We start from the raw sequence: 72089 nt of genomic DNA, 5'->3' as shown, positions 1-72089 counted from the left end.
TCAGCGGTAGTTTAAAAAGCACCACACCAGCCTGGATTCTGATGAAAATGTATAAACTTTGTTTATATAGTCACCCTAGTGTGAGAGAGTGAAGTAAAAGCATTTTGATTCGTAAAAAAATCAAACACGTGGGCTCTCTACCTGCTACTGAACATCAAGTTGAAAGCTATAAGGGAGCGTCTACTCGCCTTTATCGCTAATGGGCCCCCAAACTGCTGCGCTTAGACGGAATATGAATGCACCTCCGGTGAATTATTAATGCGGTGGTGCAGTTCGCATTCTGCCTGGCACTTCCAGAGGTGATCCACCTCCCACGCGGATTGGGAGCTGTCATCTATAATTGGAGAAATCACAACTGCATGGAGTTAAGTGCAGCTCATTCCCCTCCGGTGAAGAATCCGAAACTGCAGCACCAAGAGGTAGGAACATTCTCCTTTATGTTTTTTTTTTTTTCCAATTGCCGTTTTCACTCCGTGTTCTAATATTTTTTTTCTCTTCTGTTTATCTGGGACCTTTATAGTCAACATTGTACTGCTGTTGAAGGAAATTGACCAGTAAATAATTTCTAAGGATTTCATCCTCAGTGAGCAATGATCAAGACGTGAGGAGTGCTCAGGATGACAGTGTTCGCTCAAGGTTTGAGACATGCTGCAATGAGTTCTCATCATAACCTCTGACCTGGATGACAACCTGTGTTTTCCATTAAACATATTCCACAGGCTGCGTGAGGCGAACCGCATCTGATGGAAAACACGATAGTGTTCACGGGGCAGCCATTCATGAAGGCTTTACAGTACATTTTTCTGACAGAGTGACAACTCTATGCAGAGCTTGTGGATCTCAGGTCTCATGAAGTCAAAGTGAAAGCTCAAAGCGTGTGCCCGTGGACCCCCCGAGTCCCAAAGACAGAGATAGAATCATGGGCAAAGCATGAAGGTTTTGTAGTTTGAGTGCCCCAGAAAGACAGGGAACCGTCATTTTTCATGACAGGGGCAAGATTGCTGTGTTTTTCATCCTGGACAAACCATAGTATGCATAGTAAAATGGTGGCAGATTAATCTCAACAGTGCCTCTTTGGAGGATCATCTGGCTGTCATAAAAATGTGTTTGGGAGAGCTAAATGGTAGGTAGACAAGGATTTAGCCAGTGTTGATCTTCTGTGATGCAGTGACAGGGTCAAAAGATGAAATCTTTCAGTCTGAAGATCTAACAGCCGTAAATGGACCTTGATGCTTTCTTACAATGGCTCACAGAAGCACAGCGCTTTGTCAAGAGGAATCATGCAATTTGATTTTAGACCCCACAAGTGGAACCTAATTAATTAATTCATATAATTATTCAACTGCTGCTTTGTGTTTAGGAAGTGAAAAGTTAATTGATTTCAGTAATTGAATAAAAAAAAAAAACTTATACAATGCTGTGAATAATTATTTGCCCTCTTACAGATTTGTTTTGTTTTATATTTTTTGTCACACAGATTATCATTTGACGATCATCATCAAATTTCAGATCATCAAATAAAGTTTAGTATCAAAGATAATCTGAGTAAAAACAAAATGCAGTCTTTAATTATTATTTCATTCATCGGAGGAGGAAAGCTATTCAAATCAAACTGTTTCTATGTTAACTGTGATTAACCACATTTTGAGGAGTTTATTTCATCCAATGGATTTAAATCCTCACCTGTAAAATCAAGAAATCACGTAAACAGAACATGTCTGACATGAAGTAGGCTAAAAGGTTTTAAAAAGCAACCCATCTTTCTCAGTCTGTAAGAGGTTACAAAGCAATTTCTAAAGATGTGGGGATCCGGTGAACCACAGTTAGTCATTATCCACAAATAAAGAAAACCTGGAACAGTGGGGAACCTTTCCAATAGTGCGTGGCCTACTAGCATTTCTCCAAAAGTGCATCAACCACTCATCCAGGAGGTCACAACAGAAAAGAGAACATCTAAAGCACCGCAGGCCTCACTTGCCTCAGTTAAAGGGGACATAACATGCTTATTAATACTTCCTTTTCACACTTAAATTATTCAGTTGTGGTGTGTATAAAGTGGAACTGCAATGCCTTGGTCTGACTTCCTTAAATCCCAGTTTCACAGGCGCATCTTTTACCCCTATTCTGAGGTGCGTCTGAGATCAACTCCTTTTGGTGCCATCTGGTGCTATCTTTAAATGCTATTTAGGTACTTTACACTCCGCCTCCCTACAGGTCAAGGTGCCCACCATATGAACCCATTCGGCCATTTATCTAGCGACGCAGAAACAAGACAAAAACTGCAAACACAATGCAAAACTGTTTATGTAATAATATTATTCCAAACACCCAGTACAGTTATGTCCTCAAGGATGCTGGGGGATGGTGTAATGAATTGTGTGGGTTAATACACCCAACAACCGAACCAAATAAATCCTGTTTCAGCGTAGGCATATTTGAGCTTGGACTACAAAATCACAGCGAGAAATAAATATGGCGCATATGCAAAATAGATCCTGACTATATTTAGCTATTCAACAGCAAATACTGTGATGTAACAGTTGGTAAAAAGTAACAGATGATAGAGAAAACTGAGCGGATATGTACCTTTAAGGTCAGAATTTATACTTCAGGTAGAAAAGGGACTAGGGAAAAAATGACATCATGGGTGAGTTCAGAGGTCAAAACCATTGCTAACTGAAAACATCAGAAATGCCAATCTCACATTTATCAAAAGCCATCTTGATGATAAGTGGAACCATGTGGAATGATTTATTTAATAACACTAGTGGCCTTAATTGTTCTTTTTTCTGAAAGTAGGCAGACAGGAAATGGGGTGGAGAGAGGGGGAAGGCATACATCACTGGGACCATGACTTGGACTTGGAACAACCACATTGAGGACTAAGGCTTCCACACATTATCATCATGCACTCTACACTCAAGCATACAAGGATTATGCAGCAGGACAACAGTCCAAAGCAAGTCCATGCTTCAAGTGCCACCATACTGTCATGTCCTGTACATGGGCTTTAATTGTCACAGACCTCCTATCAGATCAAAGTATATTTAGAATTTGGAGTGCCGTGTGGATGGTAAATTGTGCCTTGTCCAGGGGCACATCAACATACGGCAGAAGGAAGCTGGAATAGAACCCACTCCCTTCTGATTGCAAGACAACTACTCTTCCTACTGAGCCACAGTCACCTAGATCAGTGGTAGAGAAGGCACACCATATATAGAGGCTAAAGTCTACAACTCCACCTGTCCCCAGTTTGATACCAGCCACTGGGTCATTTGGTACATATCCTGCCCTTATGAATGAAGGCCAATTGCGGCACAAAATCTTATAGAGTATATTTTGCATTTTATGCGTGAATAAAGTTACCACAGTCTGGACGAAGAAAGCAGAGGCAAAGTTGCTTGAGGAAATGTACAATGTGAAGGCAGATATTTGTAATGTAACTGAAAACTGGGACAGAAAAGGATGTGCGCCATAATTTATTTTATAACAGTGAGGTGACCAAATATTATTTCCTATAACATAAAATGCCAAGTGCAATAGACCACACTATACAATATGCTTTTATTTTAGAATGGTCATTTGTTTTTTATTTCATTGTTGTTTCATATGATGTGGCATGAGGTTGAATCACCATGACTGCCCATAAATATGCTAAATTCTATTTTCAAATTTTTTGGTAAACCTAAAACATGCCTCATGAACTTAAAGCAGTGAATGTGGTTGTACTTGGTTCCAGAATATTGAATATTTAAGGCAGAGAGTTCTCCAACTAACTACATGTTTGCCTCATGTATGCCGGCCTCCTGCTTGCCTTTGGGTCCTAAGCCACTTCAATCTATGACAAAAGACCGTGGCAATGGTGGCAGGGGTTTGTCCTGTATCTGGTGGGTTGCTGGGTCGAGCCCCCGCTATTTCTGTCTCAGTTGTGTCCTTGGGCAAGACACTTCAACCGACTTGACTACTGATGGTGGTCAGAGGGCTCGATGGCACCTGTGTATGGCAGCCTCGCTTCTATCAGTCTGTCCCAGGGCAGCTGTGGCTACAGTGTAGCTCACCACTGTAAGTGTTTGTGGATGACTGAATGTAGTGTGAAGCGCTTTGGGGTCTCTGGGGACTTGATAAAGCGTTATACGAGTAAAGTTGTTTTCTGCTTGCTGTTATATGGCTTCTACATTTTAATGTTCTTACTTTAGCATTACTGTTTCTGATTATTTATCATTACCTTTTGATGGATGAAACAAGAAAACAGGACCATGTTGTCCTAAACACCATCACTGACTGGGAAAAGCTGGGTGATTTGTTCAGTCCAGTCCACTTTATGTGTTCCACTGGGTGTGAAGCATCTTCATTTTTAGTCTCTCTTTGACCAGTGCAGATTTAATATTTATCACAGAATCATCCAAAGTCAAACTGCAAAAAGGAAAATACAAGTATTTAATGAAGCACATTGCCTATTAGGTTCTCGGATTGGTGTGAGGTCTTGTGTGTTTATTCTATGCCTCTTTATACAGTAATAATGTTTAAGGCTTGTTGATCTCAAAAGAGGCAGATGCTTCAGAAGAAATGGATGTAATGACTTTCTCAACGCCCTAAAAGTTGACCAGTTTGAAATTAGAGCTAAATTTCAGCTTGAAAAGGAAAGTGTTTCTTTAATCAGTGTCTTTGGTAAATTTGACCAAATTATGTCACAGATGTTATGTAAAATTATTATTTTTTTACTTGTAGTAAAATAGTGCAAGAGGACGCCCCATGAAATATAAAATTCCTTATTATGACATATTCACAGAGATATCTAATCTCATTCTTTATTTATCTCTGGGAAAGACAATGTTTTGATTGTGCTTAAAAACCTTTAACCTTTAACCTTTAACCTTGTTTCACTCATTAAACAAAATATATAAACTAAACTTCATTATTTCTACCTGAGAAAGATTTTAGGACATGCTACCCCCTAATAGATAGTGTTACCCTATTTGTAATCTCATGAAATATCCTCAGTGAGACATTTTTTTATAGCCATCTACCAGTCTCTGAGGAAAAGTCTCCTCTCCTCACTTTCTGCTGTGAGATGTTAAAGACATTTCTGCACCAACAGGTCATTTAAAGGTCATTTGGGGTCAAAGACTTTACCCAAAATGTTTCTTAGCTTTCTTAAATATCAGCGAGTCTGTGGTGGATTTACTGGTTTGTTTTGGGTCACTGATATTTTTGCAATGTCAAGTTCAGATTTAACTTTGTTTTTATAAATGGTTTCATATTTTTCATTGACACGGTTTGATACACTGTAGACCTCATGGTGGATTCTATGATGGTAAGCTGGTCAGGTCCTACAACAACAATACATCCCTCAAACCATGACACTTCTAACCCCATGATTCCCAGCTGAAATTAGTTTTTCTTCCTGGAATGCTGGATTTGGTTAACTCCAAACATGGACTATGTTCTGGTGTCCAAAATCCAGTTTCAGACTCATATATCCAAATTGCATTATTCAAGGAGTTATGGTCTTTGTCTACATTCCCTCTGGTAAACAGTAGTCTTGCATTAATGTTTTTCCCGGAGAACAACAGTTCCTTGCTTGCCCACCTTCTTTCTCCAATTAATTTCTAACTGCACTGGCAGTAGAAACAGTCTGTTTTGGGGTTTTGAGGTGCTTCTTTTAGCATCTTGCTGTTTGCTCTCATGGTGAACCTGCTTGAACAGCCAGACCACAACAGATCGGCAGATGTTTTTATCTACTCAGCTTGTAAATTATTTCTCACATAGTGGAAATGCTGATTTCAAATTCTTTTGAGGACTACAGGTCCTTCTCAAAATATTAGCATATTGTGATAAAGTTCATTATTTTCCATAATGTAATGATGAAAATTTAACATTCATATATTTTAGATTCATTGCACACTAACTGAAATATTTCAGGTCTTTTATTGTCTTAATACGGATTATTTTGGCATACAGCTCATGAAAACCCAAAATTCCTATCTCACAAAATTAGCATATCATTAAAAGGGTCTCTAAACGAGCTATGAACCTAATAATCTGAATCAACGAGTTAACTCTAAACACCTGCAAAAGATTCCTGAGGCCTTTAAAACTCCCAGCCTGGTTCATCACTCAAAACCCCAATCATGGGTAAGACTGCCGACTTGACTGCTGTCCAGAAGGCCACTATTGACACCCTCAAGCAAGAGGGTAAGACACAGAAAGACATTTCTGAACGAATAGGCTGTTCCCAGAGTGCTGTATCAAGGCACCTCAGTGGGAAGTCTGTGGGAAAGAAAATGTGTGGCAGAAAACGCTGCACAACGAGAAGAGGTGACCGGACCCTGAGGAAGATTGTGGAGAAGGGCCAATTCCAGACCTTGGGGGACCTGCGGAAGCAGTGGACTGAGTCTGGAGTAGAAACATCCAGAGCCACCGTGCACAGGCGTGTGCAGGAAATGGGCTACAGGTGCCGCATTCCCCAGGTCAAGCCACTTTTGAACCAGAAACAGCGGCAGAAGCGCCTGACCTGGGCTACAGAGAAGCAGCACTGGACTGTTGCTCAGTGGTCCAAACTACTTTTTTCGGATGAAAGCAAATTCTGCATGTCATTCGGAAATCAAGGTGCCAGAGTCTGGAGGAAGACTGGGGAGAAGGAAATGCCAAAATGCCTGAAGTCCAGTGTCAAGTACCCACAGTCAGTGATGGTCTGGGGTGCCGTGTCAGCTGCTGGTGTTGGTCCACTGTGTTTTATCAAGGGCAGGGTCGATGCAGCTAGCTATCAGGAGATTTTGGAGCACTGCATGCTTCCATCTGCTGAAAAGCTTTATGGAGATGAAGATTTCATTTTTCAGCACGACCTGGCACCTGCTCACAGTGCCAAAACCACTGGTAAATGGTTTACTGACCATGGTATCACTGTACTCAATTGGCCTGCCAACTCTCCTGACCTGAACCCCATAGAGAATCTGTGGGATATTGTGAAGAGAACGTTGAGAGACTCAAGACCAAACACTCTGGATGAGCTAAAGGCCGCTATCGAAGCATCCTGGGCCTCCATAAGACCTCAGCAGTGCCACAGGCTGATTTACTCCATGCCACGCCGCATTGAAGCAGTCATTTCTGCCAAAGGATTCCCGACCAAGTATTGAGTGCATAACTGTACATGATTATTTGAAGGTTGACGTTTTTTGTATTAAAAACACTATTCTTTTATTGGTCGGATGAAATATGCTAATTTTGTGAGATAGGAATTTTGGGTTTTCATGAGCTGTATGCCACAATCATCCGTATTAAGACAATAAAAGACCTGGAATATTTCAGTTAGTGTGCAATGAATCTAAAATATATGAATGTTAAATTTTCATCATGACATTATGGAAAATAATTAACTTTATCACAATATGCTAATATTTTGAGAAGGACCCGTATTTAAATTACTTACCAGACTCATAAACTGATACAATCTTCTGCTGAAGGCTTTAGAAAGCTCTTTGGATCTCACCGTGGGGTTCACTCTCACTTCAGTCAGGAGCAGACCAAACTAAATGTTTGAGGGTTAAATCTAATTATGTTCACCTTATGTGATACATCTGTGTGTAAACTTAGTCATCTTAGTGGGAAAAAATGTGGGGGATTGAATGATTTATTCTTCAGAATAAATTGCATTTTTTTAAATTATAAACAGTGCTGGGCAAATTTTACAAGGTCGTAGCAAAACTTGAAACGATGTACGGTTCAAGCAAGGTTTAAATAAATGATACCATTGTTATAAGCTAATCGTTACGTTGAGATGATCTTTCAAATGTTTTCTCTAGGACCAGTAAATAACTTTGTGTTTTGTCACATTTGATTGTTCTCCTTTCTTGCTAAAATATTCAAATAAACTGAACCTTGCCCAGAGCAACTTACTGAGTTATTCATCCTTAGCCCACCGCCCCTTTCTGCCTAACAAAATTTAAGTCTGAGAAGTGGACTTGCTGCTGTTGCACATTTGTCAAAACATCAGCAGCAGTATAAATAGGTTGAATGAGGGAGGCTTTGAAACGCCAGTTTGGAGCTTTCCCTGGAGAAAATCAGATCAGCCATTGTGACGATCTCCCACACACACCTTTGGGTTTGGAGCTGAGTATTAATTCCTTCAAACTGTAGTGACAATAAAAGCTGGTGACAATAGCCTGAATCTATATTTACACTGCTCTAGTTTGTTGTAAAGTGGGTGTGGATCAACAAGGTTTATATTCTTTTCTTCTTTTAGCCATGTGACAGTCAGTTCTTTGTATTGTTACTCTACATTGTCAATGAATCTTCAAACTTGTTTACTTATTTACAACAGAGCAGAAGCAGGAACCCTTCGTTTTATATTAGGAGCAACAGCAGATGTGTAGTACAGTCACGTTAAACTGTTAAAGCACATTCAAGACACAAAACAGCAGATAACAGTGAATATTTTAGAGAGCTCACAGTGTAGGAGGACACTTTGAGGGCCTGTTGTACAGCAGAAGTTTGAAGGTGAGACTAGGTAAACTTAGAAAAGTGATTTCTTAGAAATTTGGGGCCTCGCTGTTCCTCATCTCAAGGTGGAGGCACCACAAAGGGTGTCGAGGAGACAAAGTGTTCAAGAGTTGTTTGAGTTTGCAGTTTAATCTTTATTTTGGATCCAGTGCAAATAAAGATGCTGGAATTGCCAAAACAACTGTTTGTCAGCATTTTGGCTTGCTAGCAAATGTCAGATGAAGAAAGACTTGACAGAGTAAAAAAAAACAAGAATGCATAAAAGACGTATAGCGTAGAGTGAAACATCAGCAGAGGGTTTTGATGCACTTATTGATCTTGGCAGACTGACACTCCCTCTCATCCTTGGCAGTCTCCTTCTCCCTCCCAGCAGAAATCTATTTTTTGCTCACATCAGCAGAAAGAAGAAGGGAAAAATGGCTTTGGGTTGTTAATGAACTCAACCCTAGGTCATGTGATATAACTTTGTTGGGAGGAATTGGAATATCATTACATTTTACAAAGAACTTTGTAGGATCATAAACTTTGTTATTGGTTTCCTTCAGTAGAATAAATGCTGTTTATTCTTAGCTTAAAAGAAAATCAATAACAGCGCATTTCAATAAATTTGAATATCAACGAAAAGTATCTATTTGCCTACCCATGCAGCGTGGTGGGGGGGCTAATGCTTATCTCCAGCAGTCACTGGGCGAGAGGCAGGGTACACCCTGGACAGGGCAACACAGAGACACAAGACAAACAACCATGCACACACACACACATGCATATCTAAGGGAAATTTAAAGAAACTCATTAACTTAGTGATATTTTGGTATATTGTAAAGGACCAGTTAAATATTGATAAAGCTCTTTTAAGATACATTTCATTATAAATATATACATTGGATATTCATTGAACCGGCATTTTATTTTGTGCCTTTAAGTGCCATCTCACAATATGATAAACTATATAAAAGTACTCGTACTCGTACTCGTCGTCTTCCACCTTATCTGGGACCGGGTCGCGGGGGCAGCAGAATCACGATGCCCAGACGTCCCTCTCCCCAGACACCTCCTCCAGCTCCTCCGGGGGGAGCCCAAGGCCTCTCGAGGAGATGGGTTCCAGAGCCCACGCTGTGCGTGGAGGTGAGCCCGACTATTTCTAGTCGATATTTCTCAAACTCCCGCACAAGCTCAGGCTCCTTTCTACCCAGTGAGGTGACATTCCACGTCTCTAGAGCCAGCCTAAGCATCAGGAGATTGGGCCGCCGAGGTCTCCACCTTCGTCTGCCGCCCAATCCTCTTTGCACTGATCCCTCACGGTTCCCCCTGCAGGTGGTGGGCCCACTGGGGGATGGCCTCGTGTCTCTCCTTTGGGCTTGGCCCGGCCGGGTCCCACGAGGAGCAACCCAGCCACCAGGCGCTCTCTGATGGGTCTTGACCCCAGGCCTGGCTCCAGGGTGGGACCCCGATTCTGTCGTGCCGGGCGACGTCATGTGCTTCGATCGTATAGTCCTCATGAGGGCGTCTTGAACCGCTCTTTGTATGACCAGTCACCCAGAGCCTGTTTGCCATGGGAGACCCTATCAGGGGCATTTAAGCCCCAGACTACATAGCCTCTAGGATTATTCGGGCACTCAAACCCCTCAACCACGTTAAAGTGGCAGTTCAAGGAGTGGACTATTTAAAAATATTTACACAAAATGCATAACATGATATAGATGCTGTTAATTAAAAAAAAGAAAAGGTGAATTTCAACTCTTGCTAAAAGTATCTAGCACATTGATGATACCAGTTATAATAATGCCATCTATGACATTTATTTATTGTTTTGGTTTCCATACATTGACCTCAGCAAAACAATGTCATAGAAATCAGTTAAATTTAATTCCACTTTTCAGATGCTTGATGCTGAAAATATTAATCTTTTTTTCTGTTCTTGACAGAGTAACAAGTGTAACAAGCAGATATTAGCTGGTTAATTATTCTATCTGCACAGCTAGCAAGCCTGCACTCTGCTGCTGAATAGATATACTTCTCGTAGCTTGTTAAACAGTTTTTAAAAGTAATGAATGGTGCTCCCCTGGTTTTCACTATGAGTGTTATTTTGTGACTGAAAGAATTTCCAAATCTCCAAATTTGTTTGTCTTTTGAGCAAGGAATGAATCGACTTAACTGTAGAAACAATATGATGGAAACGTTTAGCCATTCTGAAGCTGGTATACCATGACACTAGGTACCGGCCTATGTCTCATTTAAAATTTAAGTTCAATGGCATTTTTTTATACTGGTGACCTGACACTCCTTCATGCGTAGCACTGTGTGGGGCAAAAGTATTGATATATAAATTAAATACCAAAAACATTTTTTTCTATTTTGCATGTCTAGCTAAGGGTCATGGGTGCATCCCTCTTATGCACAGTGGAAGCACCGTAGAAAGTATGGCTGCACACCTCAGGTCGCTAATAATGCTAAAATTAGTGCCTGATTCATAACAGATAATTTGGCGCTGAAAAACAAGTACTGTTGGTATTTTGTTTCCAGAAGTATGGAGTGCATTCATTTATCGCTTTTCTAAGATGTCAAATATTTACATAGATCAGATGTTAACTGTTTTTGAAATACAACAAAATTTAATCTTTAAATCTTTTTGGCATTGTGACCACCTTAGATTGAGTCATGAAAGCACAAAAAGTAAACTATATCTGCCTTCACACACATGAATTTGAGTGTTACCTCATTCTTAATCCATAGAGTTTGATATAATGTTGGCCGACCAGCTCTATCAGCTTAAGTCTTCTTGGTAAGCTTTCCACAAGGTTTAGGAGTGTGTTTATGAGATGTTTTAAAAATTCTTCCAGAAGTGCATTTGTGAGGTCAGACACTGACATTGGACGAGATAGCCTTGCTAACAGTCATTGTTCTAATTCACCCCAAAGATGATTAGGACATTGTTTTCTAATGGTGCGTTCACACCGAACGCGGATTCTGCGAATTTTTCGCGTCATTTGTGTACTGTTGTTCGCTTGACATTTACATGCAATCCACATGGCCGAAAAACGCCGCCAACGTCGACGTCCCTGGGTTCACCAGATTGTTCATGGACGGGAACAATTCGGAGAGTACCACCACTTACTCCAGGAGCTGCGTCTGGATGACGGTCAATTTCAGCGGTACTTCCGTCTATCCAGGACCCAGTCCGAAGATCTGCTGTCCTGCATTGGGAGACGAATAGGCCTCTGGGACACCAACTACCGGCGCTATACCCCCGCTGCTGAACCCCTGTCCATCTGTCTTCGGTGAGTAAATAAATCTCAGCTAGTTAGTTGAGTCATACAACTCAGGCTTGCGGCACACTGAAAACAGCTTCTTCTCCGCTGCGGTACTTCACCCTATGTCACAGCCTCCTTCCGTCCCTGATTGGTTGACGCAACGTAAATTTAGAAAAAAGTTCAGATTTTTCAACTCGTCCATTGCTCTCGCTTCGCTCGGCGTGCCTTTTGCACCGCATCCTTCATCTCTTTCGCATCGCCTCGCGCCGCTCCGCTCCTGAATGCGCCTCTACATAGGGATAACATTTAAATCGGCCGCTCCTATCGCAGAAACCGCGTTCGGTGTGAACGCACCATAAAAAAACATCTCCGTTGCATCATCTAGTTGCTGGATGCTTCACCTACACTGCATTCAAGGCTTTGCATTGCAGCTGGTAATAGAAGGCTTGGGTGCAGCTGATCAGCTACCCATTCCATTCAGCTAATCTTAAATCTATTGACACTGCAAAAAGATTGCAAATTCCTTGCATTTTTCTCTGCTCAGTGATTGTATGTGACCTAACACTGTCATGCCAGCCAGTGTGTTTGAGTTTGTGTTTTTGTTTATTTACCTGGTCTGGTCTTTTGTTTACCCTCTGCCTGTTACCACACCTGTTCCTAGTTTTCCCTGATTGTCTGGTCTCATTGCTCATTGGTTCCCCATGCTGTACTGTCTGTATTTATTAAGCTCCTTTGTTTTAATTGTTCCCTGCTGGTTCCTTATGTTGCATCCCTGTGTGTGTAAACCCTGTCGTGGTATGGTATCCTGGTCATGTCAGTCCTGCCCTGTCTGGTTGGAGTATGCTATACTCCTGCGCTGTTTTCAGTGAGTAAGGATATTAAAAGCCTTCTTACCTTCATCTCAGTGTCCTGGCAAACTTCTCTGCACTTTTGGTCCTACCACAAACCCCACTTCTGGAACTCCACCATTCTCGAACTCCATGAGCTGCGGACAGCAACCCATTCTTTCAAATGTGTTTGTAGAAGCAGTCTTCATGCCTAGGTGCTGGATTTTATGATTTTATGCGATTTGTGAAGTACTATATGGTATTTACCCTCATAATAATTTCCTTTCTCTACAGGAAACAAATGATATACTTTTTTTCATTGGTAATTTAGTTAAGCATTTACTCAAATTGTTATTCAGTTTTAAACGCTGTCTGCTCCAAGCTGAGTTCAAAAGGGTGACCTTTCAGTTAACAACTTGAAACACGTCCAACAAAACCACACCATATCTTGTAAATTAGCTTTTAACACCTAAACAATTCACTGTCCTTACAAATGATTATTTGATGTTCTAATCTGCCACTGCTGAGCATTAATGCAAAAACATGGAACACTTACGCGAACCCCTAATAATCTTATGCACTTGTGACGCCAAAAGGCATTTAAAATCATCACTCATGATCACTGCTGTATCACATTGCTCTACACATATTCTTTTTCTCCTCCTCTCTTTCTAGCTGCACTACCTTAATCTTTGACAGCTATAGCTAAAAGTAATCGCTAAAATTATACTTTGCAAGATGGTAATTTCTTTAATGAAGGACGTCAGCACTGTTTAAACATGCAGACACCAATTAGCCTTCTGTGGCTATTCACAAAAATGCATCAAAACTGTGTGTTTGAAGCATGTACAGAAAATATCATATTTACCCCTGGGAGCATGAAGTTGGGTTTAAAGTTATATAGGAGAATATTCCACAGTTATGTCCCTAAGTTGCACTCAATGCATGTTAAATGTCACAATATCCACATTTCCAAACCTTTACCTGTTCCAGAGGCTTTGCAAAAATCAAAAAATCAAAACCTATGTGACTGCACATTTTTACTGCTTTGTTGTCCACTTCTATCCATCCTCCACAAAACGTCTATTGATCATGGCAGCGGTTTATCCATTTCACTGACTCCATCATTCAAGAAATAGGTCAGATGTTTTTGGTAGGTTGGGCGCTGTGGAGAGGTTATGAACAGTCAATAACTTACCTGCGGTGAATAACTCCTTGAGCCTCTTCAGTTTGGATTTGTTTTCCCTGGAGCATGAGGTTGACTGTGAGTAGAAGAGGGTCAATGCAAAATTCGATTTAGTTACATCTTAAAGCATCTCTGATCTCAAAAATGTTATAACAGTTCATCCAAATGCTATTTTCCAAACCTTTAAACTACCTTTAGGTTTGTAACATACAGTTGCTTACAAAAGTTTTTTTTTTATTCTCTGAGCTCTTAACATTTTCTCATATTACAGCAATAAAAAAAAATTGTGTATTTTATTGGGATTTTATGTAATGAAAACATAGCATCACATGATGTCTTTTCACTAATGTTCTTTAGAAAACCTCTGAGGCTTTCACAGAAAAGCTAGATTCCTATTGGGAATAAATTACATACAGGTATAATTACAGTGCTGTAAAAAAGCACCTTTTCCCATTTTGCACTCATCCAGAAGCAAGACTCCCATACAATCGGCGCCACCAGGCCCTCTGACCACCATCACCAGGCAAGGCGGGTGAAGTGTCTTTCCCAAGGACGCAATGACTGAGACGGGCAGATCGGAGGTTCGAACCAGCAACCCACCAGTTACAGGAAGAACTCCTACCACCCGGGCCACAGTTGCTCCTTAATGATTAACTATCTGCTTTTATTTAGTATTCATTTTTCAATAATGAATCAATGGAAAGCAGGCTTGATATCTCTCCTGAGAACGTCTTTAATGCAAATAACACACACACTAAATATGTCTTAATATTGTGGAGCTATGTAAAGAGGAAAAGGATTAGGTAGTGTCCTTAAAGGTTCAATAGGTAATTGCCAACATTCTAAAAAATATATTTCCTGTTGCCGGAGGCGAGCATTAGTACTGTAAGCTCTGATTTAGTGTTGGAGTTTTGTTGTTGTTTGTTTTTCATGCACCCCAGTACCTCCTCTCATTACTCTCAGCATTGATTTCATCCCACCAGTCTGTATTTTGCCCTCCAAATAAATAGCTTCCACTATGCTTCAGTAGGCCCAGATTTTTTTCTTTGTTTTCTGAGAATTTATGGAGGAGTGTTTAAGTTCTGAATGAGTTTTATCCCAACATGTAACAGTTAAAAAATAGATTATTTTTAAATTCACCTTTTCAGTTAGTAGGATTCATCCATTAGATTTAGTTAGTCAAAGAAATGGAGGAAAGAAATCAACAGTATTTATCCAACAGCTGGTGGAGATTAATTTTCATCCTTGTGTGGCTAGGGGAGTCATAAAGTTCTAAAATCAAAGTCTGGCAGGTGCAAAATTGAATCTTAAATGTAAATTGATTTGAAGTTCGTACATTTTTCAGCCCCTCTATCATTTTAATCAGGCAAAGTAGAGACACTGGTAGAGTGGAGAGGTGCTTGAAATTTTTAATTCACAAAATGCATCTTCGAACCTTGATTAAGGGTATGCCTGTGTTTATGTGTGTTAGTGTGTGTGGGGAAGTGGGAGGGCACCGAGCTGTTGGTGTTGCACTCGTTGGACTGGCTGGAACATGTGATGGGTGTAGATTTCTGCATTTTTTGGTGCTAATACACACCAGAGGCTTCGGGGAGTTTATCAAAGCTATGTGTGCTACCATCGATGGTGGCAGTAAATCATTTCAGCTGGTTGAAATGATAAAGGAAGCACATTGACCTTCAAGCATTCACACAGTACCTATAACTGTAATGAAGAAAAATGTGGTCATAAACCTAATTTGCTTTCTGTTCTCTTACAAGCTGTTTTGGTAACCTGAATGTCAGAAATCCTGAGATTAGATTGTTAAATCAGCTTTTCTGGTCAGTATAATGAAGTAGAATATTATTAGGAACTCAAAGAGCTAAATCTTCACTGACATCTAAAATGAAAGTCACAGGGACAGGTGTAATGGAGAGTCTGCTCCAATATACGGTGTTGAGCTTTGAAATGTTCTACCTCGAAAGGATGCCTAGTCTACACATGATGTTCCAGAGATACTGCATGCTTTCACACTGTAGTATTCCTGTTGCAAACTCTGTAATTTCAATATGATATTCCACACATTTTGTCAACTTTGTTCAAGGCAAACATAAATATCCCCGATGTTTCCGGGCTTTGGAATAAAGCTCATTTTCCATCAAATTGGTTCCAGTGCTAAACTGGTGTTAGCGCTTGCTTGGCATCAGTTGTTTGACATTCCACAGCTCCAAGGTCTGGGTGTAATTTTGATCAAATGGTTCTTTCTCTCTCTAACTCAGGAGCTCATGGAGACATCAACCAATATAAGTCTAGTAACTGCTATGTTTAAAACTCTGGAGTTAGTTTTGTTTTGACCTGTTTAATTTAAGAAAAAAAAACCACCAAGCTTCGACATGAATGAAAAAGTCAACAAAGAATAAAATATCAGAACCAATCAATCTCACTGTCTCTGATCTTCCCACTGTTGTTTATGATCTTGGGTCAACGCCCAAGAACAAAAAGAAAGGAGTCACAGCCAGGGTTTTTCACTAAATTGATGCACGCCATTTCTAACTCAGTTTGGTCTTTTAATATCACTACATGGTGTTCGTAAATCCTGCTCCATGTGTTTAACTACCCTTTTCAGAGCTGTCGGCACTGATTGGGATTGTGAAGCAAGTTTATAATATTGGTACTAAATTAGGATTTTGATAATACAGCATCTGTTTGCAGGGATACTAAGATAAATAATACAGCTTCTTTAATGAAACGTAGATGTCGATGTAATACAAGGCTGCACAAAAACTGAGAATAAAACACCTCTGCTTTAGACTAAAGCAGAGGTCACTTATTAGCGGATCCACATGCCGTCCAAGCCGGACCCAAACTGTATGTTGTCCAACAGTGTCTATCTTCACTTGCGCTGCATCTCGTGTTAATGTGGTGTAGCCCTGCGGAGCGTCTGGCCCCGGGCTACATGTGATGCAAGTCAGGGAATGAGCTGTGTTAGTCAGGGCTGCTGCTGGTAGCTATTTTTCAACAGGCAAGCCGCCTATTCACAGAGAAAAAGAGCATCTGGTAGATGGCGGTAAGTGCACCTAAAGTTGGTTTGCCAACCGCCAGTCAAATAAAAGAAGAAGACGAGAAAAAAACCAGAGTGCACTCTCTGGTTTTTTTCTCGTCTTCTTCTGGTAGAAGTGCTGTGAACTAGTTAAAGAAAAGGGAAATGGTGTGCTCAAAAATTAGGAAAGTAGACACAGAAAACAGATCTTTTGAAAAAGAATGGACTGACGCGTAACTGTTCGTCTTGCAAGGTGGGAGCACAAAATCAGTCTGTCTCACTTAACCTCTTGTAACCCAAGGTGTTTTTGTGAAGTTTGTCAAGTCAAGTCAAGTCAAGTTTATTGATATAGCGCTTTTCAACAACAAGGCACTCAAAGTGCTCAAAATTACATGTCCAAATGTAATTGAGTTTTTCTCAGCAATTACAAAATATTTAAATAAGCTTGGTGTCAAATTAAATGTAACACTGGAGATTCAATCAGAAATGTAAATATCACAGTAGCAGCTATTTTTTCAGAGATAATGAGGATGGCACACAGAAAACAAATTTAATTTTTTTTCCTCGCCAGACTTTTTTTTTTTGCATTATACAGTATATAAACCTTTTAGAAATATCCTGAGGAAGGCTACAAACTTTAGAAAACCCTAAATCCACTTATGGACATTACCTGTGGAAACTTTCATGCAGCTGAGGTAAACTAAAGCAAAGTTACAGAGGTTTTAGTAAAGACATTCATAGCCCAGGTTTAAAATCCTTGCAGGGAAGCCTAAAGCCCACTTCTCTCATTAAGCCAACAAAACAAAAAAAACAGTCAGTTCAGGTGTTTTAGAAAAGGTGTTGTAAGATGTGAAGTCAGGAAATTGTCTATAAATTGTTAAGGGTTGTTCTCTATTTTGAAAAAGCACTTTAGATTTAACATGGAAAGTTCTATTTTTATGTTATTTTTTCATGTAAAAAGTTAAGGCATGGATGTATAAACACCTGCATTTTATTTCAGTGTTAAATGGTGTTTAAAGTAACTGATTATAATTAAAAATGTTTCTGGACTTTTACTGGTTGCTTATTTTCTTTATTCGGACCCTGCTCATTTTTAATAAGTGACCCCTAAAAGGGGCTAAACGCTAAAGTCTCTGACTTAGTCCAGGCTTACACTGAAAGCGGTGCAGCTGCGGTGCAGATGCCTGCTGCAGAAAGCCACTCACACTGCGCTGCGGCCAGCCCGACCCATCTACTGCTCCGGCTGCGGAAATGGCACTCCCGAGAGCAGAAGTTCACGTGGGTTCACTTGCTTTCTGGGAGTTCACCCGAGAAATACCCCAAGCCTGTATTTGGCCACACAACCACTGTCTTGTAGTTTTCTGCAGCATGCAGGCATAACAAGAGAGGAAAATCCCTGTCTGCTCCTTTCTGTTGCTATCCCTGTAAATTAGTTAAAACAGCTATGAATTTAGTTTTTTATGTCAAAACTCGTTATCCATGTCCATAACTATCCTTTTTCATCCTCAAATAGCGCCTTGTTTCCTCATTTGTCTGTTTTGTGTTGTTTTGTTTACACTAGTCAAGTTACGGTATGTTGGTGGGTTGATTTTATTATAAAATTCACTAGAACTGTCTCCTGTCTGGTTTCCTGTTTGGCTGCTAAAATTTAGGAACTTGATACAGTAGCCGCTGCAGTGTCCGGCCAAACTTCCTTCTTGCGGAAACATTTCGTTGAGCCGCACGGCCTCGGTAACCATAGCTGCAATGTGTTCAGTGTGAGCCTAGTGTGAAGGTTTCTTCTAGACCAGCACAACAGAAAAAATATTTGGCCGATAGAATACATTTTCTGCTTTTTTCGATAAAAGACAAACATTGAAGATCCTGATTTATACATCCATTTTCAATACAAATCACTAAATCCTTTAGAATAGAAATATTGTATGCTTTGTATATTATGGTGCAGGTTAAGATATAATACAAATTTGCTTTACAATTATAATGTAAAATAAAAATCTAATCATTGTGACACGCAGGGTTCTTTCAACTTGCCGGTTTTGGCCTGAGTGGCAAAAGGTGTGGACACCCCAGATAAAGTGGTAGCTTCTAGTAGTTCATCCCATAGATTTATATTTAGAAGTCAAACGTTTAAATATAAATCAAACTTGAAAGCCTCCTCTTTGTCTTTTTGTACATCAGATTAGAAATTTTGTTAGAAACGTTTTTCTCAAGCAACATTTACATTTTTCTCTGCTCAGAAAATGGTAGAAGCAAATCCAGACAATCTCAGACTTTTACATATTATGTGCAATGGAACCACTTTGGTGGACAAGCTTTTTTAGGGGCACCTGAATATGTATGTCTTTTTTGCTCCTCCTGCAACATAGCAACACAATCTGAAATGCAGAGTTTCAAATTACACAAATGTAAACACTGAAATAACGAGATTAAAAGTATACATATTTAAAATGATGATTTCACCCCTCATACTTTCAGGGCAGATAGCACCAAAGAAGAGCTCTGCGACATTTGATATGCAGTTAAAGTATTAAAAACTAGGCATGGTCTCGAAGATGCATGCTGATATAATGTATCTGATATCTCGGATCAAAACCATAACATTTGGGCTGTGATATACACAGAAATGGACTTCACACATTTGTTCCTTGAAGGCTGCAGGACTCCTTTGGTCTACTGAGAGCGTCTCATCTTCTGTTGCCATTTGCCCCTCTCACGTTGTCTCACCCCTCGTGCATTCTCGCTTCTTTTACGTTTCATCTCCATTCCCCAACATGACTCATGGATGCTTTGTTCTCACTAAGCTCATTATAAGGGCCTGCATGGAAGAATGGGATAGGGGAGTTGAAGGTGTTAGCACTCTGGAGCACAGCCTCTCATCCGTGATACGCCCAGCTAATTATGCGGCTCGGCTACCATCGCTACTTTCCCTCCTCTCCTACCCAGAAATGGATTAAACCCCTGGGAATGACCTGCCCTAGATTTTATGCTGCATTGAACTCTTAACAAATTAGAAGAGGGTCATCCTTGGACAGCTAATTGCCAGAAGCATATGGCGTATTAACTCATAATCAAGATTAAGTTGCACATCTCCTGCTTGGACTGATTGACATTACTTTAAGCTCACCTTTGGTGTGAATTGCTGATCGGATTACTGCAAATGTGCAAAAACAAATATTATTTAGCTTTTATACCAATAACAGGCCTTTCAAAGCCTAATCAGAATATAAAAGCATGAACAAAACGTGTCTATCAATCAGAAATCTTTCATTTGACAAAACAAGAGATGAGCTAATCCAATGTTTCAAATCACGTTGGATTCTCTCTGCTTTGGCTAATCATTTTTACAAGAAAGGATCTTGAAAGCAACTGTTGACAAAATGAATAGATGAGCAATTATTGGTTTCAGGGGAATGACAGATGGAGGCAGAATCAAAGCGAGAGCAAACTGCGTGAGAGCTCAGCAGAATTTAAAAAGGGGAAGAAAAACAACAATGCAAATATGCCAGACCAAAAGAGAAGCTTCTCTTTCAAGTCTTCTGTTAAGCAGAAATATACAAATAATTCATTGCGATAAATGGGGAATCAGATGATAAACACAAACACAATCTGTTTTATGAAACTTTTATAACCTGTAAAGTTAATATAAAATATGTTCACACAGTGCCTTGCAATGGTTTTCATTCTCCTTGAACCTTTTCACATTTTGGCATGTTACAACAACACACTTCAGTGTATCGTACTGGGATTTTATGGGATACGCCAACACAAAGTAGTAGTTGTTCTTCTACAACAACAACGCAAAATATCTGAGGAGTGTGTATTTATTTGCCTGCCTTGAGTGAATACCTTGCAGATACCTTTTGCTCTAATTGCAGCCACATGACATTTAGGTTATGTCTCTACCAGCTTTGGACATTTTGGAAAATTGTAGCCGTTGTTTGCAAAGTAGATTGCAAGACTGGTCAGATTGGATGAAAAGTTTCAGTGAACATCAGTTTTCACGTATTGTCACAGATTCCCAGTTAGATTTAGGTCTGGACTTTGACTGGGCCAATCCTACACATGAGTGTACTATAATCTAAACCACACAATTGTAGATCTGGCTGTAATTTTGGGGTTGTTGTCCTGAGGCAAGGTGATCCTCCGACCCAATCTCAGCTCTTCCACAGCCTCTAACAGGTTTTCTTCCAGCATTACCCCGAATTTAACCTGATACATTCTTCAATCAGTCCTGACCAGCCCCTGTCCCTGCTGAAGAAAAGCATGATGATGCTTCATCAAATTTCTGAAGCCTTCACTGAACAGCTTTGTAATAAACTTGTCTGTTTATCATAAAGAGGCACTCGAGACTTCTTTGTAGAACGGCCAACACTTTAATGAAACCCCTTTCCCGTGTTCACAACAGGTGCCCAGATTACATCCCTGGTGCCGTAAAAAAACCCTCCCTCTGTCGTAAGACAGATGTCGCTAAACCAGTTGCCTGACAAGCTTTAATTATACTGAGATGAAATCACACACTGGAGGACTTTTTTGCGATTTTCAGGATTTCTGAAGGCAGTAGGTTGCACTGGATTTTATCTAAGGGTATCAGAGTAAAACATCTGAATACAAATGCAAATTATAAATTATTATTGGTAAAAAAAAATTTAACACTTTCATTTTACGTCTACTTTACAACTCGGCTTTACTTTATGTTAGTCCATCCCATGAAATCAAATTGAAATAAAGTGTGTGGTTGTAAATAAAAGTAATATAATATTTACAATCTTATTGCTCCTATTTGAGTCTGTCAGGTTTTGAAGTTAGCAGATAAAATTGATTACCGCTCTGCACGAGGTCTATTGGTGGAGCTATCAAGTGCAGAAGCAAAGGCCTCACGTCACTGAGCACTGTGACCTCTCTGAAACATCGCACTTATCTGTCTCACAGTTTTGAGCCTGACCTCTTTTTGTAAAACACAAAGCTGATACACAAAAGGCCCTGCCATTCACACTGGCCTTTAAATGGCCTTTAGCTCTTTTTCTTATTTTCTTTAAAGAACACTCAGAAATAAACGTGGCCAAGTTATGACAGTGTGACTTGAGCGGCTGTGTGTGTTTTGTCCTTCGAGGGGAGATCTCTCGGCAAAGAGAGTTTTGTAGAAGATCAGATGAGGTGAGGGACAGGGTCGACTTACTAAAGTGATGACGCACAAGAATAACAAGAGGATGAAGATTTCTCCCTTTCTGCAAATAAACCTGACATTTCTCTTCTTGGCACTCCAATATCTCACCAATAACAGTTAGCTGAGTGATTGTTTTGCAAATTACTGTGTGATTAAATATCTGGCGCGGTGCCAGCCAAGCAATCTCTGCATAAATGTGTATATTTACATCTAGCAGAGCAAATGTCAAAAGAGTCACCAACATACATGCATGGAACTTTGTTTATCATTGTCAACACAAATGAACCCTGTACAGGTGTATTCTCTACGCTTCTTACCAGACCTCAATTTGTATCTAGCGCTCAGATATTTCTCTGCCTGAAGGCCGTTGCTTATCAACATTTCCTTAAACGAAATTGAGATAGCATGAGTGGATTGAAGAACAGGAGGGAGAGGCTCTTCACATGCAAATTCCATCCACTGTTGTGAAGGAAGTCTCCTGGCGTGACACCATAGGGGTGTGCTATGAAGTGAGATTAATGAGTTAGCGAAGCAAAGCTCAGCCTAAAGCCAGAGCGTTCAAGGTCACGGAGGTTCTTTTAAGAGGGGCGAGATCACCATGGGTCACCGTGCCCTAGAGGAGGCTACTGTTAAATTTTAAAGTAGATGAAAAATGGCTAATTCTTATTTTGACAATGCTTTCTAAGCGTAAAATCTGATTTTCAAAGAGTTGCATAGCTGTTTTGTTTGGTTTGTAGGGTTTGTTGTTGTTTGTTGCTTTCTTCAAAGTGCGCAGTTTACACTCATTTTCTTAATATTTGGTAGAATTGCATTTTAAACAGTATGACTTGGGTCAAAACTTTTGGTTATCCTTCCACAATCTAGTTTGCTAGAATTGTGGCTCATTCCCCTCGATACAACTGGTTTAACTGAGTTATGTTTGTAGACCGTCTTGCTCTCACACACCTTTTTTTTAGCCCTGCCCAAAACGTTTCTCAGTCTCTAGGACTGAGATCAGGGCTTTGTGATGGGTACCCCAAAACATTGACCTTGTTGTCCTTAAACCACTTTGCAGTTAAAATGTCTAAAATAGGGTCATTGTACATTGGGAAGACACATTTGTGCCTTTAACTTCCTAGCTGTTATCTTAAGGTGTTTCTTCAATATTTCCACATAATGTTCTTTCCTTTTGATGTCATCTATTTTGTGATGCACCAGTTCCTCCTGTAGCAAAACATCCACACAACATGTTGCTGTCAGCTCTGCAATTCACAGTCAGGATGTTGTTCTTGAATTTGCAAGCTCTCCTGATTTTTTATTTTATCAAGACAAACATAAAAATAACAGGAGCACATCAAAAGCATCACATGGCAGCAACACAAGACTATCGAGTCTGGATTGGTAGCCTCTGCCTGGACCTCTGATTGGTCCTGTCTCTAGTGTCCAACACTCTTATTGGGCAGTACTATAGTCTGTAATAAAACATGTTTACCACCGTAAACACACAGCCTTAAAAAATAAGAATACATGACTGAGTGGTTGATTGCAATCTGCAATAACCTTTCTACTATCTAATAAAAGGCCTACAAAACACAGATCCCTTTCTTTTAAATGTTTTAAAATGCAAAACTTTTCTTTATACAGAAAGCGGTAAATCAATAAAGAAATAAAATCAGTGTGACAAGATTTAGTTACACTAGTAATAGTAGTTTAAAACTTCTTGCTTTTAATAAACAGACTCTAGCACCATGAATAAACTGATTAAACATTCATTTTACCCCTTCTCACTGCCTCTGCTGGCAGCTCAAAAAGGGGACATGCAAGCGTTGCTGCTTCACCAGCTCCTTAACCTGCAGCTCCAGCTGTGGAGATACTGCTGTCGTTCCACTCCGAGTGCTACCCCTACCTCCGCCCTCCTCTCCGTGCCTCCCTTTTTTGCTCCGAGTCGCTCTCTCCGCTCCTGTCAGGTCCTTGTTGCCTGGCAACTGCTGTCTTAAGTTTTTCCCGGCAGAGTTTGGAAGGTAATAAAACAATGCCCCAAGACAAACAGAAGCTGGAACCGGATAGGCCTCAGGGATAAAGATGGGAAGGAAGAAAGTGAGTGAGGACAATAGTTCCCTTATAGGACAATCAAAACTTTCTCTCAGGCTTAGGTGTAACAACAAAGGATGCTAACAGCATCAAATTCAGCATTGAATTTGTGACTATGACAGAATACTGAGAGAAAACCTGGAAACAAATGGAAATTGAAATGTTATTTCAAGGTGACTGAGCATCCACGCAGAGAAACAGATGTCTTCTTCAAGGTTTCTGAGTCCCAAGGTTATGCAAACATATGGTAATACATTACAACACTCTTCATCTATAGAAAGATACTCATATTTACCTTCTGTGTGGTTTTAACACAGGATGTCCGTATGGGGGTTTTGATTGACGTATTCAAGGTGTTTTCCAGTCAACGAATGGTCAGTTTTTTATCCACCCAGTGGGATATCTCGATTCTCACAACTTCTGCAGAGATAAATATTGCAAAACAAAATAAAAATAATAATAAAAATCAACCATCCACACAGAAAATATAATATGTCATGCAGTGTGTGAGATTTCACATCTTTTAACAAGACACCCTGAAATATTAATCCAGCACAAAATTAAATTTTGGAGTCAACACACAGATCTTCCGTCACTCTGAAAACTCTTGTAGTTCACCACCGTGCTCATACATACAACATTATTTATATTATTTGTACTTAAAGGTACATATGTTCTAAAACACCACGCCTCACCAGACAGGTATTCATATAATAAAAACTGACAGAGACTGCGAGCTGTTTGGCTGCCGATTCCTGATAATCAGGTGGTGCGTTGACTCGGTCATTTGAATAAAAATCACTAGCTTTATTAATAATTGTCCTCATCACTTATTAGTTATTTATAGCCGAACCAACCTATTGTAGCACAAAACTGCAACAGGACAAGTAAAGAAAGAAAGGGGGAGCATGAGCACCACATGGTAAAATGTCAGTTTTGCCTTAAACAAGTTTTCTACTGCTTTAAGGCACTTGCAATCAACCAAGAGTTGGGATCCCCACATGTTGAGTAGGCATCCCTTGCTTGCTGTTGAGAATAGGCAGTCTAGGTCATGTGCATTCTGCAGGACTACATTTTATCCTGACTCGGATTTGCAGACAATTTCTTGCTTTTTAAAATTTTTGTGATGAATAGTTGAGTGAAAAGAAAACAGAGATAGCTGCATATTGGACCCCTGAGCAACATTCCAATCCCAACATTCCTGTTGTCTTTCAGTTCAGGTGCTGGATGCGTCTGTCTGTGTGTGTGGTGGCTCTTAAAGCCCTGACTCTAGCCACATACTCTTAAATAGACTTTGCTTCACAGTCCTCTTAAGGTCTTTGTCATAGTTGATTGTGCACCGTTTTTCTACAACACTTTTTACATCCACTCCACTTTCCTTCAATTTGGTTGGACACAGCTCTTTGTGCAGAGCCAGCTTCTTTAGCAATGACCTTCCTTGACTTACCCTCCTTGCAGAAGCTGTCAATGACAACTCTCACATTAGCAGAGTTTTGATGATTGTGTAGCCCACAAAAAAAACATTTCTGTATCAAAAATAATTTCTTTAGTAAAAAAGTGAAATATATTCCTTTGTGTGTAATGAATATATATGACAAATGAGTTTTTGAAATGTTCTGGGATTTTCTAATGTATTAAGATGCAGCTTATTCCAGCTATTAGTTGTCAAATACTGTAGTTGAAGCTGGAAAGACAGAGGGCTTTTTTTTTTACACCAAACATGGCAGAAAGCCCTCTTCACCGAAGCTCCCCTCTCCAGTTCAATTAATTATTTTATTGTATAGTTTCAATCTGTAAGATCACCATTAGAGATGTCAGGTGGAATTGAAGATGAGAAAGATGAGAGATGCTCTGCCCCCCTCCCCCACTAATCAAAATTCAAATATCCGTCTCCCTATCGGGATATTAGTTTATCTCTAACGGTGAACACCATGGCTCTAAATTGAAACATGATGCATGTACAGGCTATATGATTTTTCTAATGCGTGCAATGTTAGACTGCTTTGAAATAAATAAAATAAAGTTTTGCAAATAAATAGCTTAAAAATAGCAAATGATAAGAGTGACTCTAACGTAGAAAAAATAAATCAAGACGAAGCCAAACACAAGTGTCAGAGGCTTCTAGTGACAGTGTAGAGGCATTAACCTCAGAACACTTCGGAGATGGTTGGTTAAGGGTTGATTATATGTCTCAGTGACAAAACTGACTGCTTGCCTCTTGGTATGTGGCAGTCACTCAGATGAAGCTCCTCGGGAATACTACAGCTATGTCTCTGGGCTACAGGGTTTATAATGAATATATGACAAGTGCCGCATTGTGTTGATATTCAAAGTCAACATGTAACTTGTGAGACCCTAGTTTAAAAAAAGACCAAATTTGTTACAAGTAATATAGAGATGCATGCTATTGTGTTGTATTCTGCCCCCTTTAATCTGTTGCCCCTAAATAAAATCATGCACAATCTGTTGGAGTCTACCTTGGTGTAATGTAATCTCTACATTAAGCGCTTAGAGCATTAATTAGAGAAGCAAGAGGTCCATGGTAACAATGTTCTGTGGAGAAGCTGTAGAGATCCACAGCTCAGGTAGAAAAGTCTGTACCGTTAGTACTGGTCAGTCCATTTAAACAAGGGAGTTATTTCCAAAAGAGGTATAACTGAAGGTGATGTTTGGATAGAAGCTCGCTGTGTCTGCAGGGTGGAGGTGGCTCAGAAGGAGAGGTTCCGATCTTGCTTTGAGGTGAGGTGCTGCTTGCTTGCGGACTGGCCGGTGAGTGGAAAGACAGAAGACCGTGGCACTAAGAAGTTATCTAGGAGGTTTGTGATGGAGGAGCTTGAGATACAATCAAGTGAGTCTCCTTCTTGTCTGATATTTGGCTCTAAAAAATGTGGAGAAGGAGGAAACATTGGTATGCTTGAAATGATTCTGAGGTTATTATAAATGAATGCCACACTTTTCAGATTTTATTTCTATAATTTTATTAAGAAAGAGGGACGTAAACAAAGCATAACTAAGAAGTTAAAAATAATCACTACATCTTTAAACTGATTAAATGTTAAGCAACAGAGATTGATTAGGTTTATGTTTGAGGTTCTGAAACAGTGTGTTGATTAAAGATAGTCAGTCTCCAAAAATGCATATTTTCCCAGTTTCCAAACATCTCAACATGGTTATTACTTTCATTTTCTGGTGTTCTAATATTTTTTACACTGTGCCTGAGATGTGAGGGCAGTCCCAAACATGATCCCTGCCCGATTTAATCTGTGGAGCTTTAATCACTCACTGTCATCCATTGCCTGGAGCATTTTTCTTCTCTCTCTTTGTTTCTTGTCCACTTTCACTTCTGCTTTAGAAACTCCCAAAGTCTCTAACTTTCCCCAACTACAGCTTTTCTCTTTAGAAGCTCCTCCTGGAGCCTGGATGTTTTATGAAATTTTTTTTTTTTACAAGGATTTTTAATTTTCATGCAAAACACCAACTGTTCCAATACAATTTATAGATGTTCTTGACTTGGGGCTACTCTTTGCAGCAGGAAGCGTTATAGATACATTGACACACGATTACCCAAGAAAGCCAGTTTCATCCTGAGCACCATGGACCTCTGTGCCGTATCTCAATGATATTCATAATTACAAATGCTCATCTCATGATGGTGCCACAGGAGAAGCCGCGGGTGCCTTTGTAATCATTCCGATTAAGATCCGTCCTCTCGGGCACACGAACATGAGGACAAAATTACATGGCACGATATTGGTTTGGACCAAAGTGGTGGATTGGCCACTGATTGACACCATAGTCCCTAAAGCTGCATGGCGAGCACTTCAAAGAATACTAATACCATCAAGTGGTGGGACATATGCAGACGTCTTTCACACCTTTAACCAAATCATTTGAGGCACATGAGTTTTTTGCAGCCAGGAAGGCAGATTCAAAATCCAACTCAATAAGTGAATAACCTGAATTTTAAAATTTAAAAAGGGATCAGATTGCATGTCAGAACAATCAGAGGAACAAAACCTTGCAAAACAAGTCAGAAATGTTTACATATTTTGTCTTGGACAAGCTCATTATCAGTGCATATGACTGGGATTTCCTGCAATGAGAAGAAATTTGTGCATACTGTATGAGGTAGAGGGAAAATCTACATGTTTTTAAAACTGTTGTATGATTTGAATAAAAATAAAAACGTGAAAAGTGTGGCCTGCATTTGTTTTCACCCTCTTTGAGTGAATATGTTGTAGAATCATCTTTTGCTGTGATTAAAGCTACCAGTTCTTTGAAGAATGTCTCCACAAGCTCTGCACATGTAGGGACTTTCTTTGCAAAATGGCTCAAGCTTAGTCAGATGGGATAGAGAGCATCTGTGAAGTTTTCAATCCTGATTGTTTCTCAATTGGATTTAGGTCTAGACTTTGACTAGTACATTCTAACACACATTTCTAACATTAAACCAGTCAATCAAAGCTCTGGCTATATGTAGGGGTTCCCTGGCCTCCTGAACGATGACCGTACTGTCTCAAGTCTTAATTGTTCTCTATTTAGCTCCACCTATCCTCCCATCAAAACCTACCCGCTTCCTTGTCCCTGCTGAAGAAAAGCAGCCTCACAACATAGCGATGCAACTATCATTTAGTCACTATGTCAGAATACCTTCTCCATCATGTTTATGTGTCCCTACATGGCTTGTGACAAACATTAAGCAGGACTTTGTGTGGCATTCTTCTTGTCACTGTCACAACCCAGTTCGTGAGGCCATGACAAAATTACAGCAGCCAGTTCAATGTTTTTTATTAAATTAACGTAAGTTTCGGCAAACCAAACAATAAACCAAAAATTATCACAGTCTGAAATGTGAGCATCAGTTATTCAATGGTGTGAGTGTGAATGTTTATGAAAGAGTGAGTGTACACGTGTTGTATGGTGTAAAACACAAATAAACCCAAACAAGCTAAAATAACCAAAGTAAACCAACACTGAGCCTAATCAAATCCCTGGTCTGGGTGCTATGGGAAGAGCAAGGACAGCAACAACAAGTGTGAGGAGGAGCTACATTTAAATAGACGGGGAACACTGGGTCCAGGCATTCCCAGTCAGCAGCTAACTCCAAACCATTCCCACCTTGGTTGGTTTGAAGTTGGGCTATACCCTCTCTGTTTTAAGATGGGTTTAACAATTCTCCGCAAGTTGTTCAAGCCTTGAAATGTTGTTGTACAACCTTCTGGTGGTTTAAACGTCTCCATCTTTCTTTGGTCTTCATAATCCTGTTTCTTCTGCTCTTCTCTAACAAAACTTCTCAGCCCTTCACACAACATTTTATACTGAAATGAAATTAAACGAAGGTTTATTCTACCAACTAGATAACTCCTGAAGGCAGATGGCTGCACTGGAGTTTACTAAGCGGTACAGAGTTAATGGGGCTAAATCGAAATGCAAACAAATCAAATACAATGATATATTTACATTTAAATAGAAGCAATTACCCAAACAACGTGTGATTCGTTTCTCAGTGATATTTTTTCTTCTCTTTCTTTTATCGTTATCTGAGTCTGGAAGCTTGTGATATTGGCAAGCAACACAAAGTAGCTATTGAAATAAAACCTCAAAACCTCGGTGCAATGCAGTGTTGTTTCCACTGAGCAGCACTGAGATACAGCATCATGCAAAGCTACAGGGGTTGGACAATGAAACTGAAACACCTGGTTTTAGACCACAATAATTTATTAGTATGGTGTAGGGCCTCCTTTTGCGGCCAATGCAGCATCAATTCGTCTTGGAAATGACATATACAAGTCCTGCACAGTGGTCAGAGGGATTTTAAGCCATTCTTCTTGCAGGATAGTGGCCAGGTCACTACGTGATACTGGTGGAGGAAAACGTTTCCTGACTCGCTCCTCCAAAACACCCCAAAGTGGCTCAATAATATTTAGATCTGGTGACTGTGCAGGCCATGGGAGATGTTCAACTTCACTTTCATGTTCATCAAACCAATCTTTCACCAGTCTTGCTGTGTGTATTGGTGCATTGTCATCCTGATACACGGCACCGCCTTCAGGATACAATGTTTGAATCATTGGATGCACATGGTCCTCAAGAATGGTTCGGTAGTCCTTGGCAGTGACGCGCCCATCTAGCACAAGTATTGGGCCAAGGGAATGCCATGATATGGCAGCCCAAACCATCACTGATCCACCCCCATGCTTCACTCTGGGCATGCAACAGTCTGGGTGGTACGCTTCTTTGGGGCTTCTCCACACCATAACTCTCCCGGATGTGGGGAAAACAGTAAAGGTGGACTCATCAGAGAACAATACATGTTTCACATTGTCCACAGCCCAAGATTTGCGCTCCTTGCACCATTGAAACCAACGTTTGACATTGGCATGAGTGACCAAAGGTTTGGCTATAGCAGCCCGGCCGTGTATATTGACCCTGTGGAGCTCCCGATGGACAGTTCTGGTGGAAACAGGAGAGTTGAGGTGTACATTTAATTCTGCCGTGATTTGGGCAGCCGTGGTTTTATGTTTTTTGGATACAATCCGGGTTAGCACCCGAACATCCCTTTCAGACAGCTTCCTCTTGCGTCCACAGTTAATCCTGTTGGATGTGGTTCGTCCTTCTTGGTGGTATGCTGACATTACCCTGGATACCGTGGCTCTTGATACATCACAAAGACTGGCTGTCTTGGTCACAGATGCGCCAGCAAGACGTGCACCAATAATTTGTCCTCTTTTGAACTCTGGTATGTCACCCATAATGTTGTGTGCATTTCAATATTTCGAGCAAAACTGTGCTCTTACCCTGCTAATTGAACCTTCACACTCTGCTCTTACTGGTGCAATGTGCAATCAATGTAGACTGGCTACCAGGCTGGTCCAATTTAGCCATGAAACCTCCCACACTAAAATGACAGGTGTTTCAGTTTCATTGTCTAACCCCTGTACATGTGATGCACTGGTAGTTCATAGGTGCAACCTGTCTGATGATACCTGAATAGATTGAATGGATGCTGTTCCTCATTTATGATTATGTGCTTTTGTCATAGTCTGACACTTGTGTTCGTGATGCAACAGCTTTATAAATGGCTACCGCAAAGCCATCACCTAAGGCTGAGCATCTTGTAATCACCTAAAGCAATCGGATGTAAATAATAATGCAGCTAAATACATCTGTTTAGAATGAAGACTTTGCATCTAAGACGCTAATGTAAAAGAAAAAATGTCTGAGGCTTTTTATTTCTATTCCTTTAGTCATTCAGCTGGTCTGCTTTTGGTCGAATTAATCTTATGAAATATCGTGAATGCTTTAATGGGGAAATCCTAAAAAAAACTGGAGAATCAATTTAAGAGGCGGTCGTCCTTAGTCCTTTGGTCACCCTGAAAGGCAGGGACCCTTTAGATCCACAGGGTCTTTGTTTACTCCCAGTTCCTCTGTCTAATTTGGCATACCATTTGTTTGGGCTCTGTCTTGACCTTCAGTAATCTATCCACACTATATTTTAATAGCAGTCACAATGAGGAGAGCGATGAGTCAAATCAGGGATGACAAGGAGGTTGTTCTTGGGAAGACAAATGGTGCTAAATACATGATAAAAACATATGAGCAGCTGCAGAAGACTTACTACTGAGGCAGATGTCCACCTTGCATCTCCAATGTGCAAAGCTGCCAGCAAGACTTGAAGCTGTAGTTGCTATGAAAGATGGTTATTTATCCACAATATTTCTATAACCCATGATGCATGGATTATGTTTGCAACTTACAGCGTACTAGTATTCTTGAATTCGAGGAAATTGCCTCTTCCAGAGCAAATACAGATAAACTTCCGATGGGATGATATAATTATATATTTCCTTTCAAAAACATTGAGGATATCCTGAAGAGACGGCCTCTGATTATTTAGACCACCATATTAGGTGCTTTGTCATCTCTGTCTCTCTACTGCTAAGAGAACAAAGGTAAAAATAGAATCAAGTTTGACATGTATCTACCATTATCTACGCTTTTAATTTGCTGAAAGCTTACCAGTTGTAATTTTGACTGTTTTAAGTAGTAGTTTTCTTTTGCAGGTTGGGAATATGGTGAGGGATGGAAATACCTGACTAATAGATAATTACTGATCATAAAACATAAAAAAGTACACATTATTTCTTAAACCTAAAATCATATCTGATCTGATTTCAATTTCTTCTTCTTCAACTTTCCAGCTGAACCACAATGTGAGTTCCAGATTTTGCTCTGTGAGCTTTGGAGCTAAGTGGAAAGTTAGAAGCAAAGTGGAGTTAACAGGCAAATTGCTAAATTACTTTTGATTCCTCGTCTGTTGTTAACCGATAAAAATAAAAAAAATGTAAATCTACTTAGAGAAATAACTCTGTTTTACTTTGAGTCCGGGTATAACACGCATCTGCTGAAGCATCCAGGAAAGCTTCATCTGATTAAAGCCAAGCCAGCTCAACAAGTAGTCATGTTTGTATATGCACAAGCTTTGCAGAAACATGTCTTGAAGCTTGTGATTGTTGAAACAGATTTTAAAAATTGTGAAACTGCAAACCACTTACTTGAAAAAAATTAGCTCACTACATATGATAGGTAGCAACACAAACTACTTTAATGTAATGATCACTATATACCCAGAAGTTGCAAATTAAACCAAATCTACAGCAACACCCCCAGGAAAAAAAAAAAAATCTTATATTATTTTTCTTGCACTTCACAATTATCCATCTATTATCTATTATCTATTACATAAAATCCCAATAAAAAACATTGAAATATGTGATTATAATGTGACAAGATTTCAAGTTCAAGTGGTGTGAATACTTCTGCAAGGCAGTAACTATGCTGAGTTCTGCCTGCTGAGTTGTCAGGGCAACGTTTGGACTACAAATTGCTGGATCAAAGGGTTTCAGAGGAGGTGGGATTCTGGCACAGTTGCAGGTCAGATGGCAGGGCCTCCTCTCCTTCTGTCCAGCCACCGAGCTACTACAGGAGGGTCAGTAGAGGCAGAAACATATGCCATGCTGCATGCATGGTCTGCTGTCCAATTAGGGGTCTGAAAGCAGCAGTCAAAAACTGAACAGGGATAGTGACAAAACTCATGCAAACATGAGTTTGGATTAATCTCAGACACATTGTGCTCATGCGTTTGGAGCATCTTCAGTTCTGAGTTTCCAGTTTTGCATGTTAGGTTATGTGTAGTTTGAGAGGACAAAGACAGTATTTTCTCACCCTCTACAGGAGTGTTCAGATACAGGAACACAACTACTCACTGAAGGTATCATAAATCTTTTAAACTCCTGTCAAGTTACACCAATACCCCCCCCCCACACACACACCCATAAAAAGAAAGTGTGTCGCCTCTCTGAGACACATAAAATCTTAGAAGAAAATATCTTTTCCAAGTTATTTATTTATCCCTTTCCCTCGCCCACACATTTCTGGCAGTTTTCATCTGCTTCACCGGTACTGATATCCAGGATTCGAGGTTGTATGACATTTTTTTATTTGCTTTCAGAAAAAAGGAGGCAAGGTCGGGGGCTTAGCAAGTTCCACAGCCATATCCAGCCAATTCTGCAGTTTGCTATATATCATAGACAAACAATTTTTGTACACTACAGCAATGACAAATAAATAACAATCCTGACCAATTGATGTTTCACTGCTCTATAACTAAAAGCAGCAGAACAAGAGAGCAAAGCTCTGCACAGAAAGCAAACAGAGTAAAAGATGGTCTGCCTCCCAGAATGCGTAATGTTTATCATGAAGTATTTCCTTAAAGGTTTTCTATCTTCCATTTCCATAACAAGTAAAACTCACATTGCGTATTAGTTTATGTTTGCAGCAAGAAAGCAAAGCTGAAATGAAAACAGTATGAAACAAGAAAAAAAAAGCTTTCTCCGGTGGTACTTCAGTTTAGTTTGGGCACTGATGACCTCAGCCAAGCCAAGGACTAGTGGGGTCCAACACTTCAGGAAAGATGGATTTTGTTGCCTCTGAATGGGCCTGGATTATCTCTGCTGCACAGGAGTGGGAAGAAAGGGAGCTACTGAACATCTCTGCGTGGTGAAAAATGAGGGACTGAGATACGATTTCTTCTTTAATTCACAACCCGGTAGCTTGGCTTTGATAAGACACAAGTGATCAACTTCCTTTGATTTGGTGGGTCGCCTCTCTTTTGCACTGCTGATGTGCTGAATGTAGTTTTCCTCAACAGGTGACCGTGTAGCTTCAAAAGCGAAAAACGAAAAGGAGAGTGAAGGTAGATGGAGAAGAATCATCTGCAGGTTGAAGTCAAATAAAAGCCACATAAGTTTAGAGAAACAATCTGGATTTATGATATGAGTAATAGAGTGAGCTCAGACATAGAGGTTCACATATAATTCTCATCTATCTATCTATCTATCTATCTATCTATCTATCTATCTATCTATCTATCTATCTATCTATCTATCTATCTATCTATCTATCTATCTATCTATCTATCTATCTATCTATCTATCTATCTATCTATCTATCTATCTATCTATCTATCTATCTATCTATCTATCTATCTATCTATCTATCTATCTATCTATCTATCTATCTATCTATTGTCTGAAGTTTGAACTTGCGTCTCTTTAATCTTTTTCACAAGTTTAAAGCAACAAGAACATTCTGTATATTTCTCAGAATGAAGAGTCATGAAGACCCATTGAAATAATTAATCTTCAGTTATTATTCTGAATAAAATGCTGGTTACTAATAATTAGTTTAGTCAATAACTTGTTTCATTATTAATTAAACCAAGGTCTATTTCCTAGTAATTTAATTAGGTAAAGAGAAACACAAAAACAGATAAAAAACAGTTTTGAATGAATAAGAAATTGAGCATTTACAATATTATACAACCTGACTAAAGGTTTGGGTTTTATTGAAAGAGGTTTTACAGCTTTAAACTCTGTTTTAAACGGTGTTCTGATTCCTTACATTAAACTGAGAAGGAGAATCCTGGTGAGATACAAAAGGAGGAATTAAAACTCGAAAGATGTCAGGTTTCTGGTCCAGAATCATCCTGGGGGCATAATTGTTTAACTGACTTGGACTTTGGTTCAGGTCTAACAGTCTGTTTCTTAGCTCTACTGATGGGAAAATCTCAGCACACAGTCGGTCTGGTAAACTGTTGGTTCTGGTTCAGTTCACTGAATGTCCTTGATGAGTTGAATAGAAAGAATAAACACACTCAAAGAAAGTCACTGAGTGACATGGCATATCGGAGGTTTGGATAAATTACAAAACTTTGCAGAAACGTCCCACAAAATTTAGATGCATGAATAAAAATGTAAAATCCAAATAACCTATTTATCACAAACAAATTGATCAGGCTTCGTGCTGACTCGGCTGGGCGAGGCTACTTATTGGTTCTCTATGCGAGTTTCAGAACGCATCAGGTTCAGGAGACAGCTGCTTCCAGGTGAGGAGTCATCATGAGGTGCTGATCAACCAGTTAGAAACAGACTTGGGGAAACATGCAGCCCTTCTGAGTTAGACAGATATGAAGAATGGTTTCTGCTATTGTTTTTCAACCACATTCTTGAGACTCAGGAAGAGAACAAGATTGTAAAAAAAACATTCATTGCAAATAAAACTTTCAACAGGATAGGCCTGCTAAAATTCAAGGTTTCCAACATCATTCTTCTGACTAAAAAGAAAAGCTTGTTTTCAGAGGATACCACAGTCAGTTTTAAAGGTTATGACTAATAATTGAAAAAGGCTTCTCTGAATGTCAAACTTTGCAATGATTCATAATTAGTTACATTTTGAAGTTTTGGGGGCGCCATATGCATTATAGGTTATTACCTATACCTATTACCCTAAAGTTTTATCATTCACAATTCATCCTATAGTCTGTTGTTTTTACAGGGTTCATATTTAAACCAGACCACATGGGAAATATGTGCAAACAATTTAAAGTGAATTGTTGTACTTTCACACTAAAATTTTGCTTAAAAAAGACTGAGAACTCTGGAAAAGTTGTCATGTAAAATGTATGAGATCTCTGGTCTGACACTCCCCAACTTCTGTTGTTCCTTCACCCCTACATGTTTCCCTCCTCCCAGCAGACCCACAGTTGTCACAAACAGTGTCAGCAATGGTCCCTCAAACCCCCGAGCCATAATTAAATCTCCAGATTTGAAATGCCAGCGTTTCTGCTGACATCTAGTCAATTTAGTCTGGTAATTACATTCTTCTAATTTATTCACCTCAAAATGATAATTGTTCACCTTGACATAAGCTGTGTGTGATCCATTGCTGCAGAGTGTTCTAATTGCGTTCACCAAGTGGGCTGGGAAAAAACCTCATTTTCCAAATAAATAGAAAACCCGGAAACAAGCTGGGAACAGCTTCTTGATATTTATATCTTATTGTCAGTTTAGAGTGTTTTACATATATTATCATCATGATGTGGCACAATGATTTACTGCCAATGCATAAAGTTCTCACTTATGTTTCAGTTGTTGACATAATACAGTTCTGAAAAGGTCACTTGTGTCTGGGCTATCAGAGTTGGGATAATTTTGTTACAGCTCAGGATTCTAGTGAAAGTGGGAGTATCGATCAAGCTTTTGGTGAGATAGGGGGACCCGTCCACACGAAGCGGCAGCAAAACCACTTACCTGCTCCCAGAATGGTAACAGCCCTAACCTCTTAAGTGGCTACAAACCTGCGGGTTTGCCTGGCCTCTCCCCTAACACGCATGCGCTAACCAGCCAACCACAACAAGAATGGCAGCCTTCACAGTTGGTCTTGTGTTTCAAAAGCTATTCAATTTACTGTGGATTTTACACTAGCATCTTTTGCTCAGGTAAGGCGACTGTGAGTGCAAACTGCAGTTGGAAAACTACATGCAGTACAGGTGCTTAGTTCCACACAAACACCACTTTTCTTACTCCTGCATTCTCTATGTTCACCATACTATTCATCTTCCTACAACATTTGACAAAATTTATAGCAACTGAAGTCAATGACAGCGTGTTTTTTTTTCTGTTTTGGTATGAATCATTGATAATTTAGCTCATAGCATATGTCTAATGATTCCAGTTAATCGTGTGTAGATAGAACTTACAGAAAAAGTCTGTTCTCCAGTTTTACAAACTTAACGCTTTGTTTGGAGGATCATCAGTTTTTATCACCACGAATTCAGCTTCGATCTGCAGAGCTCTTTCATCACCAATATCTGTTTGAACACAGTGCGCAGAGCAAGCTCAAACAAACTGCAGCAGCCGATACAATCTCTCTTTCACTGTGGATGTTAAAATAAACAGTAAAAAACGGTTATAGACAGTATAATACAGGTTTGCAAGCTGTGGACTCAAAAACATATATTTTTACCTATTACTTTTTTGCAGTAAAATTACAATGGGGGGTTGTCACATGACGTCGAAGTAACGTGACCGCACCTCGGGATCGCCATCTTGAGTGACAGCTGCAGCCTGTTTTTGTTGTTTTAGCATGATCAGCGAAGCAAAACTCCGGACCATTAAATTTAACTATGGTGAAAACTTGCCTAGTTGTGGGTTGTGCTGCGCGTGGTGGTCGAGACAAACGTTCATTCAGTTGTCTGCCATCCATGATAAGAAAATCAGTGTGAGAAAACAAAAACACTGTACACACTGTCGCCTACTGTGGCGGTACCGGATATCCAGGGCGGATTTGGACGGCTTGAATCTCACTCATGCCCGAGTGTGCAGTACACATTTTGTGACAGGTAAATAAATATTGTTTGTCTACATTTATTGTGATAATATTGTGGAAAGTAGTCTGCCAAGACCGTGAGCTTCGATCTGGCTCAGTGCTGTGACCTACTTCAGTAAGCTGCTCTCTCACGCCTTGATTTTTAAAACAAGGGATTTTAATATACATATAAAATCACGAATGTTTATATCTTTGCCGTGAAAGCGCAAATAAAATAAATATAATATTTATTCACGTCGGATTATATTCGGGTGTGTTGATCGGGTTTGAGGTACATGGCCTTATCAGGAGACTGTGCCAACTCTAGATATTTATCCATGGGCGATAAAGTATGTAGTGTTGCAATGTTTTGAAGAGCTGTGAATCGATACCGAACCACCCAAGATGGCGGATTGGAAGTGAGGCAGGGACTTCAGTGACGTCGATGTAAAGGGTCCATAGAACTTTGATGATGATTTCCTTAGGTAAAAAATGGTTATTAAAGAAAAACATAACTTAAAATCTGTTCAGAAATGGCCTTTTGTCTAATTATTTTGTGCAGTTTTGCCAAATTCTGTCAAGTGCAATATATTACATGTTTTAATTAGCTTTAAATTTGGCATTTTGAAGTACAGAATGTGCCTAAGGCTTTTATTGTGAAGGCTTGAATAAAGTTGTGTCTCAGCTGTCTCGATGTTATAAATAAGTGATCATGCGACTGCTTCAGGCTCGCATTATGACTTTATCCTGCAGGTAGCATCTACTGGAGTTTGGCTCATTTCCTTCTGCATCTCTCAAGGACAGAACATGTTTAAAAACATGTTACAAAGTTTTTCATACTACATTGTATAGCTATTTCATAGTTGAAATATCCTTGGTTTACTTTTACTGCCTTCTGTTTGCATCTGAAATGATGCATTGGAGATGTTTGAATAATAATAAAACCCTCCTAGTTTTTAATTGGTGCTGTAACCAAATACATTCTCATTTTAATTTAATTGCAAAACAAAAACACTCTTGATACTAATACAAACTTTTTACCATTGTCACCATTAAACCAGGAATTGTTTTATACCCACAAAACGTTGTTCAGGAAACTGAAGGAAATGGAGGAAAACATTTCAAACTTATTAAACAAATTACATGTGACAAACATTTTAAATAAGCTTGTTTTGATCCAAGCCATTGCTTTCACTCAAACATACTTGAATATTTTGGACGTTTTTGCATCAACAAAAATATAAATATAGAAACTGCTAAAACTTGCCGTAGAGCCTGACCTACTGCCCACCACTGGCATTTTTTTTTTCTTTGTCACAGGTTTCTGCTTGTTACAACCCAGTCCCCGGCTTCTCTTTGCCTGCGTAGTTATAATCCAAAAGCAGACTGAGAACGTAGCTTACTGCAATGTGCAATGAATAATTCAATCCTTGCTGTGCTGTCATCTAAGTAGCAAACACCTTTTCACTGCTTCCTATAATGCATGTGAAATTATAAAGGTCTAAGGTAAGAGCACAAATGTCAATTGCAGTACAATTATTAGACGTGTGAAAGACTACAGATACGGTGGTTTAGAGGTAAGCAGAACTATAATTTGGAAGTTTTAAAGGGAAAATGTGAAGAAATAATTTCTTGTTGACATTGAGTTTAATAAAGAAAAATAGCTCATGATCCACAAATCAACTTTTAGAAATAATGTATAACCTAAGAAATAATTATGTAATGTAATTTTTAAAAAATCACCAAAGAATGTCTTCATGCTATTTCAGAAATGTTTCTGCATCTCATCTCATTGCTTTGCAATAAAAGATCACTGTTTATTTGATAGATTCCTAGTCTCGGGAATTAAAGTGGATGTGCTATGGTGCATCTCCTAATGACATCCCATTTCCCACAACAGTCCTGACATTTTGGTTGCCTTATTTGTTTTGCACTCTTTGCCTTCTCTTTGAAGGTCACTCCTAAATTACTTTAAAGCATGCAAATCACTATGTCCACAATCCACCTTTAGTACTTGATGATCTGAAGTAGGAAAGGAGACAGGCAAACAGTGCAACTAGTGAAAATATAAATAATCTTTTAATATAGTTCGGTTTTTAGCAAAATCTAGCAGCAAGTTGTTGCTATTTAGAGGAATAATTCACAGCTTTGGGTAGTGGCAGTGACATCATGAATAAAGATGCTAAAAAGGTTTTACGAGACTACTGAGTGGACTAAAGAAAAGCTCATATCATATTGCACTATTTTTACATTTTAGCTTAAATAACCTTGCAGACTAACACTCCCACCTCGAGGCCCCCTTTCTACAGGAGAAATGCCATGCTGCAGAATGTACTTAGTCTTGAAAGGGTGTTTTAGTGTGTACTAAGCATGTAGATGTTTTTCTAATATGTGTAATGTGTAGTACATATGAGTGCTCCTATTATTTTTAGCATGCACAAAATATCAGTAATAATGTTGTAATAGTCTGCTTTATAACAGTGGAAGTGTTTTGGTGGGGCATGGGTTGAGTGGTGATATCAGTAGCAACATATCTATAAATTGGGTTCGATGCACACTGGTGTGATTTTTGTTGTCAGAGAATTTGAAGCAAGACTGGCCAAACTGACCCCATGCCAATGTTACAACCTCATCAGGCCCACACTGGCTATGCAGAGATAAAAGTACATTCCTGCAAAAGCACTTGGTGGTAAAGCTGACTTCAGGTCAAAGGACAGTCTTCTACTATCATCACCAACTGTAATGGCCAGTTCACATTGTTCACATAGCAGTAAATACAGCGCCATGCAGAAGCCCCTTGCACATAGAAATCTGCAAGCTCTGCAATCACTTTACGAGTTGGACTCCTATTTGATAAAAGGGGCACACATTAAATGCTTTTGAAGGAGCCATAAAGGCAATGTACATGAGTAGTACACAGAGAAAGATTACATTTGTTTCCTTTATTGCCTTGAATGTTTGTGCATTGAAAAACATATTACATGGGTCACAATGTGTGGGAATGCATGTGGTGTATTGTATTGGAGGGAAGAGTTAATTTTGCTGCTACACAACCATCTTAAGGAATAATTTTTCCATACTTACTGACCGCCCGACACATGGAGCTGAAAATTGAATGACCTATATGTGGCCTCAATGTCAAAAAAAATATTAGCCAAATTAATTACAAGTCAGTTTGTCAGTTAAAACTACTTAATGTATTCAGCATCCAGAGTATACTGAATCAGTGGAAACAAAGTGTCTGAACAGCATAGTATTGGAACATTTATGGTAAATGGCCTGCACTTGTATAGTGCTTTATCAAGTCCCCAGCAACCCTAAAAGCATTTTACACTACAATCAGTCATCCTTATTCATACACACTGTGGGTGACTGTAGCTACAACGTACAGTCACCCAGAAGTGAGGCTTTCATACATTCAGCGCCACAGATCCCTCTGACCACCATCACCTCTGATCGCCATCAGCAGCCAAGGTGGGTGAAGTATCTTGCCCAAGGACACAACGACAGAGATAGTTACAGATTGGGGGTTTGAACCCCTAGCACTGTCGCCACCATCGCCCCGGTGTCCGCTCTGCAACAGTGGTGCATATGTATTGATGATCTTGAGTCTGAGAGTTGCGTCCAAGTTTTTGACATGTCCAGTAATGGAACAGTTGTCCATTTGGAGATTGAATTACATACTTTATAGCATATTTTCTGGTGCAAAGGAAGTTTATACTGAAGTGTTAGTGTTATCATAACATCCTACTCCACCAAAATGCGAGGCAAATACCCAATATTGTGACAGCTGTTTAAACAGCATTCTCAATAAATTATTTGCACTGGTTTATTGTAGTTCATGCAAATAGAACTCTCAGGATTGTAAAATAATAAGCACCTGTCACATTTTTAAATATTCATAAATATGTGGTTATGTTAAAGAAGCCATTTACCTATTCTTCTCTTTTAAATGTCTGTTTTAATTGGGGAAATGCACTGCAAAATAGCTCTCCAAATTACAATTCATTAGATTTGCATTAATATTCCTTAAATGATTAACGTTTGTCTTAGTAGGCATGCTGTACCTGGAGTGCATGACTATAATAGGAAACAGCTTGGCACAAAACCAAAATTTTGTTGTATTTGAATTGTGTTTATTAAAATAATTTAAAACTGTACTCACATTTCATTTTAGCAAGATGAAATTTTACAAGAATGTGTAGCAAAATAAATAAACAAGAACATATAAATTTGCCTTCAAACCTGTATGAATCACAATTCCACCAATGTTTGTGTCTATGTCTGAGACCCTGTCAGGTCTCTCTCATCACAGTCCCCCACCCTGGTCCATGTCAAGATATGAGATCTGCAGTGGAGGTTATTAGCAAGACCTTTCAGCATTTTTTCTCGTCTACAATACCAACTCAGCATTTGGGAAGAGCTTAAATTAGACTGTCATTGAATTTGGGTGAAATATAGCGAACATTCGTGCTGTGTGGACCAAAACAGGGCAGATCAATGATGTAGCCCAGTAGTCAGAAAAACCCACAACAACCTCAGCAACCCAGCACACGTCTGTGTTCGAAGAGTAGAAGAGTGTCCTAAGAATTGTTTCCATCCTGGACAACCCTACACCTCATTATGTGGATCCTAACTGTAACATTTGTGCCAACAAAAGAAAGAAGTGTGGCTTTTACGTAGTCAGACGAGGAAAAATGTTAGCCTAAAATTACCATCTAGTAAGTCTGACATTTTTTTCAGGAGATGAGGATTTTAAACTCTGTTCTTTTCCAACCCCAAAACATGATTCTCCTGAAGCAGGAATCCGTAGACTACGTGAATATGATAGTGGCAAATGTTGGAATCAAATAGAAAATTGGCACCAAACTGTGGAGAAATGTTTTAGCACTACTTGTATGCATTTTTGTATTGCCTTAAACATTTTTCTTTGATCATTTGTTTTTAAGAATCCCTTGAATCCCCCTTTTTTTTTCAAATTTTGTCAACTCACAACCACAAACATTACAAATGTACTTCATTAAGATCTCATGTTTTGGACCAACACAAAGCATCAGATAATTGGGAAAAAAATAAAACATAGTTATTTGTTTCATAAAAAAACTGTGGAAAGTGCAGCATGCATGTCTACTCAGCCACTTGACCTCTAACAGTTTTTTTCCAGCTTTGCCTTGGTTTTAGATCCATTCATCTTCCTGAAGAAAACAATGCCCACAGCATAATACTGTGGGCATCGTTATCACAACCTTTGATGGTGGTCATTGTGTTTTGCATAAGTGCAGTATTCTTTCTCCCCACACATATAGTTAAACCTCAAAAGTTTCATACTCCTGGCAGATTTAAGGTTCAAAGATATTTTTTACTTTACTTTTATTAATGTTTTGGAATGGCCCAGCCAGAGCCCCATCCTTAATCTGACAGGGAAGCCTTCATACTTATAAAGACTTGAAAGTCATCACCAAAGATAAATCTTCAAAATAACAGTAGATTTCTGCATTGATTATCAAAAAAGGCATCCTTATACATTGTTGAATTAAAATAATTGTAAATCTAAATCTGCCTGGGATCTGAATAATTTTGGGTTTAACTTTAAATTTTTTGCCTTATAATGTAAATTAATCCCTAGATTCACAATGACTCATATTTTTATTTATAATCAACTCCAACCACATACTGAATCTGTACTTTCAGCACGTGAATTTGTTCTCTCTGTCCTTGCAAATTAAATAGCACATATGTCTCAGGAGCATATGAGCTCTTCCTCAACAAGCTAAATAACAGCCTGGGTGAGTGCTGACCCTTCTGGATGTAAAGAGCCTGTCATTGTTTCACACATTCTCCATATCCATCCTTTTAGTAATATGCCTCCTTCTGCCAGCGTGTATTTGAATATTTCATTCAAGACAGATGGAATCCTAATCTTAGCTCCAAGCTGTGGCGTTTTGTCACAGATCCATTTTCCAATCAACCCGTCTACATCTACTCCACCATTTTTCCTCGTTTGCTCCTCTGTTTTGTCCTCCCTCTGGCTTTGCCAGCCATCACTCACCGAGTAGACTTTCTTCTCTTGGGCTTCTTTCTTTCCTGCTGACTTACTTTACTGAGGTGCTTCAGATAGAAACGTCTGAATTTTTAATATATTTAATTTTCACCTTCATATATTACATTAGGTCTAATAAGCATTAACTAATTTGATTCCTTGACATAAAATTAACATAATGGAGTGTGTGGAGCCAATCTAGTGATGACTGATGTTGGCAAAGTGGGACTTTGTTGTTAAAACTGATTTTTATACTTAAAAAAGTCCAGACTTTACTTATTTCTTATATTTGAATGCAAATACAAAAGAGTGGGAAAAAGAGATGGAAATACCACTGAAAGTGATATTAGCTCAGCATGATTAGGCTTCAAACCAGAAAATGTGGTTATGCCAGTGGTTTCACATTTGATAAGTAGTCCAGATTGCTCTGCTAATTTATATTAAATCCAAATAATGCATGACTTAGATAAATGTAACCTTAGATAGACCCTGTGAGTGGATCATTAAATAAAATAACATAAGAAATTAGACTGAGGTTCAAAACATATTTTTTAACATAAAATATTCAATGCAAAATGAGTGCATTTCATGGGTTTGAATGTTTGAGTAGTTTTTTTTATTGAATTGCCAGAAAAACATAGACCTGGTCAGAACTCAGCTGCATGGGTCTCCAAACCTCAGTAATATGATGAACCCTTATTTGTCTAGCTTCTAACTTCTTGCTATTTGTCCTTCCCAACATTACCTGGCAGTTTGATGGCATGTTTGTTCTTTGACTGCCTGACAGATAAACACTGCATTCTGATTGCAGACAGAAAAATGTTGATTCTTCCTTTGGACTCCCAGCAACCAGTACAGCCTATCCTGGACACAGTTCTGTGGTATGCAGCCTTCTTTTTGGCTTAGAGCTGTACTCGACCAGCAATAGGAAAAGCTTTGTTTCTTTTCAAAGTAGTGTGGAGTGCTAATAAGTTGTTAGTATCTTGTCGGCAATATACATCAGTCCGAATGACTTCACTTTGGAGAATCAGGGGTTATTTGACTTTGACAAGTCAAGCTAACAGCTAACTGTTTTTTGCATGACATGGTTGTTTATGTTAGCAATGTATTCACAGCTGAACAATATACTTGTTGCTGAACCATGTAGAGTGGCTGCTGAATGTGAGATCTCTGCTGGCTGGTTCTGGCACTTCATTGTTCTCAGCTGCAACTCATCCAGCTAATGAGCTCATGGCTTTTTAAGACAGCTGCTGACACAGTCTGTTGCTGGAACATAGTCTCTGTTATGTGGACTTCTGTCAACCTGCCTGATCGCTTGTTGTCCTGCCTTCCTGTCGATCTGCCCATCTGTCTGCCTGCCTGTCGCCATATGGAACTCTTCTTCAGGAAATCTGCACTGTAAATATTTCCACCGCCAGAACACTCTCTCTCTGCTCGGATCCTTGGGGCTTCCTCATCCTCTGGCTTCTAACAACTCTAATCAAGGTCTACCTAAGTTGGAACAATAAAACCTCATTTCAATCTAATTCTGTGCTGTTTTTCAGGCTCTTATAAATGATGTTCTCCGTGATTTCCTCAACCTCTTTGTGTTTGTTTATCTGGATGATATTTTGATTTTCTCTCAGAACATTGATCAGCATCACCAGCATGTCAGGACCATACTCCAGAGGCTTTATGAAAACCAACTCTTTGTAAAAGCCGAAAAATGTGAATTCGGTGTTTCTTCTGTGACCTTCTTGGGTTTTATTTTTGAAGCAGGCAGGTACAGAACGGATCCTGAGAAGACCAAGGCAGTGGCAGAGTGGCCTACTCCAACGGATCGCAGGCAACTCCAAAGGTTCTTAGGTTTTGCAAATTTTTATAGAAGGTTCATAAAGAACTACAGTCAGGTCACTGTGCCTCTCACTCAACTTACCTCCTCTCTGAAGACATTCCATTGGTCCCCTGAGGCAGAGAAAGCTTTTTGCAAATTGAAAACTTTATTTTCTTCTGCACCCATTCTGACTCATCCTGATCCTAGTGTGCAATTCGTTGTGGAGGTTGATGCTTCTGACATTGGAGTAGGGGCCATCTTGTCTCAACGTTCTCCTATAGACAACAAGGTGCATCCTTGTGCTTATTTTTCTCGTCGTTTGTCGTCAGCAGAGCAGAATTACGATGTGGGAAATCGAGAGCTTCTGGCTATCAAGTTGGCGCTTGAGGAGTGGCGGCATTGGTTAGAGGGGGCGGAAGTCCCTTTTCTCATTTGGACTGACCATAAAAACCTCTCTTACATCCAAAATGCCAAGAGATTTAACTCCAGACAAGCCCGTTGGTCCCTGTTTTTTGCTCGTTTTAATTTTTCTATCTCTTACAGACCCGGCTCCAAGAAAATCAAGCCCGACGCTCTCTCTCGCCAATTTTCTCAATCCAAGACTGGGGCTTCCATTTTACCGGAATCCTGCATTGTGGGCGCCCTCACCTGGGCCATTGAAAAGGACATCAGGGAGGCACAACAATCTGAACCAGACCCAGGTACTGGTCCTGTAGGCAAACTGTTCGTTCCGAACTCCGTCATCAATAAAGTTCTGGATTGGGTTCATAATAATAAACTTACCTGTCATCCGGGGATTAATCGTATGATCACTTTTACCAAGAGGTATTTCTGGTGGCCCACTATGAATCCCGACATTAGAGAGTTTGTCGCAGCTTGTTCCACATGTGCCCGTAACAAGAACTCAAATCAACCTCCTGCCGGTCTTCTTCAACCTCTGTCTACCCCCAGTCGCCCATGGTCCCACATCTCTATTGACTTCGTCACTGGTCTCCCGCCATCTGACGGAAACACAGTCATCTTTACCGTTGTTGATAGATTCTCTAAGACTGTTCATTTTATTCCCTTAACTAAGCTTCCGTCTGCATTGGAGACTGCTCAACTTCTGGTTCTTCATGTCTTCCGTATTCATGGCATGCCCTTGGATATTGTCTCTGACCGAGGCCCGCAGTTCATTTCACAAGTCTGGAAGGAGTTCTGTAGGGCTATTGGTGCTACCGTAAGCCTTTCATCTGGTTACCACCCTCAGTCTAATGGGCAGACTGAGAGATGCAATCAGGAACTGGAAGTAGCATTGAGATGTGTGATTAATGACAACCCTTCTTCCTGGTGTAGACATCTCACTTGGATAGAATATGCCCATAATATTCATACTTCCTCTGCTACTGGTTTATCTCCCTTTGAGATTTCTCTGGGCTATCTACCTCCATTATTCCCCAGTATTGAACCTGACACTGTTGTCCCCTCTGTTCAGCATTATATCTCCAGGTGTCGTAAGATCTGGCGTCAGACCAGGAGGACACTTTGGAACAGAATAAAAGGTTTGCTGACCATCACCGTTCCACTGCACCGGTCTACTGCATTGATCAGAAGGTCTGGCTCTCCACCAAGAATATTAAATTAAAGGATACTACTCGAAAGTTGGCCCCCCGTTTCATCGGTCCTTTTGTCATAGAAAGGATCATCAACCCTTCTGCGGTGAGACTCAAGTTGCCAGCTTCTATGCACATTTATCCTACCTTTCATGTTTCACAGATCAAGCCAGTCTTGGAAAGTCCCCTGAATCCACCCACCAAGCATCCACCCACCAAGCTCCCTCCCCCTGTTCGTCTCATTGATGACCATCCAGCTTACACGGTCAATCGTATCCTGGATGTTTGACGTAGGGGGCGTGGTTTTCAGTACCTTGTGGATTGGGCTGGATATGGACCTGAAGAAAGAACCTGGGTACATCGTTCTCTTATCCTGGACCCTGCTCTCATTACATCTTTTTACAGACGTCATCCGGAGAAACGTTCGGGATTGCCTGGAGGCAATCGTTGAGGGGAGGGTACTGTGAGATCTCTGCTGGCTGGTTCTGGCACTTCATTGTTCTCAGCTGCAACTCATCCAGCTAATGAGCTCATGGCTTTTTAAGACAGCTGCTGACACAGTCTGTTGCTGGAACATAGTCTCTGTTATGTGGACTTCTGTCAACCTGCCTGATCGCTTGTTGTCCTGCCTTCCTGTCGATCTGTCCATCTGTCTGCCTGCCTGTCGCCATATGGAACTCTTCTTCAGGAAATCTGCACTGTAAATATTTCCACCGCCAGAACACTCTCTCTCTGCTCGGATCCTTGGGGCTTCCTCATCCTCTGGCTTCTAACAACTCTAATCAAGGTCTACCTAAGTTGGAACAATAAAACCTCATTTCAATCTAATTATGTGCATCGAATCTGTGTCATCTTCTGATTTGGTTATATTTCGACAACCTGAGTAAATATTTGATACTGAATGTATCATGTCATTTTTAATGCATCATCTACATCCCGACTAAATGATATCTTCCTTTACCTAATTCCACAACAAAACCCATAGACAGGTATACTGACTTTTTTCTGTGCATTAAAGGTTTTTTTTTTTTACAAAGATAATACAGAGTTGTTGTTAACAGATAACAAAGCTATGGTGAACAAGATTAGCATAGCAACACACTATTTTTTGTTTAAAAAACAACAATCTAAACAACTGTCTCAGCAGCAGCAATAGTAAACCTGTTTAAAATACTAATCAAAAAACTAAGTATTCTGTTTTGCTCAGGGGCTGCACGGTGGCGCAGTTGGTAGCACTGCTGCCTTGCAGCAAGAAGGTCCTGCCGGGGGTCTTTCTGCATGAATTTTGCATGTTCTCCCCGTGCATGCATGGGTTCTCACCGGGTACTCCGGCTACCTCCCACAGTCCAAAGACATGCCTGTTAGGTTAATTGGTCACTCTAAATTGCCCTTAGATGTATGAATGAGTGTGTGCATGGTTGTATATGTGTTGCCCTGCGATGGACTGGTGATCTGTCCTGGGTGATTTCCACTAAATCTCTCCGTGATTATTTATTCTGAGATCGCTCGTATCACTTTCTACTGCATTTAACATAATGATTACTGATATCTACACCAGTAAACTCCCCAAAGCAAAACAAAAAAATACTATCCCTGTCATATTATTGTTCCCGAATAGTCAATGTAGAGGAGAAGTATGCTCAGTCATACAGAAGACCTAAACATGGGAAGAGACTGAGTAAACATTTCTGCATAATCACTTTTTCATGGACAGAAAAAACCTAACATGACAGCATTATCAACATTTACTTTGAGTAATAAAGCACAGTTTACCTTTGTGGCAGATAGTCCTCATCTGAACAGAGTATTAGAGTTATTTTTCCTTCTTTTGTTAGAAAATAAAACTTTTCTCATCAATCCTCATCAGCTGCTCATCCAAAAGAGATAAAGGTTTGTTTACCTAACTTTGATGGTTCAGCTCCCTGATGACTGTTTGTGCCTTGCTACAATTAATGATCACTGATAAATTTGCTGAACAGAGCAGCAACTTAGCAATTATAGGTTCCATTTGTTGATACAACAATAGATCATTCTGATGGAATGGATTTTTTCATGTGAGGTTTTTCACCTAAGTATTAATGACATTTTAAACGTCATAATAATGAGATCTGACAATTTTGGACAAGTGAAACATACTTTGGCAAACTGAAAATAATCTCTAAGTAAGTAATTTGTGGGTCCCAAAGTTTCCAGGCAGTTTGTACATATGGAATATATTTGAGTTCGCATTGAGCATCTCATACTGGTTTTAGTTCCCTCTGAGTTGTCAGTTTGCATTAATTGCTGCCTTCCTGCTGCTTTAAGAAGGTGTGACTAGCCAACCACCCGACTGTCACTCCTCCTTCATTATTTACCCATTCAAATGAGAGAAAAATGTTCATGTCAACATTAATGACTCCACGAGAGGTGGAAGAAAGACTAAACTAATTAAGGCAACGGACTCACCTCACCATTAGGGGGATTTTAATGCGGATATTGGAGCGTACTGTACCCCCCCCACACACACACTTTAACACCATTTCTTCTTTTAATTACTGATAACTTAAAGTTTTATGCAGTGATGAACAAAAAGGAAAGAATAGGAAATGGTTTAGGCTGTTTAACAAATGGGATGTTTACTGCAACAATGCAACACAATAGAACTAGGTTTTGTAAATATTAACATTTCATCAGAATAATGAACTCTTCCATCACAGCAGTAAGGTTTAATGGCAGAATCTTCCCACACATAGAAAAAAAAATTATATGCAACAATGGTTTTGGAGTTTTTATCATATCTCAGTACACAAAGCAATAGTCACAAGGTTGTGACATCCATGTTATCCCCAAATACATTTATGAAATACAAATACAATGTGTTGCACAGTCAAGCCCAAACTTATTCATAACCCTGGCTGACTTAGAATTAAAATCATGTTCATTCATCACGTTTGAACTGGTATTTTGAGAATTTATCTTTGTGATCTCCACTTCTTTGAGCTTGGAAGGCCCCCTTCTCTAATCTTCAGCGCCCTCCCACAGAGGTCAGGAGTTTCAGCCGCTCCAAAATATTAAAAATACTTCTGATCAGAAAAAAAAACATTTTATGGTAAAATCAAAGCAATACTTTAAATATTAATAATTTCTGAGGTTAATTATATTTTTAAAATGTCAAATTCTCAGATCTATTTAATAATTTACAAATCACAAACAATTACTTTTTCTTGCCACCGACCGGTGAATCTTTTAACCACAAAGGACCGGCACGGTGAACCCAATACTACGGCAGCCGCACCGATCTGTCTGTCAATCTCCCGCTCCATTTGCCTCTCACTTGTGAACAAGACCCCAAGACTTTAACTCCTCCACTGGATGCAGGCACTCCACTCCAATCTGAGGAGGACAAGCCACTCTTTTCCAGTCGAGAACCATGGCCTCGGACTTGGAGGAACTGATCTTCATTCTAGCCGCTTCACACTTGGATGCGAACCGCCCCTGTGCATGCTGTATGTCCTGTTAGGTTAATTGGTCACTCTAAATTGACCTTAGGTGTATGAATGAGTGTGTGCATGGTTGTTTGTGTGTTGCCCTGCGATGGACTGACGACCTATCCACGGTGTACCCCACCACTCGCCCATAGACTGCTGGAAATAGGCACCAGTTCCCCCGCGACCTACTATGGAATAAGCGGTAGAAAATGACTGACTGATGGACAATCCGCGACTAGCACAGAAGTCCAATAGTGACACACCACATGGATTCAGATCGAGGAGGCCATTCCTCCCAATCACGCCTCTCCACATGTCACTGTTGTTTCCCAGCAGAAAGATGAAGGCCCCGAGAAGGGCACTCTGCAGTACCCCCTACAGGGACACCAAGAAGGCCAGGTACTCCGCACTACTGTTCAGCTCATAGGCTGAAATGACAGTCAGAGACCTTTCCCTTACTCGAAGGCGCAGGGATGTGACCTCTCATCCACCTGGGTAAACCCCAACACAAGATGGCTGAGCTGGGGGGCAACAAGCAAGCCCACCCCAGTCCGCTGCCTCTCTCCACGGGCCACTTCAGAGTGGAAGAGAGTCCAACCTCTCTTAAGGAGCTGGGTTCCAGAGCACGCACTGTGTGTGGAGGTGAGCCTGACTATTTCTAGCTGGTATCTCTCGACCTCCCGCACAATCGCAGACTCCTTTCCCACCAGTGAGGTGAAACTCTACGTCCCTAGAGCCATACTAAGTATTTGGAGATCAGGTCGCCGAGGTCTCCACCTTCGTCCGCTGCCCAATCCTCTGGGTCCCATCCTGGCCTGGCTCCAGGGTGGGAACCCGGCTCCGCCGTACCGGGCAAAGTCAGGCGCCTTAATTTAGTAGTCCTCATAAAGGCGTCTTGAACCACTCTTTGTCTGACCCGTCACCCAGAGCCTGTTTGCCATGGGAGACCCTACCAGGGCAATTTAAGCTCCAGACAACATAGCCTCTAGGATCATTCGAGCACTCAAACCCCACCACCACGTTAAGGAGGCGGTTCAAGGAGGGGTTGTAGTTCCTCTTTTAAGAAATCTTTTGAGCATTTAATTAAAAAATGTCAAGGAAACGCTCAAATTATGGGAGTTGAAATTACAGACTAGCAAATTTGATTCCCCCTTATTACTTAAAAGTGGGCCAAGACTTGTATTATTTGAATTAGGGCGAATCACACGTCTTAGTGCTACTCCTGCCCTTTAACCCATAAATCAATTTCGCAAGGGGTAGAATCTGAAATGTTATACTAGGAAATGGGTAGTCCCTTAAAAAAGCCAACATAATGTTAATTATGTTTCCTTTCATCCAAACTGACATAACCTCAATATGCCTAAATATAAAAAGTAGCTAGTTGTTATGCCAAATAGACATATAAGTATATATGTCTATATATGTCTATATATATATAAATATATATACAGTACAGACCAAAGGTTTGGACACACCTTCTCATTCAAAGAGTTTTCTTTATTTTCATGACTATGAATATGAGCTTCACACTGAAGGCATCAAAACTATGAATTAACACATGCGGAATTATATACCGAACAAAAAAGTGAAACAACTGAAAATATGTCTTATATTCTAGGTTCTTCAAAGTAGCCACCTTTTGCTTTGATTACAGCTCCACACACTCTTGGCATTCTGTTGATGAGCTTCAAGAGGTAGTCACCTGAAATGGTTTTCACTTCACAGGTGTGCCCTGTCAGGTTAATAAGTGGGATTTCAAGCCTTATAAATGAGGTTGGGACCATCAGTTGTGTTGTGCAGGGGGTGGATACAGTACACAGTTGATAGTCCTACTAAATAGACTGTTAGAATTTGTATTATAGCAAGAAAAAAGCACCTAAGTAAAGAAAAACGAGTGGCCATTATTACTTTAAGAAATGAAGGTCAGTCAGTCCGAACAATTGGGAAAACTTTGAAAGTGTCCCCAAGTGCAGTCGCAAAAACCATCAAGTGCTACAAAGAAACTGGCTCACATGAGGACCGCCACAGGAAAGGAAGACCAAGAGTCACCTCTGCTGCAGACAATAAGTTCATCCGAGTCACCAGCCTTAGAAATTGCAGGTTAACAGCAGCTCAGATTAGAGAACAGGTCAATGCCACACAGAGTTCTAGCAGCAGACACATCTCTAGAACAACTGTTAAGAGGAGACTGTGTGAATCAGGCCTTCGTGGGGTTGGACAATGAAACCGAAACACCTGTCATTTTAGTGTGGGAGGTTTCATGGCTAAATTGGACCAGCCTGGTAGCCAGTCTTCATTGATTGCACATTGCACCAGTAAGAGCAGAGTGTGAAGGTTCAATTAGCAGGGTAAGAGCACAGTTTTGCTCAAAATATTGAAATGCACACAACATTATGGGTGACATACCAGTGTTCAAAAGAGGACAAATTGTTGGTGCATGTCTTGCTGGCGCATCTGTGACCAAGACAGCAAGTCTTTGTGATGTATCAAGAGCCACGGTATCCAGGGTAATGTCAGCATACCACTATGAAGGATGAACCACATCCAACAGGATCAACTGTGGACGCAAGAGGAAGCTGTCTGAAAGGGATGTTCGGGTGCTAACCCGGATTATATCCATAAAACATAAAACCACGGCTGCTCAAATCACGGCAGAATTAAATGTGCACCTCAACTCTCCTGTTTCCACCAGAACTGTCCGTCCGGAGCTCCACAGGGTCAATATACACGGCCGGGCTGCTATAGCCAAACCTTTGGTCACTCATGCCAATGCCAAACGTCGGTTTCAATGGTGCAAGGAGCGCAAATCTTGGGCTGTGGACAATGTGAAACATGTATTGTTCTCTGATGAGTCCACCTTTACTGTTTTCTCCACATCCGAGAGAGTTACGGTGTGGAGACGCTCCAAAGAAGCGTACCACCCAGACTGTTGCATGCCCAGAGTGAAGCATGGGGGTGGATCAGTGATGGTTTGGGATGCCATATCATGGCATCCCCAATACTTGTGCTAGATGGGCGCGTTACTGCCAAGGACTACCGAACCATTCTTGAGGACCATGTGCAGCCAATGGTTCAAACATTGTATCCTGAAGGCAGTGCCGTGTATCAGGATGACAATGCACCAATACACACAGCAAGACTGGTGAAAGATTGGTTTGATGAACATGAAAGTGAAGTTGAACATCTCCCATGGCCTGCACAGTCACCAGATCTAAATATTATTGAGCCACTTTGGGGTGTTTTGGAGGAGCGGGTCAAGAAACGTTTTCCTCCACCAGTATCACGTAGTGACCCGGCCACTATCCTGCAAGTAGAATGGCTTAAAATCCCTCTGACCACTGTGCAGGACTTGTATATGTCATTCCCAAGACGAATTGACAGTGTATTGGCCGCAAAATGAGGCCCTACACCATACTAATAAATTATTGTGGTCTAACACCAGGTGTTTCAGTTTCATTGTCCAACCCCTGTAGCTGCTAGGAAACCACTGCTGAGGTCAGGCAACAAGCAGAAGAGACTTGTTTGGGCTAAAGAACACAAGGAATGGACATTAGACCAGTGGAAATCTGTGCTTTGGTCTGATAAGTCCAAGTTTGAGATCTTTGGTTTCAACCACCGTGTCTTTGTGTGGCACAGAAGAGGTGAATGGATGGACTCTACATGCCTGGTTCCCACCGTGAAGCATGGAGGAGGAGGTGTGATGGTGTGGGGGTGCTTTGCTGGTGACACTGTTGGGGATTTATTCAAAATTGATGGCATACTGAACCAGCATGGCTACCACAGCATCTTGCAGCGGCATATTCTATCCGGTTTGCGTTTAGTTGGACCATCATTTATTTTTCAACAGAACAATGACCCCAAACACACCTCCAGGCTGTGTAAGGGCTATTTGAAAAAGAAGGAGAGTGATGGGGTGTTGCACCAGATGACCTGGCCTCCACAGTCACCGGACATGAACCCAATCGAGATGGTTTGGGGTGAGCTGGACCGCAGAGTGAAGGAAAAATGGCCAACAAATGCTAAGCATCTCTGGGAACTCCTTCAAGACTGTTGGAAAACCATTTCAGGTGACTACCTCTTGAAGCTCATCAACAGAATGCAAGAGTGTGCGGAGCAGTAATCAAAGCAAAAGGTGGCTACTTTGAAGATAGAATATAAGACATATTTTCAGTTGTTTCACACTTTTTTGTTCAGTATATAATTCCACGTGTTAATTCATAGTTTTGATGCCTTCAGTGTGAAGATACAATATTCATAGTCATGAAAATAAAGACAACTCTTTGAATGAGAAGGTGTGTCCAAACGTTTGGTCTGTACTGTATATATATATATGCAATGGTTGCTGCATAAATGAAAATGTTTTTATAGAGAAAATACCTTACATCTTTGTGTATTTGCCAGAGCAAATTTTACAGTTTCAAATAAAGTGTGCCCCTAAAAATACAGGTCCTTCTCAAAAAATTAGCATATTGTGATAAAGTTCATTATTTTCTATAATGTAATGATGAAAATTTAACATTCATATATTTTAGATTCATTGCACACTAACTGAAATATTTCAGGTCTTTTATTGTCTTAATACGGATGATTTTGACATACAGCTCATGAAAACCCAAAATTCCTATCTCACAAAATTAGCATATTTCATCCGACCAATAAAAGAAAAGTGTTTTTAATACAAAAAACGTCAACCTTCAAATAATCATATACAGTTATGCACTCAATACTTGGTCGGGAATCCTTTTGCAGAAATGACTGCTTCAATGCGGCGTGGCATGGAGGCAATCAGCCTGTGGCACTGCTGAGGTCTTATGGAGGCCCAGGATGCTTTGATAGCTGCCTTTAGCTCATCCAGAGTGTTGGGTCTTGAGTCTCTCAACGTTCTCTTCACAATATCCCACAGATTCTCTATGGGGTTCAGGTCAGGAGAGTTGGCAGGCCAATTGAGCACAGTGATACCATGGTCAGTAAACCATCTACCAATGGTTTTGGCACTGTGAGCAGGTGCCAGGTCGTGCTGAAAAATGAAATCTTCATCTCCATAAAGCTTTTCAGCAGATGGAAGCATGAAGTGCTCCAAAATCTCCTGATAGCTAGCTGCATTGACCCTGCCCTTGATAAAACACAGTGGACCAACACCAGCAGCTGACATGGCACCCCAGACCATCACTGACTGTGGGTACTTGACACTGGACTTCTGGCATTTTGGCATTTCCTTCTCCCCAGTCTTCCTCCAGACTCTGGCACCTTGATTTCCGAATAACATGCAGAATTTGCTTTCATCCGAAAAAAGTACTTTGGACCACTGAGCAACAGTCCAGTGCTGCTTCTCTGTAGCCCAGGTCTGGGGAATGCGGCACCTGTAGCCCATTTCCTGCACACGCCTGTGCACGGTGGCTCTGGATGTTTCTACTCCAGACTCAGTCCACTGCTTCCGCAGGTCCCCCAAGGTCTGGAATCGGCCCTTCTCCACAATCTTTCTCAGGGTCCGGTCACCTCTTCTCGTTGTGCAGCGTTTTCTGCCACACTTTTTCCTTCCCACAGACTTCCCACTGAGGTGCCTTGATACAGCACTCTGGGAACAGCCTATTCGTTCAGAAATTTCTTTCTGTGTCTTACCCTCTTGCTTGAGGGTGTCAATAGTGGCCTTCTGGACAGCAGTCAGGTCGGCAGTCTTACCCATGATTGGGGTTTTGAGTGATGAACCAGGCTGGGAGTTTTAAAGGCCTCAGGAATCTTTTGCAGGTGTTTAGAGTTAACTCGTTGATTCAGATGATTAGGTTCATAGCTTGTTTAGAGACCCTTTTAATGATATGCTAATTTTGTGAGATAGGAATTTTGTGTTTTCATGAGCTGTATGCCAAAATCATCCGTATTAAGACAATAAAAGACCTGAAATATTTCAGTTAGTGTGCAATGAATCTAAAATATATGAATGTTAAATTTTCATCATTACATTATGGAAAATAATGAACTTTATCACAATATGCTAATATTTTGAGAAGGACCTGTATTCTCCATTTCATTGTGATACCACTTTGTCCGCAGACAAAGCCAGACAAAGTGGGACACTCCTATTGCTAGCCTTGTTATAGAAAATGCTTTAACCTACTTGAATAAAACTGAACTTGATTGCATTGTTTGATAACTAAAATTAGTTTGGAATGCATGTTCCTTGAACCGGCAATCCCAGAACCCGGTGGTGGACACCGGCAGTAAGGGATGCTGTCAAGCTGAAGAAGGAGTCCTATAGGCTGTGGTTGGCTTGTGGGACTCCTGAGGCGGCTGACGGGTACTGTGGGGCCAAGCGTGCTGCGGCCCGGGCTGTGGCAAAGGCAAAAACTCGGCCCTGGGAGGAGTTCGTTGAGGCCATGGAGAAGGACTACTGGTTGGCCTCGATGGCAAACCGTCCGGCGCCTCAGGAGGGGGAAGCAGTGCTTCGCCAACACTGTTTATAGTGGGGGTGAGAGGCTGCTGACCTCGACTGAGGACATTATCAGGTGGTGGAAGGAGTACTTTGAGGATCTCCTCAATCCTGCCATCACGCATTCCGTGGTGGAAACAGAGGCTGGGGACTCGGGGTTGGACTCTTTCATCACCCAGGCTGAAGTCACCGAAGTGGTTAAAAAGCTCCCCGGTGGCAAGGCTTCGGGGGTGGATGAGATCCGCCCTGAGTACCTCAAATCTCTGGATGTTGTTGGGCTGTCGTGGTTGACACGCCTCTTCAACATTGCGTGGCGGTCGGGGACAGTGCATCTGGACTGGCAGATTGTGGTGGTGGTCCCCCTTCATAAGAGGGGGACCGGAGGGTGTGTTCCAACTACAGGGGGATCAAACTCCTCAGCCTCCCTGGTAAGGCCTACGCCAGGGTATTGGAGAGGAGAGTCCGACCGATAGTCGAACCTCGGCTTCAGGAGGAGCAGTGTGGTTTTCGTCCCGGCCGTGGAACACTGGACCAGCTCTATACCCTCTACCCAACCAGTTCACATGTGTTTTGTGGACCTGGAGAAGGCATTCAACTGTGTCCCTCGTGATGCCCTGTGGGGGGTGCTCCAGGAGTATGGAATGGGGGGCCCTTTATTAGGGGCCATCCGGTCCCGAGCAGGAGTTTGGTCCGCATTGCCACTAAGTCGGACCTGTTCGTGGTGCATGTTGGACTCTTTGTGTTGCCCTTTGTTACCGGTCCTGTTCATAACTTTTATGGACAGAATTTCTAGATGCAGCCAAGGGCCGGAGGGGGTCTGATTTGGGTACCAGTGGATTTCGTCTCTTCTTTTTGCAGATGACGTAGTCCTGCTGGCCCCCTCTAGCCAAGACCTACAGCATGCGCAGTGGCGGTTCGCAGCCGAGTGTGAAGCGGCTGGGATGAAGATCAGCTCCTCCAAGTCCGAGGCCATGGTACTTGACCGGAAAAGGGTGGCTTGTCCTCTTCAGGTTGGAGGGGAGTTCCTGCCTCAAGTGGAGGAGTTTAAGTATCTCGGGGTCTTGTTCACGAGCGGGGGAAAAATGGAGCTGGAGATCGACAGACGGATCGGTGCGGCTGCCGTAGTAATGAGGGCACTGTGCCGGTCCGTTGTGGTGAAGAGAAAGCTGAGCCGAAAAGCAAAGCTCTCAATTTACCGGTCGGTCTACGTTCCTACCCTCACCTATGGCCATGAACTTTGGGTCATGACCGAAAGAACGAGATCCCGGATACAAGCGGCTGAAATGAGCTTCCTCCGTAGGGTGGCCGGGCACTCCCTTAGAGATAGGGTGAGGAGCTCGGCCTTCTGGGAGGGGCTCGGAGTAGAGCCACAGCTCCTCCACATCGAGAGGAGCCTTTTGAGGTGGCTCGGGCATCTATACTGGATGCCTCCTGGATGCCTTCCTCGGGCACGTCCCACCGGGAGGATGCCCAGGGGACGGCCCAGGACACGCTGGAGGGACTATGTCTCTCGGCTGGCCTGGGAACGCCTTGGGCTCCACCCGGAAGAGCTGGTGAACCATGCTTCTGTTATTTTCCTGGTCATGCTTTAGCTTTGTCGTCTTGTTCATGTTTTGTCAAGTTTGGTTTTCGGATCTGGTTATGCTTTTGCTTCATGTTTTTTCCAGTTTCTGTTAGTTTGTGTTCAAGAGTCTCTGTTTTTGTCGCAGCCACGTTTTGTTCTGTCTGTCAATTAAGTTTATTCGGTTCACCTGCTCAAAGTTAATCTGTCTCCTTGCTCCACCTGGTTTTCACTCCATATATACACACCTGCTCAGTTAGTCGTCGCGGAAACATTCTCAAATCAAGTCTTGTTTTTTTGATCATGCCATGCCTGTCTTGCCTGCCCGTTAGTTTTGTTCCTGCCTCCTGTAGTGAGTGAGTTGTTTGTTATTAAATCTTTTGCACTTACCATCATCTGGTCTGCATTCTGGGGTCCTATATCTCACAAACCATAACAAAAAAGAGAGATCATATTTCTCCTATTTTAGCTTCCCTTCATTGGCTCCCTGTCAAATCCAGAATAGAATTTAAAATTATCCTCCTTACATATAAAGCCCTTAATGATCTACCTCCATCATACATCAGAGATCTGATTGTTCCATATGTTCCTAACAGAGCACTTCGTTCTCAGACTGCAGGTTTACTGGTGGTTCCTAGAGTCTCTAGAAGTAGAATGGGAGGCAGATCCTTTAGTTATCAGGCTCCTCTCCTGTGGAACCAGCTCCCAGTTTTGTTCCGTGAGGCAGACACCCCGTCTACTTTTAAGGCTAGGCTTAAAACTTTCTTTTTTGATAAAACTTATAGTTAGAGTGGCTTAGGTTATCAGGGTGGGAGCCTTCCTCCCTCCCTGTTGGTTGGAGTAAGGGGGAGTCAGGTTTACCCTAAACCAGCTCAGTTATGGTTGAGGTGCAAACACACCCTCCATTTCTGCTACCTGTATGACCCCTTCTCTTTTCCAATGGTTATAATCAGTCTGACAGAGGGAGGTATCCCAATCCTTGTGGTTTTTAGTATAACAATGACCATCAGTGGGACCCTTTGTGGCATGCCTGAATTGAATTGAATGTGCTTGACCTGTAATCTGTCTGAATGATTCGAGGGAACATACGTTTTACTTTGTGAAGTGCCGTAAGACAATATGTGTTGTGAATTGGCCCTATATAGATGAACTGCATTGAATTGGTAGTGCATAGCATAAGGATAGAGGTTGAATCTGCACACCCCAAATCTTGCTGTCTTTTCAGGTTATATCTTTAGAATTACTTCACATTTCTATATCTATTTTCTGTGAAAAGTCATAAAAAGGCAATACCACAGCAATTCAGCATCTCTAAAACTCCAGAAAACTAATTATTTTTGTTTTCCCTGTCATCAAGCGTTTGCAAGTAAAATAAAAACCGTTACAGAGCAGCGTTCACTATATCGTTACAAGTGTGTGATGATGGGAAAGCGTCTATAAAAAAATAGATCTGTGAATGGCAGATAATCAGGTTCATGGAAAAAAACAATGGAAAGAAAGAGATTAGAAGTGGCAATGCAGAAAAAATGTCACTCGAGTTTAATGCTGGTTGCTGCTCTGCTTTCTTGTCTCTGTCTCATTTTTCCTTCATTCAGCAACCCTCTCTTAAGTCATCCTTTCACAATACCCTGATTCGAACACTTTCCACCTTTAAATCAGATCCTTTTGTTTGCAAACCCCTACACTTTTCTTTAAAGGCAGGCTTTTAAGAAATTAATCTGGATGTTGAAAAACACTGCTGCAAATACCTGCACACACACCAAGAAAGCAAGCACAGCTATTGAGCGGGTGGTAAATTGCCAATTAGAGGATGACATTGTACTGCACGGGCTATATACATTTAAGAATAAGGGTGGAGGTGGCAGCGAGTTGGGGGGGGTCCTCTGTTAAAACGATCCCTGTCAGTCAAACAGCTCCGGGGGAAATGTTGTGATTTAATTAAAGCCATAATTAAAATTATTCCCTCCCAAGGGTACAAAAAATGCTGGGTTTTCATTGTGAACAAGTCTCTTACTATGGAGCCATATTTCAAAAGGAATAATTGGGCGGATCTCTGAAAACAGCCATTTTAGATGAATTCTGATTACATCACGCTGGTTGGGCAGTGTGGAAAAATGTACAATACAGTACAGAAAGATGTCTGGTTGAACGATGCTGTGTATTTGTTTGCAGTGGTTGCAAAGTCCAAAAAGCCACACGAAGGTGAAAGCAAAATATTAGCAGACAGGTGTCTGGAATGAACTGCATCAATAACAAAGTAATAAAAAAACAAGCATAAGGCAGAGATCCGAAAAAAGATGTAGATTCAACCAAAATACAAGTACGCCTAATAAAAAGAAAACTCCCCAAATAACAGAGATGTAACCTGGGAATTGCATCTGGCCCAGCAATATACTTTATTGCAAAGTTTGGTCCTATACCTTCTTTGCTGGTGCAGAATTAATAACAATAGGTGCCTGCATGCATTGCATTGCAGGCCCCAATAAAGCATTGTTTGAAGTGTTTATTCATTTTACTTTCTGTATCATGTTCTCTCTTGCATTTTGAACACAACTTGACAGCTACATTACATCATGAACACAAGTATTTTTTTCTTTATGCTTAAATAAACATCAAGCATGTGTTAAATCTTTGCTTTTTTTTGCTTTTTGATTGTTCCCTTTAAACACCTAGTGTAGCATGCCACCTCGAACAAGGATGAGACTTTACTGATGGTTTTATGAGATTTTATTCCTTTTAAACATTGTTCCATTCTGATAATCACCATATCACCACCCTAAGAGCTGCAACACATATAGATATGTCTAACTAAGTTTACATCATTCCATTTTACATGCTGTCTTCAGTTTATGCAAACATCTCACCAGACAACTACTCATGAATTTTAAATGCTTAAATCAACGCACCTTTTGCGTCTTCGGAGGGCTGCCAGTATAAAATAATATTCACCGTAGCTCCGTGTAAAACTTATGCCGTACTTGTGGAACACATGCTACCTTCCGTACAACTACGTCACACAGGAAGTGTAAGTTCAAAATAAAAGCATGCAGCTCAAAAACAGGAAGTCAAAGACCTCATTCTGAAACTTCAAACAAATAGATGGAACACTTTCTAATTTGCTGTCCCAAATAAGCTTATGGTTATTTACACCTAGTATTTAACATTTCTTTTAATAACACTGCCAAAAAACATTTTTTAAGAAAATCAGATACCACTGTTTCCGGTTTCTACTTGTGCCTGGGACTATAACTTCCTTCACAAAACATTTCTGTCGACTAGACATGTCTGAGTGCCTCTGGCCATTCATGCTGTATATCTCAAGCGGAGACGGTGACATCCTGCAGTGAGCTTTCAGAAATGACGTCAGCAGTGCAGGGCGACAGTAGGTGTAGTGTGGCATTTACATCAGGACTACACATACATATAATCAGTGTTTTTTTAGTTTCCCTATATCTGCTCTGTTCCTTGGGTTTTGTTTTTCTCACCTTTTTCTTGTTAATTTATATCTTACTGTTCTTGCCATATTTTTTTTTTATTAAATTTTTCCTTGTGATTAGGTTTCAAGTTATGTCCTTGTTTCTAGTTCTCCTCTCCAGTTGTGCCACTACTTTTGTTAGTCTTCTTGTTTTATAATTTAAGTTCTCCATTGTCACTCACATTTGTGCTTGGCTCCTTCCATCAAGCGACAATAATGACAATATCATCCTTTTCCGAACAGCTAAAGCGGATTAATTCAGTGTATAGGTCTTGATAGTGGCCAAGCAAATGCTTAAACTTTAAATAATGTATTTCTCTTTCTTACTCATCTTTTCAGAAGTGGTTTTTAAGTCTTGTTTACACTCCCTTAATCCGCAAAGCCAGTTATAAAGCCCTTATTCTAGTCAACTGATTTGGGGCTGTCACTACCTCGCTTGGCAAGTCAGGGGCGAAACAGAGGCGGGCTGACTTTAACCCCCCCGCCCCCGCCTCATTGGTCTTTTCACAACACACAGATTGCAAAGAGGCGCCTTGATCCTGCCTTGAAGTGTTTTGTGAAAGGGGCTTATATCTCTATCTTTAAACATTCTAAATGTTACAGAGAAAAGGCTTTTTGTTTTCATGGGCACCAATAATTCGTAATCAAGCACTTGATTTTGGGTAAGTTTTACTTTATTTTACTCTGTATGTTCGATAAACTTGAAGTCAGTCAAAGGGTTTTAAAAACAGTTTTAGCACACAATTTCCTAAGTGTCTCCAACAACTGCCATTTCAGTTCAGAAAGAGATGAAGCTAGTGAACAATTGTGGCCTCTGGGGAAATACCGTGCTTGGACATTTACAACAAATCTGATAGTCACAACTATTAGCTTCACAGTGTTACAACCCCCAGTGGGGATGTTTTTGTTTTCATACAGTTGATGTAATGTCTTGCACTGTTGTAGGCTCCACCTCCTCCAAGATTGGTTGTTGCTTCCTCAGCCTCCATCCAACCAGCAATCATCTGCATGCTATTTAATGGCTGTGAAGTTGCATTTCAGAGCCTTTTGTCCATTTGTCTGCCATACACCCGGTTTTTCTGTGTAGGCTTGAATGCCTTTCTGTATAATTGGGTCAGACTGTTTGGTAGGGGAGAGCTGCCTGTTTGTTTAATTCCAGTTTTCTCCTGTTTATGTGTTTGTTAGGAAGGTTATTTTGTAGGTCTGTGTATTTTTGCTTTTATGGGAGTTAGGTAAGTTTCTTTTATTTTTCCTTCAGGGTTGTTTTGTTTGTTATGTTGGCCTGAGCTCTACCTGAAGTTTTTATCAGTCTGACATGCAACTACTTAAAATGGCAGAAAATAATCAACTTAAATGCCATCTTGACTCTTCTTTTCATTGTCAGAATTCATGTTAGTCCCTTATATCCCCTAGACCAAGCCAGGGGACGTAACAACAGTTATATAGCACACAATTTCCCGATCTTTAAAATCTTTTAACTCAGGCTGACGAGGAAACAATCCGATCAATAAGAAATAAACGCTTTGAAATGTAGAAGTCGTGTAAATCATTGTTTTTCGGTGCGGATGATAATGCTAGTAGTGTTATTATAATTTATTTTTAACAAAGTAGTGTACTACTTCTACTATCACTGTCTCACCTGATAAATTCTTTGAAAATTGACTACTTTAAAGTTATATTTTATTCACAAGGTCATCAATTTGATATATCAACATTTAATTTCTTTATCTTTAGGTAATTTTTTCCAATACCATAGTGACAGTACAGCATTACACAGTTTTGTTTATTGTGATGTTTCGATCTAATAATTGTCCTCATTTAAGTTCTGTCACATTTGTGGCATGCACTAATGGAGTTTAAACGAAAATTCAACATGGAAGACTCCCCACTCCGTCTCGTCCAATCACTCCTCACTGGCTGATCCAATCAACGGCAGGTCCGCACTCCTCCTCGGCCATTCATCTCCCAGGGCATCACTTTTAAAGACCATCTGCATGGAAGACACCACTCTTCTGCTGAGCTTCAACCCTCCTCCACCCCTTCTGCACCATAGGCTCCCAACTCCTTCCATACCAAGGCCTACAGCACCACCAGGATCGGATCCCAGGGGGGAAGACGTACCTAATCATAAGATGTTTATTTAAACTCATTTCATCCTCAGCGTTCACGTCTTCCTCAGGGGTCCGAGTGCCAAAGAAATAATCTTTCATTAATAAACTCTTTAACCATCTTCTTGTTGTTTCTCCATTATGAGTCTTTCCAGGTTGAAATTGCTGTTGGATCTGTACCTGTTACATGCTTGTCTGCGGATATTCATAAAGAAATAGTCATGCTAACAGAATGTATCAGAGCAGACTGACCTCCCTCAGTAAATCTGGTTATCACTTTCAGACTCACTGTTTGAACAATTACACTCCCTGTCCACGGCATTAGCATTATCATTTCCACTTCCAACCTTTGCAAAGCACCTAGTACAGAAAACTGAGACATCTGTTCAAGAACAAAATCTAAATTGTCACTTCAGTGTTAGATGAACTGCCCCACATACATTTGGATGATTAGTGACAGAAGTCCAGAAGTTAATAAACCTTTCCAGGTTGATCAATTGAATTATAGATGCCTTTGATCTCTTAAGTCTGTGTCAGTCATGTTAGCATATCTGACAAGATTATTGTCAGTGAATATTTCTTATTAAAGCCCAATCTCACAGCAGCTAGTAACAAAATGTCATGGAAACTGTCAAACTAATTTATTTATTTATTACCTTCATTTGGATTTTCTTTTTTCTGTCACTCTTTGTGACTCTTTGGTGAACAGTTGTTTCTGACAAAAAGTAAATAAATTAAAGTTCCTCAAGAAGTTTCTCTATAAGCAAGTGAACAATTGCAATTTATTCCCATGCCGTAACAGCTTACTCTGCACATAGCAATAACCCTACACCCTTTTACATAATGACTCACTTTTTAGCAAACTGTGTATACAGGTCCTTCTCAAAATATTACCATATTGTGGTAAAGTTCATTATTTTCCATAATGTCATGATGAAAATTTAACATTCATATATTTTAGATTCATTGCACACTAAGTGAAATATTTCAGGTCTTTTATTGTCTTAATACGGATTATTTTGGCATACAGCTCATGAAAACCCAAAATTCCTATCTCACAAAATTAGCATATCATTAAAAGGGTCTCTAAACGAGCTATGGACCTAATCATCTGAATCAACGAGTTAACTCTAAACACCTGCAAAAGATTCCTGAGGCCTTTAAAACTCCCAGCCTGGTTCATCACTCAAAACCCCAATCATGGGTAAGACTGCCGACTTGACTGCTGTCCAGAAGGCCATTATTGACACCCTCAAGCAAGAGGGTAAGACACAGAAAGACATTTCTGAACGAATAGGCTGTTCCCAGAGTGCTGTATCAAGGCACCTCAGTGGGAAGTCTGTGGGAAAGAAAATGTGTGGCAGAAAACGCTGCACAACGAGAAGACGTGACCGGACCCTGAGGAAGATTGTGGAGAAGGGCCAATTCCAGACCTTGGGGGACCTGCAGAAGCAGTGGACTGAGTCTGGAGTAGAAACATCCAGAGCCACCGTGCACAGGCGTGTGCAGGAAATGGGCTACAGGTGCTGCATTCCCCAAGTCAAGCCACTTTTGAACCAGAACCAGCGGCAGAAGCGCCTGACCTGGGCTACAGAGAAGCAGCACTGGACTGTTGCTCAGTGGTCCAAAGTACTTTTTTCGGATGAAAGCAAATTCTGCATGTCATTCGGAAATCAAGGTGCCAGAGTCTGGAGGAAGACTGGGGAGAAGGAAATGCCAAAATGCCAGAAGTCCAGTGTCAAGTACCCACAGTCAGTGATGGTCTGGGGTGCCGTGTCAGCTGCTGGTGTTGGTCCACTGTGTTTTATCAAGGGCAGGGTCAATGCAGCTAGCTATCAGGAGATTTTGGAGCACTGCATGCTTCCATCTGCTGAAAAGCTTTATGGAGATGAAGATTTCATTTTTCAGCAAGACCTGGCACCTGCTCACAGTGCCAAAACCACTGGTAAATGGTTTACTGACCATGGTATCACTGTGCTCAATTGGCCTGCCAACTCTCCAGACCTGTGGGATATTGTGAAGAGAACGTTGAGAGACTCAAGACCCAACACTCTGGGTGAGCTAAAGGCCACTATCGAAGCATCCTGGGCCTCCATAAGACCTCAGCAGTGCCACAGGCTGATTGCCTCCATGCCACGCCGCATTGAAGCAGTCATTTCTGCCAAAGGATTCCCGACCAAGTAGGAATTTTGGGTTTTCATGAGCTGTATGCCAAAATCATCTGTATTAAGACAATAAAAGACCTGAAATATTTCAGTTAATGTGCAATGAATCTAAAATATATGAATGTTAAATTTTCATCATGATAATGAACTTTATCACAATATGTTAATATTTTGAGAAGGACCTGTACAGCTTAAAGCATCTCTACTCATCAAGTAAAATGTGGCCATTGTGTAGAGTGACAGCCGGCAGTAAGAAGAGTTCAGGAGCAATTGTCTGCCACCCGAACAGCGGTTGCCACAATGTTTAAATCAGTAAAGGTAATGGATTCTCCCACAATAAAGACAGAGCTGTCAATAATGTTAAAATAAACTGCACTGAGATAACACAGAAACATTCTTACGTTTATTTAAGCAGTGTGGTGGATACCTAGATTTTGATCGATCCATCCATCCATCCATCGATCCATCCATCCATCCATCCATCGATTCATCCATCCATCCATCCATCCATCCATCCATCCATCCATCCATCCATCCATCCATCCATCCACTGTGAAATTGCTTTGACCATTCCAAATTTGGGTGTGAATAATCTCAAATGAGAAAATATCAGAATTTTTCTATTCTACTATTAGAATATAGTAAATTACATGAAGTGCCAAACTACATATGGCTAAATTTGTATGTCAAGACAATAGAAGAGAACAAAGAAGTAAAGTAAGCATTATCAATTTACTGCAGACTGGATGGGCTTAACCAGAAGCATTCAAACACACACACAAACACACAATGCCTTAATACATGGACAGTTTAACAGCTTTGTGGATTCTGCCTTCACTCTTCAGTGATTAAAGATTTATTTTACACTCTCTGCTGCCTGACTCAAGATATTGGATACAGTATTTTCCCACCAATAGCATTCATAACTTCCCATCATAGCGACCATGAATGACACTTGTGTGCACGTGAAACCCTTTCAAATCATCTTTTATTATATAACAGTATATTAAAATACTGTAAACCTCCTCCAGGCAGAGGGCCAGACAAGATTTCAGTCATCGGAACACTCAATAATACTGACATTTTCAACCTCACCTGTCAGACAGTTCTCTTCACTATCACCTTCCACAATTTTCTGCAACAGCAGCTGTGAAAACATAGCAAATACACAACCCAAACCTGCAAGGTAAAAATGTATAGAAAGCTTCTGCACAGTGAGAAACATCGCTGTGGGAGAAAAAAGAAAGAAACTACACAAGTTAATCAAGATTTGCGTGTTTGCCCTCCAGCTCTGTCACGGCTGCTTTAAATATAACACAAAGCCTAATATTAAATGTTTCTCAACATTTTGAAAGGAGACACCTGAGGTGATAAGTTCTTACAAGATAGAGAAAAACGAGTGAGCTGCAAGTGTAAGATATTGAGACGAAAGCAAGATGTGCATCCAAGGTTGTCACTTGTCAGCAAAAAAAAGTATTAATGATAAATGTTTGCAGCAGCAGAATTTAGTCAGATGCAAGTGAATCCACCACCTATCTCATATACAACACATACAAAACCTAAGTAGTGGTTTCAGTTTGTTATTAAAGAGCTATTAGGCTTTTTTTTAATATGAAACCAAATCAAGCTCTATCCATCCATCCATTACACAGAAGTCGATGATTTTTTTATACAGGAAATGGCAAAAGGAGGTGATGTGCCACCAATTACAGTCCTGTGTGAAACAGGTACTCAGAATGTACTAAAAGTGTTTCAAATCACAGTAACTACCTGTTTGAAAACTATAGCATCGTAAAGATCAATAAACCATTACCACCTTAAAGCAACAGTTTGATTTATTCATAGAGAAAAAAAAAACTGTTTTTCGAGAATCAGATAATGTGTCACCCGGTCTGAAATTAGGAGTGTCTTTCCATTTAACATTAACCTCCAATTACTTGTCTTATACTGTTTGAGAGGGATATAATTTCCTCTTTTTGCTCATGAAAGCAGTATATGATCAGATGTTAATACTCACATTATGCATGAAGACTCCATATTAATACAAGGTTCAGATTATGATTAAAGACATCATGAAGCAATCATTGTCCAGAACATGCACCGTAATGGACCATGCTCTTTTCTTTAATCCATGAGAGCTCTTAGGGAAGGAGATCTCATCTGTATTACAGCCATGTTTCTAGTTTCAACCCAAATACCACAGTTCGCTGTCATGTCACATCAGGTTGTGTGAGACAAAGCAATTGAACAACATGTAACAGTATCTCCCAGGTCTAGATATGAGCCAGCCTTTCATGTTGTCACTTTACTAGCTGCCAGATCCTTGTCCTGGAGTCTGTCTGTGAGGGTTTGAACCAGACTGAGGAACAATGATTTTCCTAACAAAAATTAAAAAGTGGGTAAAATAAATGAAAGTCAGAAGTTACTTTTCAACACCTTGTTCCAAACCCAAAAATGTCCAAATGGTTTTTCTTCCCATTTTCTTTAAAATCCTATTAGAAAATATGTCAGTTTAGAATGCTAATAATTATCACTTTTCCTTTTCCTTGGTAAATAAGGAAAGATATTTATATATCTACACTGTACTGATGGCTAGAACAATATATTTGAAACAATCAAACTGTATTAGGCTGTTTACATTAAGTTTTTCATTTATGTTTTGATCACTTCTGAGTTCTTTATGGTTTTAAGGTCTTGTATTCAGTTAATTTCTCTGTGTTCTTTATTGCTATAAAGGCATTGCCATATTAGTTAATTCCTTTGTGTTTAATTTCTTAGTTTATTCCTGGGTTCTGTTATTTACGTTTTTGGATTTTGTTTCTCATTAGTTTGTAGTTTCATTGTGTCTAGTTCATTGTGTCTCCTCTGTGTTAATTATTTATTTACCTTCAGTCTGTCTGTTTGCTCTCTTCCACAGCTGTTCCTAAACCCCTGATTAACTCACCTGCATTATTTGTCTTTCTCCACTCTTCCTTCAGTATATAAAATCTTTGTTTGTCATTGTTCGTTACTTGTTCCTCCAGTTACTCTGTCTGTCCGTCCGCCATGTTTTGTTCTCCATGTGTAAATTCTGCAACTTTTCCTCCCAACATACAAAACATGACAGTCAAGCTCTTAGATAGACTTATCAATGAGAACTTCTCTTATATTTTTGAGATTTAGATAATCCTAACCAGATTCCACAGAAGGTAAGATGCTAACCACAAATAACATTTTTACAGAACACCTCTTCAAAATAATCCATCCAACACTTTGAGGGTGGCCAAACTCGACCATTATTTCAAAGGAAGCAACATTATGAAGAGTTCGTCACTGCTAATTTGACCGCCCACATCAAGCTGGTTTCCACCAAGAAGGCTGGGTGACAGTATAAAGCAGCTGTTGCATGGTAAATCACAAGCTTTCTTTCATTTCCTTTCCCTTCTGTCACTTCAAAAACATGTCTCTATGAATCAGTTCTAGCAGCAGAATCCCCCACAATAAGCAACAAATAAAAAGTGACTGGCATCAAATTAGATTTTTATGGAGGTGATAGATTCTAGAGCAGCTTTGTTAGTGTTGTCACTTCTTTGGTGAGACCTTTCTTGTCTGGTTCGCAGTAATTGAAAGAGGAACTGAATTTGGGATGAATTAAGGATTGTAAGAAGGGGTATCACCCTTTGCAGGGGCTTTTTTCTAGCTTTGCCTCTTTTATCATCATCATTTCATTCTCTTACATTCACAGGTAGAATATTGACACCGGACTGCCACTGGCAAATAAATAAATTAAAAGGTCTGAAAAGAAAGAAGATGAGCATTGTGACTTCAAAGTCATGACACTGACAAGGCAACAAAGCCACATAGATAGGAGTACTACACACCTGAGGTTAGAGTATTCATCATTAAAGAAGAAAGATGAAAAAAAGGCACAGCTGAAGAAATGCGACAGTATGATGTGTTGACTGTTTTCTGTTATTGTCTCGGATTCCCTGGAGTCAGCTGCCAAAAGAATTGTTTTGATGAAGAATATGAGTGATACTTTTTCAAGGGCACTCCTCTGTGTTGGATCCACTGCTGAGCCTGCATTTAAGCGGTAGGAACAAAGGTCACATTTTAAAACAAATATAAGAGTGTAAAGCCACAGTTTAGGGCCCAGTAGTAGCCTTGTAGTTTTGACCAGATGTCTGGGACACTTCTTACAATCACTTCTTTAAAGGTGTTTTCACACTTGAGATGTTTAGTGCGTTTAAAATGATCTCTGGTTCATTTGGTGCGGTTTGTTTGTATAGATGTGAACACAGCAATTGCACTAGGTTGAGGACCAAAACAATTGAAACGCTCTAGGGTTTGTTTGGAAAAATAAATCTGCTGGTTTTGTTAAAGATTTATTGCGCAGGATTTGCACATCGTGTCTAAAAAGAGGTCAAGAAGAGATCACATTTTATTACATTTCATTCAAGACTACAAGCATGTGTTGAAGACATAAAAACTTGAATGACTTTAAATGTTTTGCTTCTAAATTCAGACAAGACAGAAGTTGTCGTCTTTGGACCGGAGTCTTTGAAAAAGAAAGTGCTTAGTCAATCACTTAACCTGGATTGCATTAAATTGACCGCCGGTGATAAAGTAAAAAATCTTGGTGTTATTTTTGACCAGGACATGTCATTTAAATCCCATATTAAACAGGTTTCTAGAATTTCCTTCTTTCACCTCCGTAACATTGCCAGAACTAGAAATATCTTATCCAGGAGTGACGCTGACAAACTAGTCCATGCATTTGTTACTTCAAGGCTGGACTATTGTAATTCTTTACTATCAGGATGTCCACAAAATGCAGTTAAAAGCCTCCAGCTGATTCAAAATGCTGCAGCAAGAGTTCTGATGAAAATTAAATCCTTGTTAAATCCAGAATAGGATTTAAAATTCTCCTCCTCACATATAAAGCCCTTAATGATATAGCTCCATCATACATCAGAGATCTGATTGTTCCATATGTTCCTAAAAGAGCACTTTGTTCTCAGACTGCAGGTTTACTGGTGGTTCCTAGAGTCTCTAGAAGTAGAATGGGAGGCAGAACTTTTAGTTATCAGGCTCCTCTCCTGTGGAACCAGCTCCCAGTTTTAGTCCGTGAGGCAGACACCCTGTCTACTTTTAAGGCTAGGCTTAAAACTTTCCTTTTTGATAAAGCTTATAGTTAGAGTGGCTTAGGTTATCCTGAGCTATATCTGTAGTTATGCTGCTATAGGCTTAGACTGCAGGAGGACATAATGAGCACTTTCACTCTCTCTGCTACATTCTCATACTACTCTCCAATTTTGGATTATTTGCTGTTATTTCAGCTTTTAACTTCATGTTCTCTTTCTTTTCTCTTCTTAGAAGCTACACCTGGCCTGACTGTGTCTACCTGTGACACCTTTCTGGAGAGGGGCATCATTCAAGCTTCTGCTGCCAACAACTTAATGCTCACCTTCTACCAATGATACACTTGGCCCTGTCTTTCAGTGTTTAACCCTATTTTTCTACTAGACATAGCTACTGACTGAGGTTTTACTGTGACTAACTGTATGTGCTCTCTTTCATACGCTAACCTTAAAAACTGGCTCAGAGTTCATCTGTTTTTTCTTTCTAGATGAAACAACTAAAGGAGCTACATCAATTAACATTTACTTTTCCTTCCCATAGAAAGAACAGTTCTTCTGTATTCTTTTTCTGTCTTTGTTCTGTTCTCTCAAACCCCCAGTC

At 40.4% G+C, this 72089-nt stretch overlaps 1 long non-coding RNA gene across 1 annotated transcript; it reads right to left on the bottom strand.

Annotated features, from left to right (window-relative positions):
* Positions 1–23303: 23303 nt before the first annotated feature.
* LOC124881262 lies at positions 23304–61622 on the bottom strand. The gene is made up of 3 exons (XR_007041594.1): positions 61527–61622; positions 24312–24436; positions 23304–23994 (listed from the first exon to the last, which is right to left on the bottom strand). It is a non-coding gene; the product is annotated as an uncharacterized LOC124881262 (long non-coding RNA).
* Positions 61623–72089: the final 10467 nt, after the last annotated feature.

This window comes from Girardinichthys multiradiatus, chromosome 14 (genome assembly GCF_021462225.1).
Source record: "Girardinichthys multiradiatus isolate DD_20200921_A chromosome 14, DD_fGirMul_XY1, whole genome shotgun sequence".
Classification (NCBI taxonomy): domain Eukaryota; kingdom Metazoa; phylum Chordata; class Actinopteri; order Cyprinodontiformes; family Goodeidae; genus Girardinichthys; species Girardinichthys multiradiatus.
This window is presented reverse-complemented; position numbering and strand designations above follow the sequence as displayed.